Raw genomic sequence first — 67,813 nt, 5'->3', positions numbered from 1 at the left:
TTTGGGGTGTTTTTTTTACGTATGTAAACTTATACTCTAATGTTCTCTGAATCATTTTTCTTATTGGACATTACTTTTTAAGGATCTACCCATGGTATTTCCTTGAATAAATACATATATCACAATTTATTTTTCCATTTCCCTAAGCATGGACAAAATTTGGGTTGTTTCAATTGTTTACATAAAATACATCCTTGTATGGCTCTCCTTGTGCATATATGCAAGAATCTCAACCTCTCTCTCTCCCCCTCCTTTTTTTTTTTTTTTTTTTTGAGACGGGTTCACTTTTTCCCCCTAGGCTGGATTGCAGTGGCGCCATCTCAGCTCAGGGCAGCTTGACCTCTCAGGTTTAAGTCATCCTCCTGCCTCTCCCCCAAATAGCTGAGACTATGGGAACCCACCACCACACGCGGCTAATTTTTGTATTTTTTGTAGAGACAGGATTTCGCCATGTTGCCCAGGCTGGTCTCAAAACTCCTGAGTTCAAGCAGTCCGCCTGCCTCTGCCTCCCAAAATGTTGAGATTACAGGCGTGAGCCACCACACCCAGCCTCAAGAATGTCTTTAATAATGTATGTACTATTTTATCGGTTTACACCCTCGCTAGCATTGATGAGTTCTCTTTGCTCCACATTCTCTTCAACACAAGATATGGTCAGACTTTTATCATTTTTACCACTGTGAAAATTGCAATTTATATTTCCCTAACAAAGTGGTGCATTCTTCCATACTTATGAAACCTTATTTCCTCTTCTGTGAACTGTCCACTCTTACCTTTTATAAAGTTTGCTACGGAGTTTTCTTTCACAAATGATGTGTACGTCATTAGATAGCCTGCTCTATTCACTGACTGTATGAACTAAAAATAAACTCCTAAGTCCCCCACCACCAGAATAGGCCCCCTTGTGGCCAAGGGGATCCTAGAAAACCTTAAAACTGAGTTTTAGACCACGGTGGAACAGGTTAGACACACCTTGTTATACTCCCTCTCTTTTGTGGTTTAGACACAACTGGCCAGCATTAATGTTAAAACAGAGATGATAAGACTGACAGAACAGACTCTGGCAATAAGATGCCAAATTATAAACAAGACCTAAAGCCATTCCAGGCAAGGCTTTAGTCCCACACCCTTATACTTAAAGAATAAACTGTGTTCTAACTGCCACAAATTCTTCTCTAGCAGCTAAACAAATACAGGCCTCAAGAGAAACAATATTAAAACAATGTGCAGCTCCACCAGATGCTGACTTACTGATCCCCAGCCCCCGTTCCACCAGCGTAGCTACAGCTTTCACTGGACAACTTTTTGTTGATTTCAGTAACTTTCTCCAGATAAGAACACCACTGGCCATGGACTGGTTCTGGCTGGTTTACAGAGGTTGCATATTTACATGGCTTCATGTCCTGAAAGACCTTTCGATGTATAGGGCTCATTGTAATACATTTAAATGTTAAGTCTCGGCTGGGTGTGGTGGCTCACGCCTGTACTTTGGGAGGCCGGGGTGGGCAGATCACGAGGTCAGGAGCTTGAGACCAGCCTGGCCAACATGGGGAAACCCCATCTCTACTAAAAATACAAAAATTAGCCAGGCATGGTGGCGGGTTCCCGTAATCCCAGCTATTCAGGAGGCTGAGGCAGGAGTATCGCTTGAAACCGGGAGGTGGAGGTTACAGTGAGCTGAGATCGCACCATTGCAGTCCAGCCTGGGTGACAGAGCAAGACTCTGTCTCAACAACAACAACAACAAAAGAGTTAAGTCTCCATCCCAAAGTGAATATGGGTCATATGTTACATGAGTTTTTTGTTCAATACACATGTGTCAGGACCACTTTCATGAATATCCATAGCTCTTCCTGTAACCTGTTGAAAATGTATGTTTAGCCAGCCTGTTCAGCCTGAAGCTCCTACACTCCAAGCCCTTCTCCTTCAAAGTGCCTGTTTCTGGAGGCACACTTCCCAGCCTGCAGGATGGCAACCTTGCAGGCCATAAAGTCTCCCCTTCTTTTCTAAATTTATTCATTGTGGGGTTTTTTAATGTATACATTTTTTAAAGAGAGAGAGAGAGAGAGTCTCGCTTTGTTGCCCAGGTTGGTCTCAAACTCCTAGGCTCAAGCTATCCTTCTGCCTCAGCCTCCCAAAGCATTGGGATTACAGGCATGAGCCACCGCACCCAGTCCATTGTTGGGTTTCTTTTTAAGTTGACACTTGGTATATATGTTGTAAATACCTTCTCCCAGGTTGACACTTGTCCTCTTTGTTTATGGGGCTTTTGTTCTCTAGATTTTAATTTCAATGTAGTCAAATTTATCAATCTGTTGTTATGATAGCTGACATTTATAGCTTTTTAAAGAAATCCTTCCCTCTCCTGAGGTCATTAAGACTTTTGTTTTTATTTTCATAGTTTTATAGTTTTGTTTTTCACATCCTTTTTTTTTTCTATTCGGCTATTATTGGGGTATAGCAACACTGTGGATTTTTGTACAGCAATCTTGTACCAAAAACCTTGTTGAATTCTGTTATTCTAATATTTTGTCTGTGCCAGGCACAGTGGTACACACCTGTAATCCCAGCTTCTGGAGAAGCTGAGGCAGGAGGATTGCTTGAACCCAGGCGTTCAAGGCTAGCCTGGGCAATATAGCAAGATTCTGTCTTTTTAAAAAAAAAAAAAATTATATTATGATAGATGGAAACTAGTATGTGATAAAATGACTTTTTAAAAATTGTCTAAAGTTACTGAGGATTTTTTATTTAGAAGAACATTATGCAAACACCAACCTTTTAAATTGTTTTATTTAATGTTTTAATTTGTAAAATAAACTTTTAGTATGAAAATTTTCAAACATGAGATGATGTAATGAATCCCTGTGTTCCTATCACCCAGCTCAGCTTCAACAATTTGCCATTCTTGTTTTATCTATCCTACCTCTCCTCTCCACAACTTTCTTCATTTTGTTTTGTATTTTTCCCAGAATGGTTTTTTTTTTCCCCCTTAGACGGAGTCTCGCTCTGTCGCCCAGGCTGGAGTGCAATGTGTAAGCTCGGCTCCCTGCAACCTGTGCCTCCCAGGTTCAAGTGATTCTTCTGCCTCAGCCTCCCAAATAGCTGGAATTACAGGTGCCTGCCACCATGCCCGGCTAATTTTTGTATTTTTAATAGAGATGGGGTTTCACCATGCTGGCCAGGCTGGTCTTGAACTCCTGACCTAAGGCAATCCGCCTGCCTCGGCCTCCCAAAGTGCTGGGATTACAGGCGTGAGCCACCTTGCCCAGCCTTCCTGGAATATTTTAAAGCAAATCCAGATATCATATTATTTTACCCATAAATACTTCAACGTATATCTCTAAGAGACAAGGCCTCTTTTTTTTTTTTTTTTTTTTTTTTTTGAGACGGAGTTTTGCTCTGTCGCCAGGCTGGAGTGCAGTGGCATGATCACTGCAACCTCTGCCTCCCTCCCGGGTTCAAGCAATTCTTCTGCCTCAGTTTCCCGAGTAGCTGGGACTACAGGCGTGTGCCACCACACCCAGCTAATTTTTGTATTTTTTTAGTAGAGATGGGGTTTCACCATGTTGGCCAGGATGGTCTTGATCTCTTGACCTCATGATCCATCCACTTCAGCCTCCCAAAATGCTGGGATTATAGGCATGAGCCACCGCACCCAGCTTGCCTTTTCTTATTTTTCAAAAACATGCTGATAATACCATTATCATACCCAACAAAATTAGTAATTCCTTAATATCATCTGATACTTGTTCCATGTTCAGTTTTCTGTCTCAAAAATGCCCTTCCTTCCAGTTAGTTTGTTAAAATCAGGATCCAAACAAGATCGTCACATTGCATTTAGTTCATATGACAATTCCCTCTCCATTTCTTCCCCCCGTGCCATTTGTTGAAGAATCTAAGTCATTGGTCCTATAGAATTTCCCACTTTGTGATTCTGCTGATTACATCTTCATGGTGATGCTTAATTTGTTCCAGAAACTGCCAGTGACATCTAGAGGCTTGATTAGTTTTTGTTTTTGTTTTTGTTTGTTTTTGCAAGAATACTTCATAGGTACTTCCTTGCATCATAGCAGGAGGCATATACACACTGTCCCACTTTTAGAGATGTCGAGATTTATTAGTGAGTTCAGATTTTTTTCCTAAGTCTTAAACTGTTTAGCCCCTTATTTTACTGCAATGGTTAGGACCTCTAATACAATACAGAAGGTAGGGGATAGACATCTTTTAACTTGTTTCTAAATTTTAATGTGAATGTTTGAAAAGTTTTACCACTAAATAAGATTTTTTCCCATAGATTTTTCGTAGATACTCTGATTAAGGAAGCTTCCTTCCACTCTAGTTACCAGGCTTTTCTTTTTAAATCATTAAGTGTTGGATGTTATAGAATTCTTTTTCTTGAATCTACTCATTTGTTTTCAAGTTAAACCCTTGGAGTAGAAATACAATTTGAAAGAGAACCTTATGTCTAGAGATAATACCACTCTTTGGTCTAGGTAAGAGGAGCCCCTACCCTGGACCCACACTTTAGAAGACTTTACTCTGACCTCTGACTCTGTCCCCACAGGATAAGAATCCATACTGCCAATGTGATGTGCCCAGCTAGAACAGATGCCCCCTTCTAGAAGTGCATCTAACACCCAAATAGCTCCAAGCCTGCTTCTAGGGCTTGCTCAGGCCTCTTACCTCTTAAGAGTGAAATGGGCCAATGGTATACACCAGGGCTGTAGCCAGATCTTATACATATAGGTGGGGGATCCACATATATAAATATGCACCAGGCTCTTCATGATGCAGAACAAATCAAGGGATGAGGAAATAAAGGAGGCACCCTGTGGGCGGGGGCCACCTCTCCCTGCATTGCCATGCTTTGTTATGGAATCTTATAAAATCAGAGAATTCTAAATTCAAACCTGGTCTGACAGGTCATTACGAAGGTATATTTGTCAAGATAATAGAATAAAACATTTTATTTGACAGCTTGATTTATAATTTTATTTTTTTAAGACAGAGTCTAGCTCTGTCGCCCAGGCTGGAGTGCAGTGGCGCGATCTCGGCTCACTGCAAACTCTGCCTCCCAGGTTCAAGCGATTCTCCTGCCTCCCCACCTCCCAAGTAGCTGGGATTACAGGCGCCCACCACCATGCCTGGCTAATTTTATATTTTTAGTAGAGACGGGGTTCCCCCATGTTAGCCAGGCTATTCTCAAACTCCTGACCTCAAGTGATCCACCCATCTTGGCCTCCCAAAGTGCTGGGATTACAAGCGTGAGCCACTGCACCCGGCCAATTTGTTAAGTTTTAAAAGTTAAAACAAACAGTATATAGGCCTCAATGTGTATTATTGTTGGAACCCTGCAAATAGTGGGGAGCATGACTAGCGAATTTACAACTTAATTAAAATTGCATTTGATCCATACCATTTGATTTTACAATCTGACCAACAGTGTATGATAGATAGGCATTGAGTCATATTAAACTGCAGCTATGTAACTACTTTTTACCTACAAAAGGGATAACTTCATATGCTGCAAACTGTTATGATTTTTTTAAATAGAGATGGGGATTTCACATATTGGCCAAGCTGGTCTTGAACTCCTGGCCTTAAATGATCCACCCGCCTTCGTCTTCCAAAGTGCTGGGACAGGCATGAGCCACCACACCCGGCCTCCTCAACCTGTTTTTTAAAACTTTCTAGAGAATAAAATATGAAGAAAAAAGTAAGATTTTATGAAAGCTAAAACAAATGGAGTAATTTTTTTCTCAAAAGAAAAAATTATGGCAGGAAGCGATGGCTCACGCCTGTAATCCCAGCGCTTTGGGAGGCCAAGGCAGGTGGATCACTTGAGGTCAGGAGTTTGAGACCAGCCTGGTCAACATATGGAAACCCCGTCTCTACTAAAAATACAAAATTAGCAAGGCGTAGTGGCACACGCCTGTAATCCCCAGCTACTTGGGAGGCTGAGGCAGGAGAATCGCTTGAACCCGGGCAGCAGAGGTTGCAGTGAACTGAGATCACGCCATTGCACTCCAGTCTGGCAACAACAAAACTCCATCTCAAAAAAAAAAACCAGAAAGAAAAATTACTACATGGAAACTGCCAAAGTCTTCTAGTCCAATGTTAAGATTTTTCTCAAGAATTTTCCATAACACTCCTATACATTTAAAAAACTGAGCTAGGCATTTTTTAAAAGGATCATTATTCACAACGTATTTTTGCATTTTAAAATTACTCCCACTACAGTGTTTATGGACAATATTTTTCTTTAATTCTTGTTTTTTTTTGGAGTAGCCTTCTGAGCAGCTGGGACTACAGGCATATGCCACCATGCCTGGCTGATTTTTGATTTTTAGTAGAGACAGGGTTTCACCATGTTGGCCAGGCTGGTCTTGAACTCCTGACCTTAAGTGATCTGCCTGCCTTGACCTCCCAAAGTGCTGGGATCATAGGCATAAGCCACTGCGCCTGGCCTTTATTTAGTTAATTCTGACTCTTGTAAATGTTCAAATATCTAATTAGGTCCAATTGTAATTATTAATAATGAGTAAGGCCAGGCGCGGTGGCTCAAGCCTGTAATCCCAGTACTTTGGGAGGCCGAGACGGGGGGGATCACGAGGTCAGGAGATCGAGACCATACTGGCTAACATGGTGAAACCCCGTCTCTACTAAAAAATACAAAAAACTAGCCGGGCGAGGTGGCGGGCACCTGTAGTCCCAGCCACTCGGGAGGCTGAGGCAGGAGAATGGTGTAAACCCGGGAGGCGGAGCTTGCAGTGAGCTGAGATTCGGCCACTGCACTCCAGCCTGGGCGACAGAGCAAGACTCCGACTCAAAAAAAAAAAAAAAAAAAAAAAGAGTAAAATAATTCTAGTTTCTATATACCAGGTTAAAAAACTAATCTGGAAGTATTACCTTTTCCAATACTCACATATTGGGCTACAAAATGACTTGATATATAGTAACTCTCATTTGTTTTCTTCATCATTAGAAACACATCTAACATTTATACATTTCTTTATGTAGATCACTTCAAAAGGCGTCTCAAACACTTTTTTAAAAATATAGATAATTGGGATTACTGAACAGCAATAGGAAAATTGCATTTTAATCAGCGTTTTACTAATGGCTTTTTTCCATTTCCAAGAAAAAAAATCCAGACATGTACGGGTTTACTAATGTCCCTTAAAAGAAAGAAAGTCGGCCGGGCGCCGTGGCTCAAGCCTGTAATCCCAGCACTTTGGGAGGCCGAGACGGGCGGATCACGAGGTCAGCAGATCGAGACCATCCTGGCTAACCCAGTGAAACCCCGTCTCTACTAAAAAATACAAAAAACTAGCCGGGCGAGGTGGCGGGCGCCTGTAGTCCCAGCTACTTGGGAGGCTGAGGCAGGAGAATGGCGTAAACCCGGGAGGCGGAGCTTGCAGTGAGCCGAGATCCGGCCACTGCACTCCAGCCTGGGCAAAAGAGCAGACTTCGTCTCAATAAAAGAAAAAAAAAAAAAAGAAAGTGAAATAATTCCAAAATATGTCCAAACAAATCTGCTTTATATGTCTAGAAAAGAATACCCATTTAAATATAATAGTTTCAAATTTTTGTACATAATTTTGTCTATACAGACCTTAAGATCACATAACATTCCAACAATCAGAACTTTTAAAAATATATGAAATGTAGACAGTATCTGGTTATAAAAGATTTTAATATCAAATAAAATGTACATGATCAAAAGGCTTTGATTGCCATGTAAAACAGTTTCCAGGTTACATCAAGTGACTTTATCTTCTCCCATTTCAAATGAAATGTTAACAGCATAAACAATTTGCAATGAATGGTAAGAAGCAAAGGCAGTACATATCATCTGCAAGTTTCTTCCAAAGCTATAAAATATCATGTTCATATTTTTCTTGTTTGTGATCTCAAAACAGGCAATATTTTCATTTCATCCACTCTGTTCTTATGTATTTGAAAAGCAGGTGTTATCCACCTACCACACGAGCACTGTTCACCATACCAGTTGAAGGAACCCAACTTGGCACTGCATTTTGGGCAAAGAAGCTGAAATAAAGCAAATGTGTTACTTTACTCATTCACTTTTATACAAAACAAATCATTATCTTTGGCAATCAATATAGGATATAAAAACAAGACACAGTCCCCACCTTGAGTTTATAATCTAATCAGTGAGATAAAATGCATTGGAAATTTACTGTAATAGATAGTAGACTACAATTATTGCATAGGAAGAATGTTGTATTCAGGGAGCTTGAAGGGAGAAAGGAAAGCTTATGATTTGATTAAGGAAGGTTTTGTGGATGTGGCATATGTATATATAGCTTTTAAATCAGGTTGTAATTTAGGATTTCAAATGAAAATAATCATGGCTAAAGTACAGAAAAGCATGTTAGGATTTTCATGCTGTATTACTAATTGTATGTATTGACAGCACATAAGTCAGTTTCTTAGCTATTTAAAGACAAACTGATATTCCAGGAAAATAGATAAATCAAAAAAAGCCTAATAAGACAACTGCATTTTCTTCTAATGTAATTAGTTATAGCATTATTTTTTATGTTTAGCTCTTTGATTTGTGCATGGTATAAGGTAAGAGTTTTTATTTTTAACATTGAGCTACAGAAAACTAGACATAAAACTCAGAAGTGGGCTGAGTGCGGTAGCTCACACTTGTAATTCCCAGCACTTTGGGAGGCGGAGGCGGGCAGATCACCTGAGGTCAGGAGTTTGAGACCAGCCTGGTCAACATGGTGAAACCCCGTCTCTACTAAAAATACAAAAATTAGCTGGGCATGGTGGCAGGTGCCTGTAATCACAGCTACTTGGGAGGCTGAGGCAGGAGAATCACTTGAACCTGGGAAGTAGAGGTTGCAGTGAGCCAAGATCACGCCACTGCACTCCAGCCTGGGCAACAGAGCGAGACTCTGTCTCATAAAAAAGAAATTCAGAAGCCATAAATAAAAAAACTAACACATTTTATTATGTAAATATCCTTCATTTTAATATGACAAAACATATAAAAAATCTGATAAGCAATAGACTGAAGAAAATAGTTGCAATATATTAGATGAACTATTAACATCTAGAATATATATAGTTCCTACAAATGAATAAGAGACAAAACCCATAGACAAATGGGCCTAGGAATATGAGAGCAGTTTATAGAAAAGGAAACTGTAAATGGCTGGTAAATACATAAAGATGGTGGTTGATGACTATTTTCATAAAATTCCAATTAAACATTTTAGGATTAACATTTTTTACCCCACAGATTGACAAAATGTTAACAGTTTTACAGTATCTATTATGTCAATGATATGGGGTAACAGGTACATGTATTCAGTTACTGAAAACCAAATTTGTATGGGCATTTTGAATATCGGCCTGGAATATCACTAATATTTAAAATACATTCTTCAAGCCAGGAATTCCACTTCTAGGTATATATTCTACAGAAAAAAAATCAAACATGTATACAAATAAGTATGCACAGGATTTAGAATCTCACATAAAAATATATTTAACTTGGTTGGAATATGTGTGTGTGTTTCCCAGGTTAAGTAAAATTAGAAAGCCAGAATCGCGGCCAGGCGCGGTGGCTCAAACCTGTAATACCAGCACTTTGGGAGGCCGAGATGGGCGGATCACGAGATCAGGAGATGGAGATCATCCTGGCTACAACGGTGAAACCCTGTCTCTACTAAAAAAAAATACAAAAAACTAGCCGGGCGAGGTGGCGGGCGCCTGTAGTCCCAGCTACTCGGGAGGCTGAGGCAGGAGAATGGCGTGAACCCGGGAGGCGGAGCTTGCAGTGAGCTGAGATCCGGCCACTGTACTCCAGCCTGGGCGATAGAGCAAGACTCCGTCTCAAAAAAAAAACAAAAAGAAAAAAAGAAAGCCAGAATCGCAAGCCACCAAAAAGAAAAACTGATAAATTAGATATCACCAAAATTAAAATCTCTAACTGCTACAAATAATACCATCAAGAATGGGAAGTGAGGCTTCGCGTGGTGGCTCACGCCTGCAATCCCAGCACTTTGGGAGGCTGAGGAGGGTGGATTACCTGAGGTCAGAAGTTCGAGACCAGCCTGACCAACATAGAAAAACCCCGTCTCCACTAAAAATACAAAATTAGCCAAGTGCAATCCCAGCTACTCAGGAGGCTGAAGCAGGAGAATCACTTGAACCCGGGAGGTGGAGGTTGCAGTGAGCAAGATTGTGCCATTGCACTCCAGCCTGGGCAACAAGAGCAAAACTCCGTCTCAAAAGAAAAACAAACAAAAAAAAGAATGAGAAGAGTAGGAATGTGAATTGTGATGTGATATGGTTTGGTTCTATGTCCCCATCCAAATCCCATCTCAAATCAAATTGTAATCCCCACATATGGAGGAAGGGAGGTGACTGGATCATGGAGGCAGATTCCCCCATACTGTTCTCGCCATAGTGAATGAGTACTCATAAATTTTGGTGGTTTTATAAGTGTTTGACAGTTTCAACCTCACACATGCTTCTCTCTCCTGCCACCTTGTGAAGAAGAGGTCTGCTTTCCCTTCCACCATGATGATAAGTTTTCTGAGGCCTCCCCAGCCATGCAGAACCATGAGTCAATTAAACCTCTTTCTTTTATAAACTACCCAGTCTCACGTACTATCTTTATAGCAGTGTGAAAATGAACTAACACATGACGGTTGCAAAAAACACCGTGAATACACTTTAAAAACCCCTGAATTGTACACCTTAAATAGGTAAATTGTATGTATGTGAATTATACTATAATAAGGCTGTTTTTTAAAAAGCAGCATCATCTGAAAATGTGAGTTTGATCATAGGGTACCACTTTCTAGGCAAGACACTACTCATAAACAGTTTCCTGGCCGGGCGGGTGCGGTGGCTCACGCCTGTAATCCCAGCACTTTGGGAGGCCGAGGCGGGCGGATCACGAGGTCAGGAGATCCAGACCATACTAGCTAACGTGGTGAAACCCCGTCTCTACTAAAAATACAAAAAAATTAGCCAGGCCCGGTGGCATGCGCCTGTAGTCCTCGCTACTCCGGAGGCTGAGGCAGGAGAACGGGCGTGAACCCAGGAGGCGGAACCTGCAGTGAGCCAAGATTGCGCCACTGCACTCCAGGCTGGGCAACAGCGCAAGACTCCAACTCAAAAAAAAAAAAAAAAACAAAACAGTTTCCTCATGCATAACGTATGAATATAACTGCTCTACTTATTTTATAAAGCTATGGCATTCTTCAAATGGTATAATATAGTGAAAGGGTTTCATAAAATAGCCACTATACAAACTTTTATACAAACCATACAAACTTTCAAAATCATTATTATAATTATTATTATAGAATACCTTCACATTAATATCAAGTAAACCTAAAGGAGAAATGTGGCTGTCATGGCACGCTCCCACCAAGTTAAACACTTTTTTATGTAAAATGTCACATGAACTGCATTCTTTGTTTTTCTTTTTTTCCCCACACACTGGTTATAGGAGCAAGAGGATGAGCTGCATTATTTAACTGGAAATGAAAAAGAATCTCATAGTAAAACATACTAAATTTCAATTTCCTAAAAGATCAGAAAAAAAAGAGAAACACATACAGGAAGCCAACAGAGAAGAAGAAAGACAGAACTTTTAACCTAATTTTAAAATCCCTGATTTACCCTACTCTTATTATAAAAGTTCAAATATTCTTAAATACATTTTTTTTAATTAAAAATTGTTTACTTTCTTTTATAGAGATGAGGTCTCACTATGTTGCCCAGGCTAGTCTTGAAACCCTGGGCTCAAGCGATCCTCCCGCCTTAGCCTCCCAAAGTGCTCAGATTACAGGCATGAGCTAATGAGGCATGAGTGCTCAGCCAACATATTCTAATTAGTTTAAAAATAAATGTTAGTCTTATATTTGAAAAAATATAAATAGCCTTAAAGGAAATTTATTAACTTAGACCAGGGCTCTCAACCAGAAGTAGTTCACTATTTTGGATCAGCTGGTTTTTGAAAAATATTTTATTTTTGATAGGCTTATCTACACTAGAAAGATATAATCTTCAGAAATAAAGGATTTAAATGGAGTAAAACACTAGTTAAAATAAGAGTTTAAAATGCAAGAAGGGTGGCTCAAGCCTGTAATCCCAGCACTTTGGGAGGCCAAGACGGGTGGATCACGAGGTCAGGAGATCGAGACCATCCTGGCTAACACGGTGAAACCCCGTCTCTACTAAAAAATACAAAAAACTAGCTGGGCGAGGCGGCGGGCACCTGTAGTCCCAGCTACTCGGGAGGCTGAGGCAGGAGAATGGCGTGAACCCAGGAGGCAGAGCTTGCAGCGAGCTGAGATCCAGCCACTGCACTCCAGCCTGGGCAAGAGAGCGAGACTCTGCCTCAAAAAAATAAAAAATAAAATAAAATGCAAGAAGGAATAAAATATAGATGATAAAATAAAATTGTAGAAAATAAAATGTGTTCTCACCTGTCCATCCATCACTCCCAACAAAGCAGATTCCATCCACTGTACAGGTTCAATGAAATAAGATGTACATTGAGCTTGTCTCCCTGTGGTAAGCATGAAAGATGGTGTCATTCTCTTGTGTGCAAAGGCTATAGGTCCACTTCCTTCATGGTGATCCAGAATACTAGAACTTCGAAATAATGATCGCCTGCAACCCCCAAACAAACAAAAACATTAATGCCTTCCAAAAGGATGAAAACATGGATTAAATGTGCAGTATTTCTTTTTTGTTTGTTTGTTTGTTTGAGACAGAGTCTCACTCTGTCGCCCATGCTGGAGTGCAGTGGTGTGATCACGGCTCACTGCAAGCTCCCCCTCCTGGGTTCACGCCATTCTCCTGCCTCAGCCTCCCCAGTAGCTGGGAGTACAGGTGCCGGCCACCATGCCCGGCCAATTTTTTTGTATTTTTAGAGATAGGGTTTCACCGTGTTAGCCAGGATGGTCTCGATCTCCTGACCTTGTGATCCGCCCGCCTCGGCCTCCCAAAGTGCTGGGATTACAGGCGTGAGCCACCGCGCCTGGCCGGGGTTTCACCACTTTGGCCAGGCTGGTCTCAAACTCCTGACCTCAGGTGATCTGCCTGCCTGGGCCTCCCAAAGTGCTGGTATTACAGACATGAGCCACCGCACCCAGCAATATGTGCGATATTGCGTAGAGGACAAAATAATGTAACACTGATTATGCTACTTAAATTTTCAATAACCCTTACAATCTGATTATTTCTCTTTTTAAGAATTTATATTCTTCCTGAAAACAGATCTGAACTAAAAATTTCTATATTCGTCAATTAAACAAAATCTTCCTACAGAAATTTAAGAAAATAAAACTTTAGCTACTTTTCAGTTACTGAGAAGATAAAATATCCAAAGGATACAAAATATTTTACCTGCACTTTCTACACTTGTAGAGAACCTCATCTTTCAATCCTTGTGAAACCGTGGTTGGGTCAACAGCAAAGAGTTCTTGAGGTAAATTCTGCAATTCTATATGATATAACTAAAATGTATTTATTTGTCAAAATCAACTGCATTTTCAGATAAATTCAGTTAATGTCAAATTGAGGCAAGAAGTGCTAACCTCAGAAATTAAAATAAAAAAAAAAAAAATCAAATTCCAGTGTTGAGAAATCAGGCTAAGGTAGGAGAGGACAGTGATTTAAGTAATTAGGTTCTGGGCACAGGCTGACCGAGTTCAAATCCCGACCCTGCCATTTATAAACCATGTGATTTTGAATAAGTTATTTCTGGCTAAATCAGTTTCAAAAAGAAACAATAGTTTCTCGGGGACTGCTGGAAGTGAGGTAATGCATGCAATGCCAAAAGTAAATGACATTTAGAAAGCCCATTACACACTAGTGATTATTACTTACCTGGATACTTCTCTGTAACCTTTTGTAAACGATATTGCTTATAAATTGCACTAGAGGTATCCACTTCATATCCCATTGCCTGGTATAATTTCAGTTGCCACTCAAACCCCTCATTCATCCTGTAATGATAAAGAAATACAAAGTTTCATTTTCTTAAAATAACATCACAAAAGCAGAATTATTACTATAAAAAAAAGAACCCACTTGGCCTCTGGTTTGAGAATCTGGAGCTTTTCATAGGCTTTTTCAAAGGGAAGTAGGTCAGTCTTCATGAGAAAAGCAGTTATTATGGCCACACTTCGACTGACTCCTGCGTGACTGAAAAAGAGACCTTTAAAATAAAACAGCAAATAGCAACAATTAAAAAAAACACACACAAAACCCAGCCCCCTATTAATAGTAAAGTTTAGGCCCACTTCATTTCTACTTCTCAGATAAGCCCATTGCCTCTGAAATATTATCAGGTACAAAAGAATTATTCCTTTTTCCTTTTGAATTCTGAACCATGTGACTGTATTACCTATTCAAAAATAATAACAGTAATTTTTAAAATTTTTATAATGGCTCAGAACAAATCCAAACTCCTGGCTAGACACAGTGGCTTACTTACCCCTGAAATCCCAGCACTTTGGGAGGCCAAGGTACGGGATTGCTTGAGCCCAGGAGTTGGAGACCAGCCTGGGCAATAAAGTGAGACCCCACCTCTACAAAAAATTAGCCGGATGTGGTGGCGCGTGCCTGTAGTCCCAGCTACTCTGGAGGCTGAGGCGGGAGGATCACTTGAGCCTGGGAGGTTGAGACTGCAGTGAGCCGTAATTACGCCTACTACACTGCAGCCTGGGTGACAGAGCAAGATTCTATCTCAAAATAAAAATAAATAAAACAAAACAAAAACAAATCCAATCTCCTTTCATCTTAGCATTCAGGGACCTCAAAATCTGGTCCCAGACTTCTTTCGATTCTATCACTATCTTCTGTCTTTTATGTGCTCAATGAATTTAAACTATTGTTATTATACTCCAATCCAACCAAGAACTGCTTAGGGATTCCCATTTTCTTTTCTTTTTTTTTTTTTTTTTTTTTTTTTGAGATGGAGTCTTGCTCTGTTGCCCACGCTGGAGTGCTGTGGCACAACCTCGGCTCCCTGCAACCTCTGCCTCCCAGGTTCAAAGTGATTCTCCTGCCTCAGCCTCCCGAGTAGCTGAGACTACAGGCGAGCGCCACCACGCCCGGCTAATTTTTGTATTTTTGGTAGAGACGTGGTTTCACCATATTGGCCAGGCTGGTCTGGAACTCCTGACCTCGTGATCCGCCTGCCTCCCAAAGTGCTGGGACTACAGGCGTGAGCCACCGCGCCCTGCCGGGATTCCCATTTTCTTTTTATCTTTGCTGCAACTATCTCCTCCCTAGGTAAAGCCCAGGGATCCTTTAGATCCAAACCAATTCTCCTCTTCATCAACCACCCCCTACCCATCCCAAACAAAAACATTGAACCCTAAATCTTTGTAAATCCTGTTTACAAGACACCAAGCAACCTAATCTGCATTACAATCATCGGGATGGGTGTCTAGCTTCTCCAACAGAGCTGTAAACTCCTTGGGGCGTAGGTAATTTGTCATTTATCGGATGACACCTCCCCCGCCCTCTGTTGCTGCAGGAAGAACCAACTAAAGCATGAATGAATGAAAGCCTGCACACACCAGGGGCCCGCCTCCAGCCTCCTCCTCTCTTGGATACACGCCTCCTGCGGGAGGTAGCTGGAGGAGGTTCACGCGGCATGACCGCGCTCTCGTCCTCCCGAGGGCCTCGGAAGGAAAGGGGTGCTTGGCGGGGCACGTCGCCCACTGACCCGGCCACTCACCAGTGCACCAACACCGCACGGCCCTCAGCGCGGGCCTGACCGATGAAGGCCACGCACCGGTCCAGATGGCTGAGCAGATCGGTCTCGGGTTTGTCCAGCGCTGGCACGAAGAGGCGCCACAGACCCTCGACCCCAGGCCCCGCCTTGAAGCTGGGCTCCTCCGAGTCCACCGTTAGCACGGCCGTGATGCCCGCTTCCCTCAAGTGGTCTGGCTCCGCGACGGCCGCGACCCCACCGAGATACAGTCCTGGCTGCACTTCCAGCATCTGCCCGGCGCAGGTGGCTCTGCTGGCACTGGGGTTGCAGGGCTCGCAGCCATGACTCGGGCCCGGAGCCTCCAACATGGCCGCGCCCAGACACCAGGCGGCTCCTGCCCTACCATCGAGTAGGCTCCGGCTAGAACATCCTTCCCCTGGGACTCGCCAGCCTCAGCGGCTCAGCTGCTCCCTTGGAGGACCACGTTGGCCGCAGGAAAATGGACTTATCGCTAAGGGGCGGAGCTTCGGCCCCATTCAGCGCCGCCTTTCGTCCCCTGTTCCCTCTGACCCCCACCCCAAAGTTGATGGTAAAGGATAAGCTTCCCCAAATACAGGGTTTCTCTGGCTTTTAATATTGAAATTTTCAGGAGAGAGACATCAGGAGCAGCTGAACTCAAATGTGAAATAAAGGTCGCGCCGGCTGAATCAGAAGCGTCATTTTATGCATTTGAAGTACAATTATTTTCAGTATTATAAAGCCATCTGTACTTTGCATCTTATGATTATTTTTCCTTTTTCTGCCCAATTTCATTATTGGTGTGTGAATCCTTGTTGATGTTTACTGTCTATTTATTTTGAAGATGTTAATCCTATATTTTTGTAAGTCAATGTCCTCCAGCCAGGACTATCCGAAACCAACTTTAATTAAGCAAGTTGGTTTTATTACTCAGTCATGAGCTATGGAGAGTTTCAGGGCATCTCAGCACGAGGATGTTAGGAAGATCCTATACAGATTTTGGGCTTTTATTTGGGGATTTTTGGAAAGGGTTTAAGGAAGCCGGCTTTGCTCCAGATTGAATGCTGCAGGAAGATACTCAGTACTATGAGTATCTTTTATTTATCTCTTGTATAGGGAGGACTATTGGGGGAAATTCAGCCCCCAATATTTCACGTAGGTTCTTTTCTATTTTCCCTAAGTGTCAGCTGGTCTGAGAAATAAAGGGAAAGAGTATAAAAGAGAGAAATTTTAAAGCTCGGTGTCTAGGGGAGACATCACATGTCAGCAGGTTCCATCATGCCCCCTGAGCCACAAAACCAGCAAGTTTTTATTAGCAATTTTCAAAAGAGAGGGAGTGCACAAATCGAGTGTGGGTCACAGAGATCACATGCTTCAAGGGCAACAAAAGATCACAAGGCAGGAGGTCAGGGCGAGATCACAAAGTCAGAGTGAAACTAGAATCACTAATGAACTTCCATGTCCAGCTGTGCACACATTGTCATGGATAAACAAGGTTCAAGAGCAGAGAACTGGTCTGACTAGAATTTGCCAGGCTGGAATTTCCTAATCCTAGCAAGCCTGGGGGCACTGCAGAAGACTAGGGCGTGTTTCATCCCTATCTACATCTGCATAAGACAGACACCCCCAGAGCAGCCATTTTAGAGGCCTCCTCTGGGAATGCATTCTTTTCCCAGGGCTGTTAATTATTAATATTCCTTACTAGGGAAATAATTCAGTGATATTTATCTTGCCCGTTTTCAGTAATGAGAGAAATATGGCTCTGTCCTGCCTGCCCACTGGCAGCCAGACTTTAAGATTATCTCCCTTGTTCTCTGAAAATCGCTGTTATCCTGTTCTTAAGGTGCCGGATTTCATATTGTTCAAATACACATGCTCTACAAACAATTTGTGCAGTTAACGCAATTATCACAGGGTCCTGAGGTGACAGTCATCCTCAGCTTACAAAGATGACGGGATTAAGAGATTAAAATAGAGACAGGCATAGGAAATCACAAGAGTACTGATTGGGGAAGGGATAAATGTCCATGAAATCTTCACAATTTATGTTCAGAGATTGCAGTAAAGACAGGTGTAAGAAATTATAAAAGTATTAATTTGGGGAACTAATAAATGTCCATGAAATCTTCACAATTTATGTTCTTCTGCCATGGCTTCAACTGGTCCATCCATTCAGGGTCCCTGACTTCCCACAACAGAGGACAGGCGAGAGAGATACTAAAGTTGTAATTGGTCAAGACGTAGAAGTTATAATGCTGGTATAAAGATAGATACATTGATCTGTCTCTGTTCTAGAACAGAACAAACCCTTGCATGTGGAGTCCTAATTAGGGAAAAGGAGTCAGGCTGGCTGGACGAAGGGAAGCAAAAGGAGAAAGCAGATAAGCCACAAGTCTGCCTTTCTTCATGGTCCAGGACACACAGCCCTGCTGTGCAAATAACTCAAAATCTGCCTGAGCCCAGCCATCACCAGACCCCTAGCTGATAGAAAAATGGAAGTTAGTTCACTGCAACCTTGACATTATTAGTACTGCACAAAGCCCTCTTCTGCACACAACATAAGCACCATTCTACAAAATCCCCAGCAAGCCTTTGTTTCCTAGCAGTCAACTTCTCTCTTGCTGACCTGCCTGTTGTACCCTTGCAATGTATTTTCATACTTTCTCTAATAAACCTGTCTTTCTTTACCTACAACTGTGTTGGTAAATTCTTCCTACCACCTGTGTCACCAGCCCAGAAAGTTGTTGATCACCTGCCACATTGCATATATGTTAGAATAATCTTCAAAAAGAGTGTCAAGACCACACAATGGAAAAAGGACAATCTCCTCAACAGTGTTAGCAAAAACTAGATATCCACATGCAAAAGAATGAAGGTGGACCCTTACCTTGGACCACATACAAAAAATAACTCCAAATAGATTAAGGACCTAAAAATATAACATTCTTAGTAGAAAACATATGGGGAAAGCTTCATGGCCTTGGATTTGAAAAAAAATTTAAAACAGGTAAGGGTCAATGGTCTCATTGTCTAACGTGTTATCCGAACTTGTTGTCTCATGACTGAGAAAATTAAGGAGCGTAGGCACAAAGAGTGAGGTTGAAGCAAAAGTTTAATAAGCAAAAGAAGAAAGCTCTCCACAGCAGAGAGGGGAGCCCAAGTGGGGTGCCATTTTTACAGTTGAATTCAAAACATGTTATAAGAAACTCCTCTCATCTCTATAGCTGTTTGAGTAACTTCTCTTATGAATAAAGCTGTCTGTGCAACTTCCCTTATCTTCTACAGATGTGGGTATGTCTCTAGGCAAGCACAAAGCATGGCTTCTCTTGTTTGCATCACTGTGGGTTTGTTTTAGGTAAGGCCACGTCCTCCTTGTGCAAGTTCCCATAGAGTCCACTATGTATATGCCTGAAAAGGGGAGGAAAGTTTTTCCTGGGAGCTGGCCAATTACACGAAGAATGAAAGGCATCCATGCTGGACCCTGCCTGCTTATCTATGCAGGTACAGCCTGAGTTTTGCCTAAGCTGCTGTATTTTGCTTGTAGCTGTGATTTTTCAGGCAGGCTGCTTCTCCAAGGGCTGGCCTTAGCTGTCTACCTAACTGATTGTTCCTTTCCTTCTCCCTCAATTTCTTGGATAAAATACCAAAATCACAGGCAACAAAAGTGAAAATAGACAAATGGGACTATATCAAACTTTAAAATGTCAGCATATCAAGAGAAACAGTCAATAGAGTGAAAAGGCAGTGTATGGAATGGGAAAAAATAATTGCAAAGCATATATCTGACAGGTTAATATGCAGAACACATAAAAAAAAACATATAAAAAATATGCAGAACTACAACTTGACGACAGAAAAACAAGTAACCCAATTTTCAAAAAACTGGGCAAACGAGCTGAATAGACATTCTTCCAAAGAAGATATACAAGAGGCAAAAAGCATAGGAAAAAGATGCTCAAGTTGCTAATCATTAGAGAAATGCAAATCAAAACTATAATGATATATCATCTTATACCCATTAGGATGGCTGGTATTTTTTTTTCAAGCACAGAAAATAAGTGTTGGCAAGGATGTGGAAAAATTGGAACCATTGTGCATTACTGAAGGGAATGTAAAATGGTGCAACCACTAGGGAAAACATTATGGAGTTTCCTCAAAAGATTAAAAATAGAATGACCACATGATCCAGCTTCTAGGTTACATAGCCAAAAGAATTGAAAGTGTGATCTCAAAGATATTTGCAAACCCATATTTATGGCAACATTATTCATAATAGCAAAAAGGTAAAAGTAACCCAAGTGTCCATCATGGATTAATGGATAAAGAAAATGTGGTAGGGGCCGGCCACAGTGGCTCATGCCTGTAATCCCAGCACTTTGGGAGGCCAAGGCAGGTGGATCATCTGAGGCCAGGAATTCAAGACCAGCTTGGCCAACATGGCGAAACCCTATCTCTACTAAAAATATAAAAATCAGCTGGGCGTGGTGGTGGGCACCTGTAATCCTAGGTACTCGGGAGGCTGAGGCAGGAGACTCGCTTGAACCAGGGAGGTGGAGGTTGCAGTGAGCGAAGATCGTGCCACTGCACTCCAGCCCAGGGGATAGAGCAAGACTCTGTCTCCAAAAAAGGAAAGAAAAGAAAAGAAAAGAAAGAAAGAAAGAAAGAAAGAAAGAAAGAAAGAAAGAAAGAAAGAAAGAAAGAAAGAAAGAAAGAAAATGGTATATACACATGATGAACTATTATTCAGCCATAAAAAAGAGGGAAATTCTGTCACATGCTACAACATAGATTATCTTTGAGGTCAGGTGCAGTGGCTCAAGCCTGTAATCCCAGCACTTTGTGGGGCTGAGGCTGGCAGATGACCTGAGGTCAGGAGTTTGAGACCAGCCTTGCCAACATGGCAAAAACCTGTCTCTACAAAAAGAAAAAAGAAAAAAAAAAAAAAAAGGCCAGACACGGTGGCTCACACCTGTAATCCCAGCACTTTGGGAGGCCGAGGCAGGTGGATCACCTGAGGTCCGGAGTTCAAGACCAACCTGGCCAACATGGTGAAACCCCATGTCTACTAAAAATACAAAAATTAGCCAGGCATGGTGGCGGGTGCCTGTAATCACAGCTACTTGGGAGGGTGAAGCAGGAGAATTGCTTGAACCAGCTTGAACTCATGCCACTGCACTCTAGCCTGGGCAACAGACTGAGACTCTGTCTCAAAAAAACAAAAACAAAAACAAAAAAATTAGCTGGGCATGGTGGTGCATGCCTATAATCCAGCTACTCAGGAGGCTGAGGCAGGAGAATCCCTTGAACCTGGGAGGTGGAGGTTGCGGTGAGCCAAGATCGCATCACTGCACTCCAGCCTCGGTGACAGAGCGAGATTCCATCTCAACAACAGTAAAAACTTTGAGGACATTATGCTAAGTAAAATAAGGCACAAGTGTAGATGCTGAGGATATAAAAATGTGTGACAGTCTTTGCCCTCAAGGAACTTGGTGAAATGCTGGAGTGAAAGTAAGTAAATAGCCTAATTAGTGTTATAGTAGAGGCAAGGACAGTGTACTAAGGGAGCACATGGAGGCATCCAATCCTAATGGAAGGGGGGTAATCAGGAATGGCCTCCCAGAAGAGGTGATGCTTGATCTGCATCTTGAAGGATGAGTGGGAATTTGTCAGGGAAAAAGGAGGGAGATGAGGAAAGAAGTTATAGGTAGAAGGACCAACATCTTCAAAGGCACAAAGGCCAGAAAGTCCCATCGAAGTGTAAATGTGTAAAAGGGAGAAAGAAGGATGATGCAGATGGTGTTCACAGTTGCTTTCAAGACACTGGAAAGATAGGCATGACCAGGTCATAAGGGCAACATACGCCTTGCTAAGAAGTTTTAAATTTTTCCTAAAGATCATGCAACTGTTAACGAAGTTTAAGCAGCAGAATAATACCACTTGATTTGAATTTTAGAAAACAACCCTGACTACAGTGTGTGGAATAGGCTGGGAGGACAATTCTAGAGGCAGAGTCCAGTTAAGAGATTAAGGCAATAATTGAGTCAAGGAATGAAGGGTACTGGTAGAGGAAACACAGAGGAATGGAATGTGTTTAAGAGCGATTAAAAAGGCAGAAGGGAGGAGGCTTTGAGACCAAATGGATATGGGAGAGGAAAGAGGGAAGAATAAAAGATAACTTTATTTCTAGTTTGAGTGATTGAGTGGATGACGATTTCATTCACCAAGATGGGGAACAAAGGAAGAGGGACAGTTTGGAGAAAAGTAAATGTCATCATTGGCTGGCTGGAGACTGGGATATGACACTCAGAAAACAGATAAAGAAGAGATCCAATCATTATCATCATCATCATTTTTTTTTCTTTTTGAGATGGAGTCTCGTTCTGTTGCCCAGGCTGCAGTGCAGTGGTGCAATCTCAGCTCACTGCAATCTCCACCTCCCAGGTTCAAGCTATTTTCCTGCCTCAGCTATTCTCCTGCCTCAGATCAAGCTATTCTCAGCCTCCCAAGTAGCTGTGATTGCAGGTGTGCACCACCCCGCCTGGCTAATTTTTTTTTTTTTTTTTTTGGTAGAGACAGGTTTCACTATGTTGGCCAGATTGGTCGTGAACTCCTGACCTCGGGTGATCCACCTGCCGGCCTCCCAAAGTGCTGGGATACAAGTGTGAGCCACCATGTCCAGCCCCACTCATCATTTTATGAGTGAGCTAGGATTCATGAGATTGCCTAGGATGAGAGAACAAAATACAGAAAGAATTGAGCAATTGCTGAGGAAAAATGAGATTTAAGGGACACATAAGTAAAAGGAACCCACAACAGAAACTGAATCATAGTGGAAGAGACAATAAGAAAAGTTGGTATCTTGGAAGCCAAGGATGAGTCATACTAGATAGGCCAAACAAAGTGAGGACTAAAAGCTTTCATCGGGTTTAACAATCACAAGGTCTTAGTATCCATAGTGAGAAAAGTTTCGGTGAGATTGTTGGGAGTGGGGTTGGGGAAAGGGAACCTGACTGCAGGGGGCAAGGAGGAAGTGCAAAGCGGGAAAATGGAGGCGGCGGGTGTGGACTCATCTTTCAAGATGAAAGAAAGAAGAGACCGTACCCAAAGAGAAGTGTGAAAGAAGGAGGTGTTTCTTTTCTTTTTCTTTTTTCTATAGTAAAAGTTGTAGACATATCAGAAGAGGGAAAACAGTTAAAGATACAGGAAAAAAGGAGTCCTTGAATTAATTAGGGGGTAGAATGGGATCCAAAGCCAGGTGGACCGATTATTCTTTCCCATGGTAACCAGAGGAAAGAAGAAAATAATGGGCGGGGATGGAGGGAGGCTCAGGAGTTTGGCGGCAAGAAGTTAAAGGCATTCTCTTCTGACAGTTTCTGTTTTCTGGGTGAAATAAAAATCTAGTTTATATGCTGTGAGGATAGAGCTGTGAGAAGAAGAGCCAGTTTGAGGAAAAATTGCCTGAGGAGAGTGGCGAATATATGAATATTCTCTGTGGAGAACATATATGGAAACAGACCTGTGGGAACGGGCTGCTGAAGGCCTACTCAGTGTTCAGATCATAAATATAAAAGACGTATATGTAGTAAGGGGTTAACTGTGCAGGCTCTGATTGCTCAAGCCCTGCAAGTTCAAAGAATGGTCTGTCTTCAGGAGGACTGGCCCTTGACCAACTCCTCATGCCACACTATATCAGTTTGACTAGATGTGCTAATAGGGTGACTATGGTAAAGCATGTTTCGGTGTGCCTGAGGCCCTGGGCTATGCTGTATCAGTTTGACCTCTGGGAGGCTGGAAATTGAGTAGGTAAGGTCAGTCATGCAGATGACGCGTGCCCATGTAACTGACCCCCAATAAAAAACCAAGGCTTAGGTGAGCTTCCTTCTCAGCAATACTTCACACATGTTGCCATACATCATTGCTGGGAAAATTAAGCACATCTCTGTACGAATTCTTCTGTGAGGCCACACCTGGTTTCTCTTGAACTTCACCCCTGGGCCTTTTCCCTTTGCTGGATTTTAATCTGTAAAAAATAATAATAAACCATATTAAACCATAACTTCACCCTAATAAACCGTAACTTCATATATCAGCTCTTCGTATATCAGTTCTGTGAATCCTCCTAGTAAATCAGTGAGCCTGAGGGAGCCTGAGGATGATCTTGGTGACTGCTGATACAGCATCCATTTTCTGTAACACTGAATAACTGGAGACATGTAAATGACTACAAGTAATGGATTGGTTAAATGGGTTGTTTTATTGATTCAGTGAAATACTAGGCAACTACTAAGAAATATAACAAACAGGGCTGTGCTAGCTATATCAGAAAGTTTTTTAAAATAATATTTTATTTTTTATTTTGTGGGTACACAGTAGGTGTATATATTTATGGGGTACATGAGATGTTTTGATACAGGCATGCAATGTGTTACAATCACATTACAGAAAATGGGGTATCCATCCCCTCAAGCATTTATCCTTTGTGCTACAATCCAATTACACCCTGTTAGTTATTTTTAAATGTACAATTATATTATTATTGACTATAGTCACCCTGTTGTGCTATCAAATACTATGCCTTATTCTATTCTATTTTTTTTTTTTTTTGGTAACAATTAATCATCCTCACCTCCTCCCTAACCGCCAACTACCCTTCCCAGCCTCTGGTAACCATCCTTCTACTGTCTCCATGAGTTCAATTGTTTTGATTTTTAGATCCCCATAAATAAGTGAGAACATGTGATGTTTGTCTTTCTCTACCTGGTTTATTTCACTAACATAATGATCCACAGTTCCATCCATGTTGTTGCTAGTGACTGAATCTAATTATGGCTGAGTAGTACTCTATTACGTATAAGTACTACATTTTCTTTATCCATTCATCTGTCAATGGACACATAGGTCACTTCCATATCTTGGCTACTGTGAACAGTGCTACAACAAACATGGAAGTGCAGATATCTCTTCAACATACTGATTTCCTTTCTTTTGGGTATACACCTAGCAGTGGGAGTGCTGGATCGTATGGTTATATCATAAAGTATTAAAAAGCTGATGTACAAGTAGAAATGTCTGAGCACATTTGCTTTAAAAAGACATATATATATGCACATATATGAAAAATGTTGAGAGATATATAGTATATCAAACCATTAACTGGTTATTTCTGGGAGCAGGCATTATGAGACAGACTTACATGAAATGCATTATATACTTCTTCTTACATAGTTTTTGTTTATCTATTTCAACTAGTATTATTAAAATTCTTCACCATGAACAATAATAGATATTTATATTCTGGAAAAGAGGTGAAACGTAAGGGTTCATTTACTGACATTTTATTATGGTATCCTTAGAAGTAAGACTTCCCTTCTCAATTCCCTAAAATTACTGCATAAGTTCCTTCAAGGATAGGAGCAGGAGACACATCTCGATTGTTACTGAATGCCCACAGAGGCTGGCTCAGTATATATCTAACTGGGTGAATAAATATGTCTCCATTTCTACCCGCTGAAGTGAATTTAACAGCTTCTGTATTTAGGATTTTAACCACAAGGGGGCATTATTTGCCTTTTTGTAAGATATGTTTTCTATGCACTTGTCTTGAAAAAAGGAAAAGTGAATATGGAAGTCCTGCAAAAGAATAATCAGGATGTTAGGCCCAAGGAAGGAATTGCTATCTTTAGAGAGGGAGCTGGGTTGCTTTCCTGTCAAGGAAAGGAGAAGAGGCTCTCTGTCTTAGGATTAGTAGCTGTACACACACACACACACACACACACACGCACACACACACAGCCACAATTTGTTTTTATCACCATTGAAACTGCAATCTTGATAAATACTGAGTAAGCAAAAATTTTTTATAATTGCTAAGAAATTGTCAAGTGTGTGATGGCTTGCTTTTTTGAGAAGGCACTCATTTTATGTAACAAGGCTGATGCATGCAGATACACATGACCCAGTCTTCTTACTCTAGTTGTTTCTCAAAACTCTTGGGCTTCTAGAGCATAGTCACAGGTATGATTTATAATTATCATCTTTAGAACATTTACTATAAGTGCAGATCTCTGCTGAGCAGTCACAGAGAAATTTCTCCTCTTTTGTCTCATCACCTCCTCGTCATGGTCCAAAGACAAGTTCGTCTCTCTATTAATATTTCCAGCATTGCCACCAGTGCCCTCTTGCATCCTGTCAGTTATCAGTAAATGTTTGTTAATTTTTACGATTATGTTCTTAATGCGACTTAAGATCTAGGACAGATGTGAAAATACACTTTGAGGCTCCCAAATAACAATGTCGAACAAAAATATAAATGGAAGAATAATAACATGATTCTACAGAAGGTAGGTACCTAGGACGTGATGAGTTCAAATTTAGCACTGTCTTTGAGGGACATAGTCTGAGGCCAGAGAAAACCTAGAAGGAATCCCAAACTGCATCTGGGCCTGCTACTTACTAATAGGTAATCATGTACTCTTAAAAAGTTATTTGATTTCCCTAAGTCTCAGCTCCTTAATATGTGAAATAGGAGTAAGTATAGCCACATTGCAGAGTCATAATAAGAATGAACTTAACATATCTCATTAGTGCGATAAAGAAATTCTAAGTTAAACCACTGCACTAGAGGCAGTTCAGAGGGGATGCAAAACAGGAGAGGCTGGAGCTATGGTGAAGAAGTGGCCTGGAGAAATGGCTGTGGGTGACTGGTAAGAAAAGCTGTTGGGCAGAGATAAATCACTGCGCAACCAGTCCAGAAATTCAGTGGTCATGAGAACTTAGAGAAAAGCAGATCTTAATGGCCGGGCACGGTGGCTCAAGCCTGTAATCCCAGCACTTTGGGAGGCCGAGGCAGCACTTTGGGAGGCGGATCACGAGGTCAGGAGATCGAGACCAGCCTGGCTAACACGGTGAAACCCCGTCTCTACCAAAAAAATACAAAAAACTAGCCGGGCAAGGCGGCGGGCGCCTGTAGTCCCAGCTACTCGGGAGGCTGAGGCAGGAGAATGGCATAGACCCCGGAAGCGGAGCTTGCAGTGAGCTGAGATCCGGCCACTGCACTCCAGCCTGGGCGACAGAGCAAGACTCCGTCTCAAAAAAAAAACAGAGAAAAGCAGATCTTAACAATCTACCCTGCCACAACCACATCACTAAGTCTGTATATTAATTTAGAGATCTGTCTTTGTAAAGATGTGTCCTCCTTCTGTATCTCCTATTATCAAGATTCTGAGGCAATAACTTCAGCTCTACAGAACCCTAGGATCAGCGATAACGGATTGGTAGTTGAAGCCCTCTCACTGCATAGGAATAACTTGGTCAACTGAGCAAATAACTCTTTCTACCCAACTTCTGACCCTCCCCACCCAACCCAACATTAGCACATCCCTCACATTGTTTGTCTGTCCTTCTGAGAAATGCTGGGGCAGGAACCGGTTTGTGATATTTGGGTCATGCTCTCAGTTCCTTTTTTGACTCAAGGAGAAATTGGTAAACAGAGAGTCAGATGTGTGGGGCAAGGGAGACCACAGATGTTCCCCATTCCACATCAGGGTTTGCTGAGTGACATTTTGCACAAACCCTCTCCCTCCATTCTTTCCCAGACAGACAAAATGCAGAGAATGGCCATGGGTCCCCTCACCCAGTGTCACAACCTTGGAGAGCTTTTGCTGCCTGCACTTAGGCCAGTGTGTTATAGTGGAAAGAGCTCTGGACTTGCATGCACAAACCCTATATTTAAATTTTGGTTCTGGCCGGGTGCGGTGGCTCAAGCCTGTAATCCCAGCACTTTGGGAGGCCGAGACGGGTGGATCACGAGGTCAGGAGATCGAGACCATCCTGGCTAACACGGTGAAACCCCGTCTCCACTAAAAAATACAAAAAACTAGCCGGGCGAAGTGGCGGGCGCCTGTAGTCCCAGCTACTCGGGAGGCTGAGGCGGGAGGATGGCGTGAACCTGGGAGGTGGAGCTTGCAGTGAGCTGAGATCCGGCCACGGCACTCCAGCCTGGGCGACCGAGCAAGACTCCGTCTCAAAAAAAAAAAAAAAAAAATTTTTGGTTCTGTCACGTAGTAGTTGAATAACTTTGGGCCAGCCAGTTAAGCTCTCTGAACTTCTGTGCCCCTATCCAAAAAGTTAAGGCCAATAATACCTTCTCTAATATTCCCTAAAGGATTTTTGCACGAGAAAAATCAGAAGTCCTATAAACTTTAGGTTAGTCCACAGATTATTTCCAAATCCTTTAAAATGTCATGCCAACAAACATATCTCCTTACCACCAAATATATCCCCTTCTTTCTCTCAGATGTCTCAAACCGTACGTTCAATTGACAGCACAAACAAAATACTTTGGAGGTTGGGACAAAGAAATAATTCATTTTAGCTGGAGGAAGCTGGGAAAAATTCTTAAAATAGGTGACTGTAAGCTGGGTCTTTCCCACGGGTGAAAGAAATGAGGAGTAAGGGCCTGAAAAGGGTGGTAGAAAGAGCAATGAGGCAAAGGTGGCAGAGACATGAAGACTAAGACACTTCAAGTTGTTTTATTCAATGATCCTGGCATGTCTAGGCAAAAAGGAGAATCAGTTTTGAGACTTTGCAAGCTGTCCTGGAACATTTTCCAGTCATCCTGGCCACATCTGCCCTTATGGTGGCCACAGAGTTGCGGTGCTGTCATGGGCAGGGGCTCCTGCAGTCTTGTGTCGTTGTTCCTCACAGGCTTCATGTTCACAACCCTATCACAGAGGATCTCAAATCCCCTTACTGGGGATACAGGGGTACTCCATGGGCAAGTCCCACCTGCTTCTATGCCTTTAGGCTATCAAATCTTAAGGATGCCTCCAATCAAAAATGATATTCTCAGAGCAGATGACTACAGGAAGGGCTTGTAAATGCTCCTAAAAAGAAGCAGCATCCACTAGGTGCTAGCATGAGCTTACCAAGAATGGTCTTGCCCTGATAGTCTGTTTGTTTGTTTGTTTTTCCTTTTTTTTTTTTTTTCTGACATGGTGAATAGACAGACAGGTTAGGGAAATGTTCATATACTGGGTACTTCCCTAGGCTTCTGGACAGACCTCCTTGTGGACAAGGGAGATAATTATGAGCTCAATATGAGAACAGTCGACTACCCAGCCTGGCCAACATGGTGAAACCCTATCTCTACTGAAAATACAAAAATTAGTCCGGCGTGGTGGCGAGTACATGTAATCCCAGCTACTTGGGAGGCTGAGGCAAGAAGATCGCTTGAACCCGGGAGGCAGAGGTTGCAGAGAGCCAAGATTGTGCCACTGCACTCCAGCCTGAGTGACAGATTAAGACTTCGTCTCAAAAAAAAGAAATTACAAAACAAACAGAGAAAGAGAGAGAGAGAGAAAACAGTCAACTAGGCTGGTAATTGGTTAAACAATTATACCAAAAGAGTACGACACGGATCGGTAGCAATCAAGAAATAGATTTCTAGTGAGATAGTGCTCCACCCAAATTTCTTTTATCTGCTTTATTCAACTTTTTAAAAAAGTAATTTTGATTAGAGCACAAAGATATGCTTACCTAATATGCATGTGTTACAAACTGGGAGGGACTGTACTGGGATCAAAAATTGTCTTATTACATTAACAAAGACATAATTTAAAAGAGATAAATATAAGGTTCTGCGTTTTGGTCTCCAAAATGAACTGCATAAACACAAGTTGGGGAGCAAGGAGGTGTGCTTTAGATGAAAACAATCTCTCTGGTAAGTTTATAGGCAATAAGCCCAATGAGGCTGGAGAATATCACCTGATTCCTGGAGAGGAAGCTATCTTGTTAGGCTACACTCAACTCCATCTAAAGGACTGGAGTTCTGTTTCTATTCCATCACTACCAAGTCATTTCAGCTCTCTGGGTCTCAATTTCCTTTCTCTAAAATTAACAAGTTAGACTAAATCCCTAAGTCTTTCCCGGCAATAAAATTCTAGGACTAACCCCTTTATTGTCTGTAGAGGTGGTGTCAACATCCACTCATCACCATCTCAAGTGTCTTTCTGAACTGCAGAGCCTGGAAAGGTAAAAGGGACTGTGACACCCTGCAGTGAGGTGCTGAGTGTAATTTAAGTCTGGCCACTCAGAAGCCCTTGTACAACACATGGAAGGTAAAAGTGAAGCGGAGGCTGTACTGCTGCAGCTGATGTTGCTTCTGGAAACCTGGTTGAGGAAGATTTTGGTTTTTCTTTACCAGCAATAGTACTTACCCAGTGTCCAGGATCTAGCTTTGTGCTGCTAGGGGCAGGGCCCTGAGCATCCATTCCTTGGACCATAGAAGACAGGTATGGTCTTGGCACCCTAGCATTAGCAGCATCTTTTCTATCGTGGCTGTTTCTCAATCATGGCAATGGCTGTGTGACCCGAGGCTGGCAAATTTCTGATCTTGGAAAAGGCAGCAACTCTCTTGTTGAACTGATACTGGGAAACTTTGCTGAAAACACAAACTACAGTCTGTTTCTTCATCTCTCCCAATCATTTCATAAGCTATTAAGTACTGTGTAATAAATTCCTTCATACTTAATCCAGCTAGAGTTAATTCTGTTCTCTGAAATTGAATCCTGATCAATACAACAATATACTTAAAAAGCTCTTTTTTGCAGCACTTTGGGAGGCCGAGATGGGTGGATCACCAGGTCAGGAGATCAAGACCATCTTGGCTAACCCAGTGAAACCCCGTCTCTACAAAAAAATACAAAAACCTAGCCGGGGATGAGGTGGCGGGCGCCTGTAGTCCCAGCTACTCCGGAGGCTGAGGCAGAAGAATGGCGTAAACCCGGGAGGCGGAGCTTGCAGTAAGCTGAGATCCGGCCACTGTGCTCCAGACTGGGCGACAGAGTGAGACTCCGTCTCAAAAAAAAAAAAAAAAAGATCTTTTTTGAAATAAAAGACCTAGAAGAGTGCACATCAAATTGTTAAATAGTGATTACATCTATAACCCACTAAGGGAGTGGGTGGGAGGATGGCAAGAAAAATAGACTTAACATTTTTTCTTAATACAGTATGCAGTTTTCAAATAGACTATATTCATACTAATGTTTGAAAAATTAAATAAAGTGGGTAACTTGTATGTTGAAAGCACAATTCATTACCTGATCAAAATGTAGCTCTTTTATCTTTCAAAATCAATTTAAAATTTATTCAGTGTGGGTAATCTTCCCTGGCTCACAGCACTCTGTTACTCAAAGTGTGGCCCAAGAACCTTCAACATTGGCATCAATTGGAAGCTTCTCAGAAATGCAGACTCTCAGGCCCCACCCCAGACCACTGAATCACAATCTGCATTTGCCGTGGATATTTGCAAACTTTAACGTACACGTTAATCACCCAGAGCCCTGGTGTTCTAGGTGTTAATCAGCCCTCCAGTCTTTATCCAAAGGTAAGTCTGTCTTCTTACTTATTCAGTTAAGGTATTGACTTGGGGAAGGGACTTGATTGATGTTTCTCTCTCTCTCTCTCTCTCTCTCTCTCTCTCCCCCCCCCCCACCTCTCTCTCTCCACATCCCCTCCTCCTCTCAGTAGCATCTGTTTCCTTTGCTTCTCACCTAGGCCAAAGTAGGACAGCAGAGGGAAGAAAGGGAGGATAGGTAAGAGAACAGAAAGTTATTTGGCTGAGCTGCCTCCTACTCTCTGAATTTGGCAGGTGGCTAAAGCTAACTTGTTCTGCCACGAGCATTTTTGTAGACTTTTTTGGATGTTTATTTCTGGGATTTGTTTCCTTATGGTATTGTGCTCAAGGCAGATGCATGTCTCCTCCAGGTGTTCTGTTGCACCTGTTTCCTCTGCCCCTAGGAATATAGATGCAACTCCAGCTTTTTGGTGCCTTTGTCTACCCCTCCTGGTAACCTTAGAGTGCAGGAACTAAGGCAACCCCATACCAGGTCTCTTTCTTCTTAATTTTATTGTTATTGTTTCTTTCTTTTTATAAAGACATAGTGTCTTTCTGTGTTGCCCAGGTTGGAATGCAGTGGGTATTCTCAGGTGTTATCTCATTTTAGCACAGAGTTTTGACCTGCTCCATTTCTCACCTGGGCCATTTACCTCTCCTTAGGCAATCTGGTGGTCCCCTGCTCACAGCAGATCACCACACTGATGCCGAACTTCGTATGAATACCCAAAGGGCATAGTGTACTAGAGCCCAGAACTCCTAGGCTCAAGCGATCCTCCTGCTGCAGCTCCCTGAGGAGATGGGACTACAGGCATGCACCACTGTGCCCAGCAAGCACCATGTTTTTAATAGGCCACAGAAATACATATAGGTGTGGCTTCTGGATCTTTTGTAGGGCTGGCTAATCCTCAGACAGGCTCTTCTATCCTACCACCATAGCTCACTTTAGCTTTCTCAAGCCTAAGTCAGTCCCAGTTCCCTGTATCTCCCTACTGCAGAGCACACATTTCAGACCTACCTGGGTGATTCCATGGGTATCTCTCTCATTAGGCTTGAAGGGGAAATATGGCAAATACATTGTTTCACAGATCCTCTCTCCTCTCCATATCCTGGCCCCTTTTTATCCCTTGACATGATTTCAGTGTCCGAAAGTCAAGGAACAGATCCTCGACCATTTCCTTTGTAAATTCTGCATGTGATGATCCAGCTTCAGAATTTCATGTCCACTGTATCTTGAAATATCGTTTTTGACATCCTGTCACAAGTACAATTGTTTAATTGTACAAAATAAAAATAAAACCCTGCTTTCCTGTCTTATTCTCCCTGGACACATCCATCTGAGGAACATGGTAAGTAAGTCATGGGTCCCAAATTTTAAAACTGGAGACATGGGATTTAAAAAAAAAAAAAAGCAGATGGGGGGGACATGGATGAAACTAGAAGCCATCGTTCTCAGCAAACTAACACAAGAACAGAAAACCAAACACCACATGTTCTCACTCATAAGTGAGAGTTGAACAATGAGATCACATGGACACAGGGAGGGGAACATCATACATCGGGGCCTGTCAGGGGGTAGGGGACAAGGTGAGGGAGAGCGTTAGGAGAAATACCTAATGTAGATGACAGGTTGATGGGTGCAGCAAACCACCATGGCACATGTATACCTATGTAACAAACCTGCACGTTCTGCACATGTATCCCAGAACTTAAAGTATAATAAAAATAAAATAAAATAAAAATAAGTTAACAGCAAAAAAAAAAAGAAAGAAAGAAATTTAAAGGCCAGGATGGAGAAGGAATTCCAAATTTGAAAAAGTTAAAAACTCTGAGGAAAAAAAAAATTTTTTAATGAAAGAGTATACCTTTAAGAAAACACAGGCTTGAGCTAAGCAGTGTCTTTAGTTATCTGAAGGTCTGTCAAGAGGACCAGAAATTAGATTTGTTCTGTGTAACGTGAGGGGTACAGTGTGAGTAGAAGTTACAACAAAATCATTTTGCTCATTATGGTAAGGAAGAACTTTCTAATTTCTAGAGCTGTCCAAAGATAGAGTGGGCTGTCCTTGGGAAGTAATGAAGGCCACATTCTCACAAAAACTCAAGTACAGCTGTGTGGCCACATGGCAGGAAAAGTTTAGAAGCTTTTTTTTTTTTTTTTGAGACGGAGTTTCATTCTTGTTGGCCAGGCTGGAATACAATGGGGAGATCTCGGCTCATTGCAACCTCTGCCTCCCAGGTTCAAGGAATTCTCCTGCCTCAGCCTCCCAAATAGCTGGGATTACAGGCACATGCCACCATGTCCCGCTAATTTTGTATTTTTTGGTAGAGAGTGGGTTTCACCATGTTGGTCAGGCTGGTCTCAAACTTCTGACTTCAGGTGATCGGCCCGCCTCAGCCTCCCAAAGTACTGGAATTACAGGCATGAGCCACCATGCCCACCCTGAAGCGTCTCAATAAATGGTGTTTTTTTGTTTTGTTTTGTTTTATTTTGTTTTGAGACGGAGCCTATATCTGTCGCCCAGGCTGGAGTGCAGTGGTGCGATCTCAACTCACTGCAACCTCCGCCTCCCGGGTTCACTCCATTCTCGTGCCGAGTAGCTGGGACTACAGGCGCCCGCCACAAAACCCGGCTAATTTTTTGTGTTTTTGGTAGAGAGGGGGTTTCACCGGGTTAGCCAGGATGGTCTCGATCTCCTGATCACGTGATCCGCTAGCCTCGGCCTCCCAAAGTGTTGGGATTACAGGCGTGAGCCACTGCTCCCGGCCAGTAAATGGTTTTTTGGTTGAACTAAACAGTTTTTACTTTCTCTTTCAGATTTTTGAGGACCTCCAATTCATCCTGAAAGATGTCCACCTTTAGTCTCTGGTCACATGTGACTATATGTAACTTTTTTTTCTAGACATTTTGAAGTTTGTTTGCCTAGAGCTCAGGATTTTTATTATTATTATTATTCTAAGACTTTTTAAAACAATATTTTAACATCTCTGAAATCATGATGTATCCAATAATTGCTATCTTGTTATGGTTTTCATTGCTTATATAAATATGAACATTAAAGTGCCAGCATCAAAACTTACAAAAAGGTGTAAGCAGTTTGGAGAAAATTTCTAGAGACAGTAGTGAAGCAACTGTTAGTTGTGGGGAAAATGGGGCCGGTGGTGAATCAGACTTGTGTAGCAGCATTCCTGAAGCAGAAGTCAAAAGCAAGTTAGTTCCAGATAATTATAAAAACAGCTTAAAAGTCTGGCAACAATGACTGTTACTTTTTTATGACTTCTTTTGAGAAATGCTGCACTTCCCGTGCTTTTCATAGAAAAGAAGATGTCACAGGAGTGAGGAAACATGGGCACTGATAAATCTGAGTTGGAAAGTGATTCAGAAAAGTCAGATTCTGAATGTAAAAACATTTGAGAGGTATCTTACCCAATTTATTTCACATATGTTTCCCTGTTTCTTCATTATTTATGCTTTCTACTTTTATGAAGTCAAAAAGACATCGTGTAGTTATTTGGCCATGCTTTCCCTTTTCTTAGTGTTTTCTTTAATGGTGTATCCTATAATTAATATCATTTTAGATTCAGTGAATTACAGTCATAATAACAATTTACTGCTTCTTATGTATTAGCTGTACTACTTACAAATCTCATTTAATCCTTCTAGCAATTCTATAGGCATGTACTATTATCATTCTGTTTTACAAAAGAGTAGACAGAATTTCAGAGACAATGTATCTTGCCCAAAGCTACACAGCTGTTAAGTAGTAAAAGCAACATTCGAACTCAAGTCTATTGACTCCTGAGTCAAGACTCTTAACTTTGTACAACTCTCTAGGTCCAAAGCTAATTAGCTTGGCTATTACAACTTAACATGATACACTAGGGTATATTTACTGTTAAGAGAGGAGAGAATGGTCATCTCCTACACTGCAATGAGACTGATGCCTTTGAACTGAAAAAGACAGTAGTGTGTTGTACCAATTATTTAGTCTCAACTCTATCAGGCATGTACATTTATATGAGGATTCTTATTATAAGTAGAATGTCAAACATCGAAACCAAATATCTTTACAGGTAGAGTGACTGGGGAACAAACTAAACCAATATGGGCTAACTATAGTACATGCTGAAAATCTCATGAAGGACTAGAATGATCTAGCTTGGAATAAGAGCTCTAATGGACAGAAAATGGTTATTTAATAAGGAAGTATAGTCAGAAGTGCAGTTCTTTGAGCTAACCACAGAACAGCTAGCCAGGAATTCAGGAGTTGGATGGATTAGTATTACAAATAAGTGCACTGACCCTTGGGGTACTGTACCACTGGACTGCTGTATGGCACAGGATAGTAAATCTATCACGATCTGACTAGGGACACTCAACACTGGATAAAGAGTTTTCGTGGGTTTAATTAAAAGTAAAAGTACAATGATGTGCTCTGTTGACCGAGGTAAGAGAAACAAGCTTTCACCTTCAAAATTAGTAGAAGCACAAATTGGTACATTCTCTTTGAGAAATAATTTGCAACTATCTATTAAAATTCTAAAAGGACACATATCCTTTGAAAAGTAAAACTTTTAGGCCCTCCCCGTAAATGGTTCTGTTTGTTCGTGGCGCAGGCAGAGTTTGTTGCAAGGCTTGATGTAAGACTTGTTACTAAATGATTAACTGCCTTTGTTCTGCTTCTGTAAAACTGCTTTCCCGCCCTCTGAATTGTAAAACAAGCCCTGCCTCAGCCGGAAATTCCAAACCAGTATGCTAAAGGTGGCGGGGCCCGATCGCTGCAACCCAGACCCAAGGTTGCATCAGCAAAGGAAAACTGCATTCCCCAGACCTCCCCGGGGCTAGTACCTATCCCACCCCTTTGCGTCGCCAAATAGGAAAAGACACCTGGCCTCGAGGTTACAAAAGAGGCCAATCAATAGCCTGTATGCAAATAAAGCCTAAACGCTATAAAAGAGATGTATCGCCACAAATCGGGGCTCTCTCTCTCTCCCTCATTCCTTCCAGGTGAGAGGGCCCTGGTGCACCAGTAAATGACTTTCTGCCGAAATTTGTGTGTTGGGTGGTTCCTCGCGCCGACTCTCAAACCCTAAGGAACGTGATTCTAACATCCTTCAATGCAGCAATTCTACTTCCAGGAGTTTATCCTACAGACATATTCAGATATGTGCATAAAGACACAGATGTAAAGATATTCATTGCAACATAATTTAAAACAGCACAAGTTTCAAAACAAATAGCCTATCAGTGGGGACTGGCAGGAAGCTGATTCCTGGACCCCCACATTGGGCTTAGTATCTCTCCTCCATGCTTCTTATTACCAACTGTTTTAAAACCTCTAATGATGAAAGGATCTGTTTGTCTGTCTCTCCCTGTGAGGTTACTATTATTTCCCTCACTTTTCAAGTGAGGAATCTTGGGCTCAGAAGGCCTGTGCAGCCCTCCTATAAAGGTCGAAGCAAAAATATATACAAAAATAAAGTCATGAAAGGTGGTGGTGTGTTGGGGAAAGAGCAGGTGGTTAGTGTGGCCATAATATATGATGAATGGGCTCAATATGCTGTGATAGGAAGTTTGGACTTTAACCTGGAGGATTTAATTCAATCTCTTAGGAAAAAAGCCATGAGTGTGAAACCTATAAACCAAAAAGCATCTGAGACAGGTCTCAATCAATTCATAGGTTTATTTTGCCAAGGTTAAGTACCATAGCCCATGATACAGCCTCAGGGGTTCCTCAGAACATGTGCCTAATGTGGTTGGGCTACAGCTTGATATTACACATTTTAGGGAGACAGAAGTTACAAACAAAGACATAAATCAATACATGTAAGGTATACATTGGCTTGGCCTGGAAAGGCAAAACATCTCAAAGTTGGGTTGAGGGGATGACTTCTAGCTAATTGGTGGATTAAAAGAATTCCTGACTGGCAATTGGTTGAAAGGGTTAAGCTATGCCTGAAGAATTGAAGTCAGCTTGAGTTAAGGGAAGGGAGTGGTTGTAACGGAAGCCAAGGTTATTCTCATGTAGATGAAACCTCCAGGCTTCAGAGAGAATAGATGGTGAATGTCTCTTATCTGACCTTAAAAGATGTCAGACTCTTAGTTACATCTCTTCTGGAATGGGAAAAGACCTGGCGAGGGAGGAGGATTCTCTACAGAACGTAAATTTCCCTCACAAGAGACAACGTTGTAGGGCCATTTCAAAATATGTCAAATAAATATAGTTTGGGGTAAAATACTTTGATTTTCAGAGTCAGGTTGGAGTTGGTATCTTATTGCTACAGAGTCAGTTCTGTCAGTCTTAGGATCTCTATTTTAATGTTATGCTGGTTAGTTTTGCTAAACTCCAAAAGCGAAAGGGAATAATAAGGCATGTCCAATATCCACTTCCCTTCATGGCCTAAACTAGTTTTTCAGGTTTCTTTGAAATCTTCTTGGCTGTGAGGGAGGTCCATTTGGTCTATGGGGGGCTTAGAATTTTAATTTTGGTTTACAAACCAAAAGAGATCCCCCTTCCATAATGTAAGGTCAAGTAAAAACTGGGACTCAGGGAGGAGAGAATGAAAGAGTAAGGCTGAAATCCAAAGGGAATTCGACAGGATTTTTTCTGCTCTCTGATAGAGGACATTTGGGTTCCTTGTCTGGCATCTGGTATGGACAGCAGCAGGATTAGGATTTGCAGCCTAAGTCTGAGACATAGAACTGATGAGAGAATCAGAGAGAAGCAGATTCCTCCCTAGGTTTCTCCAGCATTTTTCTGCCATCCCTGCTGTTTGGGAATGAGCTCTGAGAGTCCCCTTGGACAACCTGGGCTAGCTAGCCTTCCGGTTTCCCTAAATGCTTGCTGGAACCTCAAACAGAAGGGATGAAGATGAAGCTGTATTTCCTGAATGCAGGTCTTCCTGGGAGATCAATAACAGATATCTTAGAAAATCATCTTGATCCTGCCCTCCTCTTTAAAAGCTGGGGTGCACGAACAAGACAGTGGCCTCTACAGGTCATAAAAGTCAATTCCTCTCCCCCACACAGGAAAGTTGAGTCATGAATGATTTTCATTCTCACCAAAAAGTTCTTGTTCTTCCCCATCCCCCCACATCCTAGTTCTAAATGGAAGTAGATGGCAAAACAAGAACAAGGATGTTGATGTTGCCAAAAACGTATGAATGAAAGACTTACTGCCGCCTTAGCTCCCCTTTGAGTAACTATTCCTCCTTTTTGTACTCTTCAAAATTGATCAACTGATTTTTTAAATGACCTGAGATTCTTTGATTACTAAGCCTCTTGCCACTAATGTTAGTCACTTCCTGTCTAGATCAAGATGGCAGAAACCGGCCTGGCGCGGTGGCTCACGTCCGCAATCCCAGCACTTTAGAAGGCTGAGGATGCACTTTGGAACACTTCAGGGTGGATCACCTGAAGTCAGGAGTTCAAGACCAGCCTGGCCAACATGGTGAAACCCCCTTATCAGGAGAACCCGCTCCCGATGTTTAACATGGGTTCTTCTCTATTTCCTAAGTGTCTTGGCTGGATTGAGAAATAAAGGGAAAGAGCACAAGAGAGAGAAATTTAAAGCTGGGTGTCCGGGGGAGATATCACATGTCGGCAGGATCCCTGATGTTCCCCAAGCCGTAAAACCAGTAAGTTTTTATTAGCGATTTTTAAAAAGGGAGGGAGTGCTCGAATAGGGTGTGGGTCACAGAGATCACATACTTCACAAGGTAATAACATATCACAAAGCAAAGGGAGGCAGGGCGAGATCACAGGACCACCGGAGGAGGAGAAATTAAAATTGCTAATGAAGTTTCGGGCACACATTGTCATTGATAACATCTTATCAGGAAACAGGGTTTGACAGCAGGTAACCTGTCTAAGCACAATTTATTAGGTGGGAATTTTCCCATCCTAGTAAGCCTGGGAGCACTATAGAAGACCCGGGCTTATTTCATCCCTTCAGCTTCGACCATAAAATACGGGACGCCTTAAAAGGGGCCGTCTATAGGCCTACCTTCAGGGCTCATTCTCTTTCTCAGGGATGTTCCTTGCTGAGAAAAAGAATTCAGCGATATTTCTCCTATTTGCTTATGAAAGAGGAGGAATATAGCTCTGTTTCCATCTGGCTCACCGGTGGTCAGTTCAAAGTTACTTCTCTTGTTCCCTGAACATCGCTGTTACCCTGTTCTTTTTTAAAGATGCCCAGATTTCATATTCAAACACACATGCTCTACAAACAATTTGTGCAGTTGACACAATCACAGGGTCCTGAGGCGACATTCATCCTCCCCAGTTTACAAGGAAGATGACGGGATTAAGGGATTAAAGTAAAGACAGGCATAGGAAATCACAAGGATATTCACTGGGGAAGTGATAAGTGTCCATGAAATCTTCACAATTTATGTTCAGAGATTACAGTAAAGACAGGTGTAAGAAATTATAAAAGTATTAATTTGGGGAACTAATAAATGTCCATGAAATTTTCACAATTTGTGTTCTTCGCCGCGGCTTCAGCCAGTCCCTCCCGTTCGGGGTCCCTGACTTCCCGCAACACCCCCTCTCTACAAAAATAAAACAACTAGCCGGGCATGATGGCAGGTGCCTATAATCTGGGCTACTAGGGAGGCTGAGGCGGAAGAATCACTTGAACCTGGGAGGCAGAGGTTGCAGTGAGCAGAGACAGCTCCAGCCTGGGCGACACAGCGAGACGGGAGACTCCGTCTCAAAAAAATAAAAAAGGTAGAAATCTCAGGGAAACAAAATCAGAAGGGGAAAAGAGCCTGGTCACTGAAATAGAGTGCAGTTAACTAGGAAAAGTTGCCTTGGAAGACAGTTCTGAAAAGTGAGATGAGCCTACATCAGAAAGCTGGAAATCAGAGCCACTAAGGCCCTTGTAGACCGGGACCCCAGTACTGAATTATAGGGACCTGGACATACCTCCTCCGAGTTAAGAAAGATCCGCTGAGATAAGTTTGATTCTTCTTGTCTAATTTTAAGTTAGCATTTCCTCCAGTTAGACATACTGATGCCTTCATGTCAGGAATGCTTTCAGATAGCCATCCCAAGTATCCAACAGGCTAAACCACTTCTTCTTTTTTTTTTTTTTTTTTTTTTTTTTGAGACTTAGTCTGGCTCTGTCGCCCAGGCTGGAGTGCAGTGGCCGGATCTCAGCTCACTGCAAGCTCCACCTCCCGGGTTTACGCCATTCTCCTGCCTCAGCCTCCCGAGTAGGTGGGACCACAGGCGCCCGCCACCTCGCCCGGCTAGTTTTTTGTATTTTTTAGTAGAGATGGGGTTTCACCGTGTTAGCCAGGATGGTCTCGATCTCCTGACCTCGTGATCCACCCGTCTTGGCCTCCCAAAGTGCTGGGATTACAGGCTTGAGCCACCGCGCCCGGCCGCTAAACCACTTCTTAACAAGACTTTCGTGTTCTGATTTCTTCCTACTTCCCCATATTCATCTCTGCCACCTCCTCCCTAAAATACACCTACACGCATACACATAAACATACATAATTCTCCAACCACTCCCAATTATTTGCAGCTCTACAAACATGCTACATTCTTTCATTTCTCTGTGTATATGCATCCTCAGCCTACTTGCCATACCCTCAATCTTTCTCACATCTCCATGTGGTAATTCTTGCTCTTCCTTAAAAATTCAACTTTCTTCCCTGAATTCCTATCATGTTTCATAGAGCACTTATCACATTGCATCGTAATTTATGTGTGCACCTGCCTGCCTTTCTATATAATTTTAGTGGCTTTGTAATAGTAATATGGTGAAGAACAATATTTAGAAGAATAGGATGAAAGCTGTTGATATTATTCTGGTTAATCACTCAGAAAGAAATGGAAAATGGGATTGTGACTGAACATCTATAAGCAGAAGTAAAGGATGAGAGAGTACAGTTGTTACAGCTCTAAGCCTTAACAGTGAAACTTAAGAATGGTATGGACCTGATGAGAACGAGGCCTCCTGAGGACAAGTCACACTAGCCCTGCAGAGGATTGATGGCTCCAGTAGGCAGATGGGAAAACCCATCAAAATGGGACTTTCCAGGAACATAACCATGAAATTGCAATTGAAATGGCTTCTCACTTTTCTTCTTTTAACTAAGTGACAGTAAAGTCATCATGCAGGATGGCATACTGATCTGTGCATGTGCATATCTTGGTGTATTCATGTTGGAAAGGCTCTTACGAAAAAAGTTGCCAAGAATGAGAACTCGATTTTGAGGATTTGTCTTAAGGTTTCTTCAAAAAGATTTCTCAATGCAAACGGTACACTTATGTAATATATGGCTAAGGTTAGCATAATCTGCCTGTTGCTACCACAGCCCATCAGTCTGTCTAGCTGCATTGGGGCAGGGGGTGCACCCGGGTGATTCTAACAGAATTCTGCCTGTTTTTTGTTTTTTTGAGACAGAGTTTTGCTCTTATTACCCAGGCTGGAGTGCAATATGGCACGATCTCGGCTCACTGCAGCCTCTGCCTCCCGGGTTCAAGCAATTCTCCTGCCTCAGCCTCCCGAGCAGCTGGGATTACAGGCGCCTGCCACCACGCCTGACTAATTTTTATATTTTCAGTAGAGACAGGGTTTCGCCATGTTGGCCAGGCTGGTCTCGAACTTCTGACCTCAGGTGATCCGCCTGCCTCAGCCTCCCAAAGACTCTGATCCTTTTAACCAGCGAATGGGAGGCCCACACAAACAACTTTTGCTCTCCGAAACTAAATAGAACCCAGGAGTTATTTGAAGATGTAAACTCATCAGTAATAGGACTGAACGTCTTTTTAATATCAACAGAGTAAATTCATTATGAATAATTACACTTCGACCCTAAAATATTATCAAGTCCTCAGTTACCTCAATGTACTTAAATACCAAAAAAACTGCCTGTGCTGAAATATGTACTGGCTAGGCTTATCTGAAGGGCTATGGGTCACTAAATTCACTTCCAAAGTTAAACCACAATGTAGTAAATAGCAGGTTTCTACTTCTTGCTGAATTCCGTGAGAATTCAAAGAGAATGCTTGTGGTTACAAACTGCTGTGTGAGGTTGAAATCGTCAGCCACTACACTTCGTGGGCGCTCCTTTAAAAACCACAGCAAAACACAAGGATGCAAACAGATGGCTTTGAAAGAACTTCGCCTGAGGGGAAGCAGACGACCAGGGAGGAATGAGCTTGCAGAGGGGACGGTAGCCGCCCCCTCAGCTCTCCACAGGAGTGGTCTCTGGGGTTCCCAGGCTCACAGCAAAGTGAGAGGTGGGGGTCTCGGGCGTGCCCCTGAGCTCCGGGAGGGCCTGTGGCTCCTTTAACTCCAGGACCACCCGGCTCAGAATGCCTTTGAGCAGCTGCATTTCTCGGAGCAGAAGGTCCACGTCGGGTTTCAGGGCTCCAGCCGATTGTTCCAAGGGCGTCGGCTGAGCGCAGGCGGGTGGCCCAGCAGTCGGGGCGCCACTTGCCGGGAACTGCAGCCCGGTGGAGGTGGTGCTCGGGACGGAGGTGACCGACGGGACCGATCTGGACACCGGGGGCCTTCGGAAGAAAAGCGGCTTGTTTCCAGGAGCCAAGGCTGCGGCCCGTGGGGCGGTAGTGGAGGCCGGGTCCAGGGGAGAACCTGTGAATGCATCACTCCCAGTCACGCGCGGCTTTCATGGTTCTCGGCGCGGGGCTGGGGAAGAGGTGTGGGGCGTGGGCGGGGATGGGGAAGGCCGGAAGAAGGGTGAGGAGGAGGGTGGCGAGTGGGAGATGGGAAAGACTGGGGGAGGGAGGGCGGGACGGGGACCGGGAGGCGGGGGTGGGGGGGCGAGACAGGGACGGGGAGACGGGGGAGATTCGTGGGTGCAGAGAGGTGGAAGCAGGGCTGCTCGCCAGGGTGGGCGTCCGGGAGGGTGTGCAGGCACTCACCCGGCCCCGGGAGCTGCAGCCACGGACTGCGTTTCCGGACACTGCGGGTGGCGGTAGCCGCCTCGCACCAGTACGATTCCAGCTCCTCGACCTCCGGCTCCGGGACTGTGTACTCCGCGCCCCAGTCGAAGCGGCGCACCGCACGGCTGTACTTGTAAAACGCGAACTGCAGCGGAGTGTCGCGCTTCTGCGGGTGCAGGTGCGTGTCGCAGCGCAGCACCACCCCGCCCAGCGCCGCGCCGCGGCCCTCCGGCGGACCCATCACCCTCAGCACCGGCGCCCGGAACAGTTCTGCGAAGAGGGCGGGGAGCAACGACGCCGGTTCGTCCACCGCTCCACGACCCAGCTCCTTCCTGCTTCCCGCGAGGGCTCCTTGCAGACCCATAGACCAAGAGGGTGAGGGGAGGAGGCCGTGTGTCCACGTGGAGGGGGAAGGGGAGCCTTCTGAAACGTGGGGCAGGGGGACCGAGTCCACGAGGGACGGGGAAAGCTTGAAAGGAGGAGGGACCGGGCCCCACGCTTCATGTCACATCCCGACTGACACTCAGCTCGGGTTCTGCAGCCTAGGAGAGGAGACGCTGCGCCTGCCTTGCAGGACGCTAGGGAGTCGCTCCTTCGTCCCAGTCCCACGGTGCCCCCTGACCCTGCCAGAGCTGCCCTCTATATGGGAGCCAGAGTGAGAAGCCAGGGTGTGCGTCGGGGAAAGGGACCAGCCTCCAAGCAGACTGCAGATCAAGCGCTCCTTCGCGGCGAAGAAGAGGAGACAGCGTCCGTAGTCTAAGAGAAACCCGCCAAGTGGCAGCTATTTGAACTTCCCGCCCGGTCTTTTCCCGCCGAGCTCCTGTCCCAAAATTTCTCAGTGCTCATTTGCCTCCCTCCCGGGGCCCCTGGTCTCTCCCACCTTGCACTGTCACAGCCACCTTAGCGGAGAACATGGGCGCGCTCTCCACCGGGATGCGCATGGTGCCCGAGCACTGGTAGCGCCCGCTATCGCTGGCGCGCGCCTGCAACACAGTGTAGTTGGCGCTGGAGTGGAAGTAGCGCACGGCCTGGCCGTCGTGGTAGTAGTGAAGCTTGTAGACCACCTTGTCGTACCAGCCGCGGCAGCGCAGGACCAGCGGCTCGCCCTCGAACACTGGAGTATAGGGCACTTGCAGAATCAGCCAGTCTGCGACAGACACCACAGACACGCTTGACTCCACAGAAAGTCCAGCCCTGGAGATCTCCCACTCTCACAGCCTCTCTGCTTTCTCCCCATAACTCCTCTCCCTCCCTTCCCCGCCATCTCCCACCGCTTTCTTTCTTTTTTTTTTTTTTTCTTTTTTGAGACACGGTCTTGCTCTGTCGCCCAGATTGGAGTGCAGTGGCACAAACTCGGCTCACTGCAACCTCCACCTCTCGGGTTCAAGCGATTCTCCTGCCTCAGCCTCCCGAGTAGCTAGGAATTACAGGTGCGCGCCACCACGCCCAGCTAATTTTTGCATTTTTTAGTAGAGACAGGTTTTCGCCATGTTGGCCAGGCTGGTCTGGAACTCTGAGCTCAGGTGTTCCGCCCACCTTGGCCTCCCAAAGTGCTGGGATTACAGGCGTGAGCCACCGCGCCTGGCCTCCCACTGCTTTCCTGAGCAGACAGGCCTTCCCTGGTGGTTGGCACCCAGTAGCCTCATAGTGCAAGATATATTTGTAGGTGACTGGGAAGGAAGGGGGAGGGCTGGTCTTTCTCTTAGCCAGGGAGGCAAAGATGCCAGAGACTTGGCTCCAGCCTCAAAGAGTTTTGACCATAAGAATCAACTATAACCCCTTTAGGATGGTGTCAGGGTCTTCCTGACTGGATCCTGCTTACCTCTCCCTCACCATGGCAGTATTCACTCCTGCCCCATTTCCTCTCTACTTTCTTCACCTTCCACTCCTAACAGGCTAAGCTCCAGTCATACTGAACTGTTGAGACAATTGGCCCTGTTTAGAGAATTGAGCCCAAGGCCTTTGTACCTGCTATTTCTTCAGCCAAGAAGACTCTTTTCACCTGTTTAAGTTGAGGCCTGCTTCTCCTAAGTCTAGGCTTAGACCTTATCTCCTCCAGAAAACATCCTTGACACCCCAGGACAGCCTTAGGTATCTCCTACAGCACCCCATAATTACCCTGTACATAGTAGGACAGTTACATAGCCCTAGCACAGAGCAGATGCCATTTTAGATGTTGTACATTGAGAAAGAATCCTGCAAGTAATAAGCATAATCCACATGCACTGTCTGTAAACAGTAATTACTCCTATAGTACTCAGTATAATTATTGCTATCACCAACAATTTCCAAACAAGAGGCCACAGAGTATGAATATGAAGTGTGTGTAAGTGCTAATCTGAACATTGAGTGATGTGCTTTAAATTCGGAACACAAATTGTGGCTAGGAATGCAACGGCATGATCTCTGCTCACTGCAACCTCCGCCTCCCGGGTTCAGACAGTTCTCATGCCTCAGCCTCCCGAGTAGCTGGGACTACAGGCAGGCACCCACTATCATGCCCAGCTAACATTTTTTTTTTTTATTTTTAGTAGAGACACAATTTCACCATGTTGGCCAGGCTGGTCTTGAATTCCTGACCTCAGGTGATCTGCCCGCCTTGGCCTCCCAAAGTGCTGGGATTACAGGATTGAACCACCATGCCCAGCAATCCTGTACCTTAATGAACAAACTATTGTTATTTTTCTTATCCTGTTTTAAAACTCTTCAAGCATCTCGAGAATGAGTTTCTCAGCTGACTCCTGTATACACATATATACGTATGCAATAAAACTTTGAGTAAGTGCTCAGTTCAATTGCTGCTTTTTTTCTTTAGCAAATCATAATTCACTTTTAATCCTCAGAGCAGGCAAAGAGGTACATACTATTATTGTCCCTTCTTTACAGATGTAGACACTGAGGCACAGAGAAGCATCACACTGTTCAACTGAGAGTAGATCCTCCATCTGTGCTCGGCCTGCCAGGGAAACTCACCTTTCCTGTTTGGTGAGCTTCCTTTACTACTCAGTGCTCCCCTACCCCCTAAAGTTCTCTGTCCAGCACTCCAGGTCCTAGGAACCTTTTGCTCTTCTGAGCTGGTCTCAGAAACAAACAGAAATGTTCACACTGTGGCAGGAGGGTAAGGGGACCTTTGGGGCTAGGCATGCCTTGCTGTATTTCTCGCATAGTGCCATGCAGGTCCCTACCTGCTCCAGAGACTTAAGATAGGCCCCAGTGTGGCCCTTGTTTCCTGCACCTTGGGATTGACCTAGTGTTCCCTCCCACCAGAGGGCTAGTATTGCCAGAGGAGACAAGTGCTCCCCCTCCCCTCATGCTCAGACTACTCACCATTGGATACAGAGAGGTGAATGGGGTCACTGACGGGTGCTCCCCGTGTCTGGCATCGATACACCCCTGGTGTCTGCACCTCAATGCTCTTCTTGTGAGAGGGCAGAAGTAGGTGGCCCAAATACCAGAGAGTGCTGATGGGCCGGAGCTCCAGGAGCAGTGGGTGGTATCCATCACACTTCAAAGTTACCCGCTCCCCCTTGAAGATGGTGGTCCAAGGTGGGTGTAGAGATAATATGGGCTTCTCCAGAGTAGCTGGGGTGAGAGGTGGGATAAGAGGGGGCAGCATGCAAAGAGAATCAAGGTGAGGTGCCCAAAGAAACGACCTGAGTTTGGGAAATCTTAGGAAACCCCAGCTCCCAGGCCCTGGCTCATGTACTAACCCATCCCTGCAGGACAGGAGATCACATTCATTGGGTTACAGACTATCAGTCCATCAGCCATTTCTAAATGCCTTCAAGCAAATTTAGTCCCAGTGGTTGAGGAGAGTAGGAAAAGACACTATCCCAGAGCAGCCAAGAAGTGAGGAGTCTACTGGAGCAGGTAACTTAGGGAGTTGGAGTGGAAGTTGTAGAAAATTGGGATGAGAAATGTATAAGACTCACCAGCTTGCCCACTGCTTGAAACTGCAAAACAAGAAAGAAGGAAGAGAAAGGGGAAGGAAAATGTTGGTGATGAGAGGAAAGAGACTCTTGATGACAAGAAAGGCTGAATGATCCCAAAACCTGTTTTTCTTCTTTTGCCCCTGGTTTCCAAAGCTCTGAGAAAGCCCCTTCTTCTTTACCCCTCCAGAAATAATGAACCACCTGGAAACTGAGGATTGGATACCTACCCTCCTCTCCCCATACCTTGCTCCACCCTATTCTCCACCACCCAAAGCTCGTCTGCTGCCTCACTGCGGACTCACCGAGGAGCAGAAGGGCTGTCAGTGCCCACATGATGGATCTGACTGCAGCAGCTGCAGAAGGATGGAGATGTGCTGGCATGGGATGGGGAACAGAGAGAAAGAAAGTGGCCAGCGGATGCCACTGAGTACTAGGAGATATTGCTGCTTCTCCCACCCACTGCTGGTTCCTGAAGATGGCAGACTGGAACGAGTAGAAGACAGGCTGAATATCAGGTATCCCAAGTGCCAGGCACTGTCTCATCTACCGCCTCTATAGCCACCTCACAGCTCAGGCCAGCCGTGACTACTGTAAGGAAGGCCTGCAGAACTTGTGCCCTCCACAGCACAAGAGAGCCCCATAGAATCCCAGGCTCCAGCAGATGACCCTTCCATCTTCCATCTTCAAGCTCCCATTGACATCCCACTCCCATCCCATCCCTTCTCCACCTTCCAGCCAGCCCTGCAAGGCTCAGCTGAGGAAGACACAGCCTCATGTCCTTAAGGTCCTTTTTCCTGCTCACTCCTGATAACAGACATTGGCGTGAGACCTAGAGAGGTCAATGTTGGGTTGCCTGCCCCCAGAGCTCACGTCCTCCCACAATGAGTAGACAAAAAGGCATGACTCACCAACCACCCTTCCCATCCCTATCATCTAGTTCCCCAGTCAAGGATAGAAATGCAATGTGTTTCTTCTTCCTCCCTTTCTGAAATCTTGAGTTCTCATAAATTCTTAAATTCTTAATAAGTTAGAAAACTTCTTTCCTACCCACCCCAATGAGCTCATCCTGAAGCACTTCCACTCACTTATTCCTTTCTTCCTTCCTCCCACCCTTCCCTGCAACCCCTCCCCAACCATGCCCCAGTTCCAGGAATCCTGACCTGCAGCAGAGAAGTCACTGCATCAGCCCCTCAGAAGCCTCTCAGGTCTGACCTCAGGGCTCTACTTCTTATGCTTTCTGAGCCATGTGACCATACCTGAGCAATGAGGAACCTGAATTTTCATGTAAATACTTAATGAATTTTCCAACCTGATAGTATGTCTTCTTGGACTCTATCCTGTCCTTACTTGTGGTTGTTTAAAACCGGGACACCTTGATCCCTTGGAAATCAGATGGAAAGGAGATCAATTATCAGATACTGTCAACTCCCAGTGAGATAGTATCTTCCCCTCTTGTGGATGCCTGAAGTTCCACTTTGAGAATCCCCTCATATTTTGCCTAATGGAGCCCCTTTTAAAAATGCAAATGCCTCTTAGGAAAATGTGACTGGTCATTTAAATTATGCTGGTCACTTCAGATCATGTTTTGAGTGCAGGTTTTGATAAAAGAGATAAAGTCATGTAGATCTCAAACAAAGTAGGGACACATTTGATAATGTGCCCAAGAGTTGGGGAGGCAGAGAAGAACTAATTACTGGGAAGAGGGATGATCACCTGCCTGCTTTAGGAGTGCCTGAGCTGGCCAGCACTCCTGTGCTTCCCTTCTAACCTGCTAATTCTTCATCTCAGGGCCAGTGTGTGGCTTTCCACATGATCCACAGCCTGCCACAGAGGTCTGACTTCTGCACCATGCCACCACCTGTATGGTAAGAATGCAATGCAGTTGTCAGCTGTCCTCTTAGGCAACAGAAGCTGGCTCTATTTTGGCTTCTCATCCCCCAGAGCACAGATGTCAGCCCCTTTACTGGATTCAGAAGAAACCTGAGTACACCAAAACTTTGTGAACTGTACAGTCTTCCCCAGAAATCTCTGGAACCATCCATAGTGTTCATATTATACAGTGCTCAGAATTTGACTTGAAAAATTTCCCACCAAATATTTCTTTATTCTAGGCTGTCCTCTAAGTTTTTCCCAAAGTGAGTCTTCTTACTCCATCTAGGACTTTTCCCCAGAATTTCTAATTCTTCACTCCTTTACAATGCAGAAAAATTTAGAAATTATCATTTGTAACTTGAGCAATTATTTGAGGCCTATCACAACACAACATCTGGACAATATATGTTACCATTTGATAAGCATTCTGGTGATGAAACGTTCTCAGTGATAATTATGGTAATGAACTAATGCTGCTGTTGCTGATGACAGCTCACTTTAGTGTCTCGGCATGTGGCAGGCACTATGCTAAGTGCTTCATAGATATTACTTCACTTAATTCTTGTAAGGCCCTTTGAGGAAGAATTATTAATATCCCCATTTTGCATATGTCCTCATCACCTCAGTTTCCTACTGAGATGATGAAACTGGAATTTGAGTAGAAGTCTGTCTCCAAAATCTGTTCTCTTGTCTCTCTGATTGTCAGGGATTCAAGATGCTGCTCATGGCCGGCCGCCGTTATTGGTCTTTGCAAGTTCCCCCTCTTATTGTCTTACCTTGTTGACTTTCATCCTCGTTACTGTTCTCATCCCCTCCACATAAGCTCCCACTGTACAATGTTTACTGTATGTTCCCATATACATGCAATTTTTATCTTTGAGAAACATTTAGTGTTGTTAATTTACATAAGTGGCATTGTGTTCTAGATATTATATTCACTTTTACTTTTAAAAATTAATCCTAGATGTTTCAAATTTGTTCAGATTGCTCTACATGCATCGTGTTTATTGCTTTTGACTGCCCTAATATTCTTTTTTTTTTTTTTTTTTTTTTTGAGACGGAGTTTTGCTCTTATCACCCAGTCTGGCATGCAATGGCATGATATCAGCTGACTGCAACCTCCACCTCCTGGATTCAAGCGATTCTCCTGCCTCAGCCTCCTGAGTAGCTGGGATTACAGGCGTGCATCACTACGCCGGCTAATTTTGTGTTTAGTAGAGATGGGGTTTCACCGTGTTGGCCAGGCTGGTCTCAGACTCCTGACCTCAGATGACCCACCCACCTTGGCCTCCCAAAGTGCTGGGATTATAGGCATGAGCCACCGCCCCCGGCCATGATAGCCCTAATATTCTTTGCTTCTGCTACACTGCACTTGTCCATTCCCCTAACATCCTAATTGCTGCCCACCCTCAGCTACCACAGACAATTCCACAGTGGACTTCTTGGTACATATTGTGAGGGCTGGATGAATTAACATATGTAAAGGGCTTAGGACAGGGCTTGGCACATAGGAGGTTTCATGTAAGTTAGTGCTGGTAAGGACATGATGCTTCCCTACAGAGCCCTGAAGTGCCTCTATGGGATACACACCTGAGAGCGAGACTGCAGATTATGCTCATGAGTTACATGCACACTCATTCTAAAACCCAAATCTAATTCATCAGCAAGTCCTGATGACTCTACCTGCTACATTGATCTTTTCATACAGTAATTTATTCACTGAGTCACTAGAGAGATACTTTTAAAATGTTAACCATATTGTGCTACTTTCCCTCAAAATTCCGCAAAGGTACCCTCAGAATAAGTTCCAAACACCTTCCGATGGTCTACAGGGCCCTACAAATCGGGCCTTTCTCTGACCGTTGGCCTCATTTCCTATGACTGTCCCCCTCACTCACTCTGATCTAGCCACATTGTGTTTAGAACAGTTGCTGGAACATTCCGTGCTTAGTCTTGCTCCAGGGCCTCACTTGCTGTTCTTTCTGCCTGAAAGATCCTTGTTCTCCTCCCAGATCTTTATAAGTTTCACTTCCTCACTTCACTCAAATATTACCTCCTCAGAGAGATGGTCGCTAACCATGCTGTCTAAAACAGTATCTCCTCACTGTCATTGGCTGGCTCCATATTTTGCTTTATTTCTCATCGTTGTACTTGTCACTACCCGGAATTGTGTTTATTTGTCTGTGGTAGGTTTCCCCCCATTGGAATGTAAGCTCCACTGAGGCAGGAATTTTTTTCTCATTCGCTGACGTATCACCTACAACAGTGACAGCACATAGCACATGCTGTGTGAGTATTTGTGACCTAAACAAAGGAAGAGATTGAATACTGTGAGATTACTCTCAAAAGTGGCTGCAGAAGCTTATACACCCACCGGCAATCCATAGGGCTCCTGTTCCCTCTTGTCATCAATATTCAGTATTTCTTATCTTTGTAATTTTACCAAACAAGTTTTTCTTTTCCTAAATAAGAACATTTTTAAATTATTTTTATTTTATTTATTTTCTGTAACCCAGGACAGGGCTGATAATAATATATATATATATTTTTTTTTTTTTTTTTTGAGACGGAGTCTCTGCCTTTTCCAGACTGGGAGTGCAGTGGTCAATCTCAGCTCACTGCAAGCCCGGCCCCTGCTTACGCTTATTCTCCCAGTCTCACTTCCTGAAAGTAGCTGGACTTACAGGCCAGCCACCTCACCGCTAGTTTTTTTTGTATTTTTAGTAGAGACGGGTTTCACCAAAAGAAGCCAGGATGGTCTCGATCTCCTCTGACTGATCCCGCCTGCCTCGCCTCCCGCAGCAAGGTGGATTACAGGCTTGAGCCACTGCCACCGCCAATTATATTTTTTAAAATTACCATTCTTTTTTTTTTTTTTTTTTTTGAGACGGAGTTTCGTTCACTCTTCTTGCATGCAGACTGGAGTGCCATGGTGCGATCTTGGCTAACTGCAACCTCTGCCTCCCGGATTCAAGCAATTCTCCCGCCTCAGCCTCCCAAGCAGCTGGGATTACAGGCATGTGCCACCAGGCCTGGCTAATTTTGTATTTTTAGTAGAAATGGTGTTTCTCCATGTTGGTCAGGCTAGTCTCAAACTCCTGACCTCAGGTGATCCACCCACCTCAGCCTCCCAAAGTGTTGGGTTTACAGGCGTGAGCCACCACGCTCGGCCTAAAATTATATCCTTTAATGTAAACTTTTCAGCAAAAGAAAGGCATTTCAATACCAAAGGAGTACAAAGGACAATTTCAGAATAGAGAGCAGAGTACTTCTTTACATTGAACGTCTTTAGCTTTATGAGAAATTCACATATAGTTAATGAAAACTAACAGTGCCTATCTGAAGGAACTCTGGCAGGAAGGCTGTGCTGTAACTCGTATTTCTCCACATCTCCTCTTGTCCAGTGGGAAGGAAGAAGGTTGATACCAAGAGAGAGGAAAAGTTTTAAGAAGACAGGACTAGGATAAGGCCTATCTAAACACACCCTCCTTAAACTTCCTCCTATGATTCTAGCAGGTCATTTTATCCCTTCCCTAGTCTCTTCTAAGTTGTAACTGAACCAAGTTTTTCTACCTTGGGCTACTGGGCTGGGCATAGAGACCTTTGTGTTTGAGAGGAGCAATGCTACTCCATATCTGATCACCCAGACCTGTTAACACCTCTCAGATCATTACTCTGTATTCCTCCTGTCCCTAGCTAAGGCCCTTGTCTGTGAAGTCTGGATGAGAACAACAGCCTTCAAATCTACCTCCCTCAACCCCTCTTCTAGTCGCCCCATTCACCTTGTACCAGAATGATCATACTAAACATCACTTTTCATGAGTTCCTTCTTTACTCGAAATTTACCTACAGAATTCGATCAATTTTCTTATGGACATTTAAAGAGCCTCTATAGCACATTTAAGAGCCTCTATAGTCTGTTTACTTCTCCATTATTATTTCCTTCCACTAAACTCTGTTTCAGTCAAAGGATTTACCTTCTTTTTCCCTGACATCTGCATGCCAATTTTCCCCTTTATGCGCTTGCTTACATCATCCCACTCTGAACATCCTTCCCTGTCTTCTCCTGTTCTCTAGGTCTGTCATGTTTTTCAAGGCCCCACCCATGTATTATCTTCTTCATGAAATGTGCCTGAACACTCCAGTCCCCAGTGAGTGATCTATTCCCTGAGTTCCTGTCTTGTTCATCATCATCTCCACTTCCAAATGCATAGCTGGTAGTACAATATCCTATTGATAGAGTTTGGTGTTTAATATGCTTTGAAACAAATTAACATGGTAATTTACTCATTTTCCTGTTGGTGGATATCTGCACTGACTTCTTTTCAACAAAAGAAAGGTATTTCAATGCCAAATTTTGCTTTTACAAGTTTTGTTACTATAAACATTATCATACCTGTTGTCTGGTGTGCATATGCTAAATTTTCTCTTGGGCACATCCACCTAGGCATGGAATTCTGGGTTATAGAGTATGCATATACACTATTCAGCTTACAAGATAATGGATGTGTGTAACACAATAAGAAATATATACTTTTCTCTGCCACTTTGGGTAGCTCTTTGGCACAGAGCTACCAAAATCCTGGGGATTTCCTGAGTGATAGGGATGAGAGGAGTATCTCTTGTTATGTATAATTAGCCCCTTCAATCATACCTGACTTTATGCTAATAAGGTGACTCTTAACTCTGCAATTATAGGGTTGGAACTTTCAGGGGTCTGTGCTAACTCTGAGTAGTTAGAGTAAGAATTGGTAAATTACACAACATCTAATTTGTTTCTGCTGAGAATTAGAGAATTGCTTGGTGTGGAAAACTCACCTTGACCTCCTGGAGGAGAGAGGGGCTGGTGTTTGAGTTAATCATCAATTGCCAGTGATTTAATCAATCATGCCTGTGTAATGAAGCCCTCATTAAAAACCCTAAATGGTGGAATCCTAAGGGCTTCCAGGTCAGTGAACACATGGAGAAGCTGGAGGGTGGCACACCCAGAAAGCATGCAAACGCTGCACCTCTTCCCACTTACCTTGCCCTACGTATATTGTCATTGGCTGTCAAGTAGACTGTTTTCCCAAGTTTTGTGAGCCATTCTAGCAAATTATTGAACCCAAGGAGTTTTGAGAACCTCTGACTTATAGCTGGTCGGTGTCAAGTACCAGAGGCCTGGGATTTGCAATTGGCTTTTGAAGTGAGAGCAGTCATGTGGGACTGACCCCTTAACCTATGGGGTCTGTGCTAATTCTGGGTAGTTAGAGCCAGAACTGATAAACTGTGGAACATCTAGTTGGTTTCCACTGAGAAGCAGAGAAAAACTTGGAATGGAAACCCACATATTTGATGTCAGAGGTATTGTGAGTGGAGAACAGTTTTCCTTTCATGTGCTGGCTATCTAATGTTTATTTCAGAGACAATGTTGAGCATAGATGCATTGGGACCTCTGTCAATTACAGAATCTTAAATGGCACAAGCCATAAACCAGATCCATTGTAACAATTCCTCTTCCCTACTCCCTCTCCAGCCTTCCCAGGCTAGACAGAAAGAGATAGGTAAATGCTTGCTCTCCCCCTCTCTCTCTCTCATTCGTTTAGCTCTGTTCTTGCCTTCCTCATCCCTGTTGATAGGAGATCCTCTTACTGAAGTTTCTAAGTCCTTGACCAAGGCTGGGTCCCCTGGAGAGAGTCTAGAGATTTAGCTGATGCCAGATATAACATTCATCCTTTAAGGTCCAGCTTCATTCCCATCCTCTTCAAGATGTTTTCCCTTATTTTGCTGGCCCAACTCAATTCAACTAAACAAAATATACTGAGAATTTACATATGCCTCATTAAACTAGACCTCAATGACACAACATGGAACAAAGAGCTCAGGAGTATTTTCAAAGAGCTCACCCTCTGGTGAACAAAAATGAGTAATAAAAAATTAAAATGCAGTGTGATGATAGAGGTGCACAGATACACATGGATGAGGTGTACAGAGATGATATTTATCTCAGCCAACTGCATCCACTTTTTCCTTCCCAGATCTCTGATAGCTTCTACTATCTGTAAATGAATTCCCCATTTAGCAGGAGCTTGCAGGATGCATTCATGCATATGGGAGCATTAGCTGAAATTAACTCCATGTAGAGTGGTTATAATACAGCATCTTTGGAGACACATCCACCGTGGTACATTGGCAATTGAGCTTCCATTTTTTCAAGTCCATCAAAGTCATGACATAGTTCTGGTCACTCTTGCAGCTCCCATTCATACAGTTGTAAATCAGTCCTCTCAGGCTGTAGTGATGTTTACGGACTTCTACCAATTCCCAGATGCCTGCTGATCTTTTTTTTCCCTCAAAGGTGCTAAGAACTACCATAAAACTATCATTTTACCATCAGCGTGATTCTATGTCTTTGTTTCTTTGTGGCATGTCTAGGGGCCAGTCAATGGCGCATGTCTTTTTATAAATCATTTTGGGTCAAAACTGCACATAATAAATGGCACAAAGAAAGGCCACAGTGGAGAAAATCACACCGTATAATTTAGAATAACATGGTAGAACAGCCATTGGTTGAGATCATTATAAAATGGTGCACTAACTGATTGAGTTAAGGTTACTATAGAGTCTGCCAGGCCAGCTGTCACTGGCTGAGAATGTACAATAGAAGTCCAAGCATAGAAAAAAGTATTAATACGAGACTAAAACAGTGTCATTATGTGTTATGAAAGAAAAAGATTTCAGAGACAGATGAATTAAATAAAAACAACTATCTGCAACTCTGGCAATATTATATTCGGTCACTTATTTCTGAGCCCAGTAGGATCCTGTGGGAAATTTTTATATACCCTGCTTTAATTGTGTTATAGGATGGGCTACTATTCTCTTCTATCCCACAGTGTAAGCCCTCTGTAGAGAGAGACACTGTTTTATGAGTATTTTTAACATATCATAAACTCAGCCATGTAGCAGAGGCCAACTGCCTAGTCTATTTGGGTTGCTATAACAAAATACACAAACTGAATAGCTTACAAACAACAGAAATTTATTTTTCATGGTTCTGGAGGCTGGAAGTTCAAGATCAAGGCAACAACAGAGTCGGTGTTCGGTGGGAGCTGTTTTTTGGTTCTTATATACGTCATCTTCTTGCCATATCCTCATATGGTAGAAGGGTGAGTTAGCTTTCTGGGGCCTTTTTAAATAAGGGCACTAATCCTAATCATGAGGGCCCTGCCCTCCTGATCTAATCACTTCCCAAAGGCCCACTTCTTAGTGCCATCACCTTGGGGATTAGGATTTCAACATATGGCTTTTGAGGGGACACAAACTAGAACTAAAGAACAGACCATCACACCAACTAAGAATAGCTGAATGAGGCTGGAAAGAGATAGTAATTAGAAAGGGCAAAGTTCCATTCCAGAGCCCAACACTTAGGATTTCATTAGGCTGGGGTTTCTCAAACTCAATACAACTGACGTTTTGGGCCAGATTATTTTTTGCTGTGGGGTACTGCCCTATGCATTATAGGATGTTTAGCAGCATCCCTGGCTTCTATTTACTAGATGCCAGTAGTACACACATCCCACCACCCCTCAACCCCCCAAGTATAATGACCAAAATGTCTCCAAACATTGCTCAATGTCGTCTGGGGAGCAAAATTGCCCCCAATTGAGACTGCTGTATTAAATCCACCTGCATTAGTTCTCTTTAAATCACAAAATTCTGGTCTACATAACAGATAGAAATTCCTGATCTAAAGAGCAGAATTCTGTTGTGTTAAGAGAGAATACGCAATTATAACTAAACTCCAATTCTCACTTTGTACAAATTTATTTACACTCACCTATCTACATTATTCTAACAAAACACTGGGACAACCTGTAAAAGTACTTATGCATATGTGCAGGACAGGAAGAGAAAACATAGAAAGAATCAGATTTATTGGGGTGGTTAAGCGAGATGATGGACGAATTGTTTACTCCTATTCAGCAGTAGCCTTTGTGGTCCCAGGCTTCCGGTGGCCAGATAATTCCCTCAACTCCATAAGCAGGTGACCGAGGAGAACTCTCACATCCTGCATGTGTTTGAGAAGAAGGCCCATCTGGTGATACAGATGGGGATCTGGCATCCCCAGAGGAGAAGAAAAGCCTGGATCCTCAGAAGATGGGGTTGGCGGTGGAGGCAACGGCCCAGGAGCCTCCTCAGGAGCAGTTCCTGGAGCAGCTGATTTCTGAGGAGCTGGATTCAAGGTGAGAGGTGCAGAGCCGGAGGGACCTGGATTACGGGGCAGGAGGCACATACAAGAGTGAAGTCTGACTCTGGCCCTTCCCTCCCATCCCTGGCCATATGTCCACCTCTGTTTGAAATTCTTCAGCAGTGAGGCTTTACCACTGGACAGCTATAACCATTAGCCAGTTCTTTCTCTATCAAGGCTGAATCTAATTCCCTGAACCATGAATGTGGTAACTGGTTCTAGGTCAGCCTCTTTATTATATATGACGTTAGTCTAATTCCTTGTGCTAATGCCAGCCTTCAGCTTTTTGAGGACACCCCTGCTGGCCTCTGAGTCACCTCCTATTCAGGATAGCATCTCCAGCCCCTTCCATTATCTTTCATATGGCATGACTTCAAGCCCCCTTGTCACCCTGGACACCTCCTCTGGGAGTGTTTCAGGTCAAGGGCAGCCTCTTAACAGTGGCTCCCAGAATTGAACATAGACTTCAGACTATCCCATCTTCATTCCAGATATTAAATTCCTATAAATGCCCAGAGAGCGTGGGGGGGATGCTAAGGCTTGCGTGGCAGCAGGTGTGGAGCTGGCTCAGCTCTTGGACTGGTGAGGTGTACGCCACAGTCTGAGGGAGAAGTTCTCTATTTGTGCTGTCTCTCATCATCAGGGATTCTGGCCCATTGTTCCTGTCTTTTCTGGGTCCCTTCTTAACCTGCTCACACCGAATCCCAGCTCACAGGCCAATTCATCCTATCTCCCCTTTTCACTCACATGCATGCCAAACAGACACCCTGCACTCTGATACGAACTCACCCTGCACTCTGATCTCTAGCTGGGGGCTCTGTTTCCAAACTTGGTTGTCTTCAGTGGCTGCCTCACACCAGTATGAGCCGGAGTGATCTTCTGAAGCTGTGGGGATCTGGAATTCTGAGGAGAGCCCCCTGCTTTGCACTGTCCTTCCATCCTTGTAGAAGGAGAAGAGGAGGCGGGCGGCTGACCTCTGCAGGGGCAACTTTGTCTGACAGCTCAGGGTCATGGGGCCTCCTGCTTGGGGTTCAGCTGAGGGTATAGCTCTGAGAATTGGCGCTGGAAACAGTTCTGGGAAAAAGGCAAGAAAGAAGAACTCAGCCATCTTATATACAGGTAGACACATGCAGGCGAAGAGCCTCGGGGAGTCACACTTCCTTTCCCATTTCCAGCAGGAATGGGCTGTCTTAGATTCCATTTGAATCTGTCAAATTCTTCCTGCAAGTAGACAGGACTAGGAAAGATCCACAGATGGGCAAATCTGATAGTAGTCCAGACACCCAATCAGTGAGCGCTGGGAAGCATAGATCTGGGTGGTAGGAACCATGCTGGACTCTGAGTAGGGCTGGATGACTTGAAAAGGCAATGTTGAGGTCTCGTCCCTTTTGAAGCCCAACTTGGGCATTTGCCAGCAACCTGCTCCATAATCTTTTGATGATCTTGCCACCTCTAGGCTAAAGAAAGACAATTTGGGTTCTCTATCTCTCCTTACCCTCCCCTGCCATGAAGATGCTGCTTCTAGCTCTCACCTTGGACTGTGATATCCACAACAGATGCTGTTTCTGGGCTCCCAGGACCAGGGCTCTGGAAGATGCCACTGCAGTGGTAGTGCCCGCTGTCTGCCTCTTGTACCACGGCGATGGAGAATTCCCTGTTAGGCCCGGGGGGACCCAGAGCTGAGCCATCTCGGTAGAAGGTCACCTGAGTCAGTGGCCAGTCTTGCCAGGCCTGGCAGCGCAGAACTAGTGGGTCCCCTTCAAATACTGGCTTGGCTGGGCCTTGGAGGATCAGCCAATCTATGGTCCAGAGAAAGAGCTGAGTGTCACCCAGGGCCTCCCTTGGGAGCTACCCCCAGGGATGCCTACTCCCGTAAACTTTCTCTGAGGGTCCAGGTAAACTCTCACCCCTGGTTGGGAGTATGGGACAACTTCCCTAGGGCCTAGGACTTAGAGCACCCTGGTTGCTGTGGGCTGAAGACTGGGAAGGAAGTACCTCATCCCATGGCCAGTTTCCTAGGGACACGTTCCTGGGTGGGCTCTGGGGCTGAAAGAAGGGGTTTAGGGCACTGTTCAGGTCTTCCCAGGACCTCACCGTAGGACACAATCAAGTGGAAGGGTTCACTGAAAGTGTAGCCCTTGACCTGGAAGCCAGCTTCCCTTGCATCAGTCAAATCATCCTCCACGTGGCAGCTGCTCTCCTCGGTGCAGACAGGTCCCTCACACTGCAGCGTCTCAAAACTGGCAGCTGAAGAGGGCATGGCCCAGGGAGAACCAGAAAATGATGCTGCAACTTGGAGAAAGAGGACAGGGTTCCTCCATCTCCCAGGAGAATCATCCTTCTTAGAATGAGACTAGTAAGACATCAAAACCTTTTTTTCAGAAAGACCCCTGTGAGTGTCTCAGGGGGATAGTTTTGACCTTGATTCACGGGCGCCCGGGTGCTCTCAGCAAATGCACTGTGGTTTGGAGAAGAGGGAGGGGAGAGAATGAAAGAATGGTGAAACTCACCGGCATGACATCCAGCTGCTGGTACGGGAAACCAGGAGCAAAGACAATATTAACTCGAAGCAGGTGAGGCATAGGACAGGAATGAAAGGGAGACATCAGATTCTAATGTTCATTGGGTACCAGACCCTGCTAGCACTTGTGTGCAATATCTTACTTCATCTTCACAAACTTTCCAGGTATGTGACTTTATCCTCATTTAATACTCTTAAAGAAACACACTTAGAAAACCAAATTAGGCCTGGCGTAGTGGCTCATGCTTGTAATCCCAACACTTTGGGAGGCCGAGGCGGGCGGATTACGAGGTCAAGAGATCGAGACCCTCCTGGCTAACACCGTGAAACCCCGTCTCTACCGAAAATACAAACAAAAATTAGCCAGGCCTGGTGGTGGGCGCCTGTAGTCCCAGCTACTCGGGAGGCTGAGGCAGGAGAATGGTGTGAACCTGGGAGGTGGAGCTTGCAGTGAGCCGAGATCGTGCCACTGCACTCCAGCCTGGGCAACAGAGCGAGACTCTGTCTCAAAAAAAAAAAAAAAAAAAAAAGAAAGCAAGAAAGAAAAGAAAGCCAAATTAATATACCCAAAGCTTAAAAAGAGACTAAGCAATGGAGCAGGAAAGGCAGGTGTGTCTGAATCCAAAATCAGTGTTCTTTTTACTTCACTGTGCAGATATGGTATTATGGTATACTTCAGTCCTCAGACCTTCCTCGGGGACTTTCTTTCATATTCTGATTTTTCCCAAACTTCACTTGGCTCCTCAGCCTTGAATATGTTATCTATCAAAGAGCTTTCAGTACCCAGCGGTGTCTCTCCTCCTTTCTTCCTCCCCCTTTCAGGTCTTCACTTTTCAGCCATCTCTACTTTAATGTCCTCTGCCACTTGAATTTTCCCAGGTAGTGGCATAGAGCTGTCTCTGTCTTTTCCCCATCCTTCCAGTCCATACCAGTAACTGTGGAACAACTCTTTTCTCCAGATTGAAATTTAGAGTCGTCCATTTCTCACCACATCTTCTCAACCTATCTCTTAGCTTCATGGTAGACCCAGGCAAGGGAAGTGACATGTCTCCCTTCTCTGGGACTGCTCCTTATCTCCCTAACTATTCTCCCCTTTCTCCAGCCTCATGACCATTCACATGTGCATACTTCTTCACTCCATCTGACTGTCATTTCGTGCCCCACTTGCCTTTATTCTCTTGCACTCCCAATAGCCCAGCGTTCTTTGATTACCAAGGCCCCTCTCTACTTCCTAATTCTCATCACAGCAGTACCAGGTGTTTTCTTTCCATCCTCTCTCAGCTCCCTTCACTGTAATGCTACCTCTTTTCAGTTCCTCCACTGTCACCCAACTGTGCTCTGCCTCCTCTCCATTTTTTCTTTTTAAAAATAAAATCTTGTCCAGGCACGGTGGCTCATGCTTATAATCACAGCACTTTGGGAGGCTGAGGTGGGAGGATCCCTTGAGCCCAGGAGTTTGAGACCAGCCTAGGGAGCATAGAGAGATCCTGGCTTAACAAATAATTTTTTAAAAATTGGCCAGGCATGGTGACACTTGCCTGTGGTCCCAGCTACTTGGGAGGCTGAGATAGGACAACTGCTTGAGCCCAAGAGGTCAAGGTTGCAGTGAGCAGTGATTGCACCACTGCACTCCAGCCAGGGTGGCAGAGTGAGACCCTGCCTCAAAAAACAAAATAAAATAAAATCTTGTTGGGTTACTGGGAACTCACTCAATAAACCTTAGGTAGTAGGTACTATTATTTTCATTTTACAAATGATAAAACTGAACCAGAGATATAAAAAGTGATTTTCTAAAGTGACATAGAGCTGGTACATAGAAGAGGGGCTTGAAACCAGAGTATCTGATTCCAAGTCTGCAATTCTTATCACAAGACAAAAACAAAAAAAAACATTGTCCCTAACCACAAGTAGCTCTCAATTTAGTGGAAGACACAGGTAGATGAAAATATTATTTCAGCATAAGTAGGAAAATATAGTAAGAAAATGTATCGCAAGCAGCCATTGGAGCAGAAAGAAGCATTCAAGAAAAGCTGCCTGGAAAAGATACCACTTAAGCTGAGTCTTTAGGGGTACCTACACATTTGCAAGGAGGAGGAGAATAGGGGGCCATCGAAAGAGCTCATTTCAGGTGGAGATGGTGGTATAAGCAAAGCCTTAGAGACAGGCAAGAGTCTGGTGTGTGAGTATGTAACTATGAACTGATTGAGATTTATTAGAGCATAAGTTACAAGGCTGAGAGGGTAAAAGCAGAGGCTGCTTGGCCTTTTGTGCCATGATAAGGAATTTGGGCTGGTAAACTTGAGTTTTAGAAATTACTCTGTCTGCAGGGTACAGAATTCATTTCAAGAACACAAGGTTTGGACAAGGAGATTAGTTAGGAATTTACTGGACTAGCCCAAGTCATAGAGGATGAGGGCTTGTCCTAAGACATTAGTGATGATCCATGGAAGGGACTGCTTCTATGAGCAATTTAGAAGGTAAAACTTGCCAAACCTAATGATTGATCAGATTTAGAGAATGAAGAAGAAGGAAGAGTCTGGATTGTTTCTCAGGTTTATGGCCTTGTAAGGGTAGATGCTGGTGTCATTAGCTGAGATCAGAAACAGTGGAAAATGGCCGGGCGGGGGGGCAAAAGGACAGATAAGTTCAGCTCTGGTCACGTGGTGCAGAGACACCTGTGAGATATGTAGGTAGATATGTCTGGTATGAAGCGTGATATTTGAATGTGAAGCTCAAAAGCATGGTTAGGTTGGGGATATGATTTGGGACTCTTAAATACAGAGTTATAGTGGCAAAAATTATATAGTCAAATAAGCTTATGAAGGAGATTGTCTAAAGAAAGAGGAGTACAGAGGCAAGGCTATGACTATAGAGAACACTACTGTTTAAGGGGAAGAGAAGAGAAGCTATTAAGGGATCAAGAGAAGTCCATGTAGTATGAACAGAAAATGGTGCCATGGAAGCCAGGGTAGTAGAGAATGCAAAAAGGAGTAAGTGATAAACAGTGCAGCAGAGAAGTCCAGCAGGATATGAACTGAAAAGCATGCCATAACCCAGTCAATATGGAGGTCATTGTGCCCTAGACAAAACCGATTCCAGTGGAAGCCAGGCTGCAAGCATTGAGGAGTGTGTGAGAAGTGAGGAAGTGGAGATAGCAAGTGTGGACTATTCTTTTAAGAAAATTTGTCTCATAAGTGAAAGAAAAGAGTTGAGATTAGAGCTAGAGAGGACATCATGGTCAGAGGGGACTTTCAGGATGGAAAAGGCTTGAAGATTTTTGTATTCAGAAAGTCATTCAATCCTGCACACCAAACTTTCTTATACCTACCCTTCTTATTCCACCTGAACACTGCTGCTCTGGAGGGCCAGAATTAGTCCATGTTTCTTTCCTTCAGGTCCTTTCCCCAAACGTAAGCAAAGCTCCATTCTCACACCAATATTCAAATATTTTACTTACCTAGTAGCATCTGGGATGTCCAGAGCACACCAAGGGAAAGGTAGAGGGCCCAGGCCATGAGAACACAGCCCAGCTTCATGGTGACTGTGTTTAGGTCTCCTGCAATCCCAACAATGATTTTCTTCAACGTGAAACCTCTTTGATTAGAAAAGAGGAAGTAAATCTAACTGTCTCATCTCCTTGCGTCTGGGGTCTATTTTCATTTTCAAGTTTGTAATTGGCTTTCATCATTCAGATTTGGAACACGCTTTCAGCATAATCTGCATTCTTAGGGCTGTGACAAAATGGTAGCACTCTCAGCTTTTCTCAACTGACCACACAGAGGTCAGGGGACTTTCAAAGCATGTCATTGTCTGATAGCCAGCTGGCCTTCATGTACACTCTGGGAAAGGTCAGTGCAACAACCACCCTTTTCACTGGTGATGCAACTGGGGACAGAAGGTGGGATGTTGTTTTAAGGCCAATAGAAAATCGCTGGGGAATCAACGATGAGAATTCAAATGTCCTGCCCATTCCAACACTTATATGTTTCTAGTGACCAGAAGGTAGCGAGACAGAGAAGGAAGATTAGTCATGGCACCAAGTTAGATATCAGATTAGTCTCTAGTAGGCTCTGACTATCCAAACCCCACACAAATATGCATGCAAATTTCTCTAGACTCGTGTCAGCTCTCTGCTTCTGGAGCATGACTAAGGCTGCTCAGTCTCAGTGGAAATATGAGTACAAGGCAGGGAGAGTCCACTGGGAAACAGTAGAGGAAAAAGAAAATCTATTCCCAGAGGATTCAGCAGTCAGCTCAGGGCTTAGGCTCATAGCCAAAGCTCAAGCCACTGATCCTGAGGAAATTAGAGACAGGAGGCATCCGATATCTTGAGAAACCTGAGGAGACTCAGGAATAGGGGCAATATAGAGGCTACAGCCTCTCCCTTCAGTTCCAGGTGGCCTTCTGGGAACCATTGTCCCTGTCTCTGAATGTTTTCTATTTGCTTGAGGCCTCCTCAATGGCAGGGCCCATGTGTCTTTTCACAGTGACCACATTCCTCCCCTTTCTCTCATCATAACACCCGCCAGACCTCCAGTAGGTTATTTGGAGATGAGATGAGCCATCAGAAATGGGGTAAGGTAGGCCAAGCACTGTGGCTCATGCCTCTGTAATCCCATCACTTTGGGAGGCCAGGGTGGGCAGATCACTGGACTGGAGGTCAGGAGTTAAAGACCAGCCTGGCCAGCATGGTGAAACCTCATCTCTACTGAAAAAAAAAAAAAAAAAAATTAGCTGGGCATGGTGGTGCTTGGCTGTAGTCCCAGTTACTTGGAAGGCTGAGGCATGAGAATCATTTGAACCCAGGAGGCGAAACTTGTAGTGAGCTGAGATCACACCACTGCACTCTAGTGTGGGTGACAGAGCGAGACTCCATCTCAAAAAGAAAAAAAAGAAGGAGAGAGAGAAATGGGGGAAGGTAGTTTGGTCCTCCTTGAAGGCAGAGAGAGGGACAGTATGACCCTTCAACTGTGCAAAAACCACAGGTCAGAGCAGGCACATCAACCACACGGGCATAAGAGAGTGGATCTTTCTGTGTCTAAAATAAGCATTTAGAATAAAATTTCCATTATCTGAGAGGCATATGCTTTTGTGCAGGTGGCCCCAGGGAGTCCGGGGGTGGTTGACTATGGGTGCTGGGGAAGGCAGTGAGGCAGTAAGCCTTGCAGCTGATGTGATGTGAAGCCTCAGAAGAGGAAGAAAACCCTAGCTAGCCCTAATAGTTTTTTTTTTATTTTTATTTTATGTATGTATTTATTTATATATATGTTTTTTTGAGACAGAGTCTTGCTCTGTCGCACAGGCTTGAGTGCAGTTGCGCAATCTTGGCTCACTGCAAGCTCCGCCTCCAGGGTTCAAGCCTGCTTCATCCTCCTGAGTAGCTGGGACTACAGGCACATGCCATCACGCCCGGCTAATTTTTTGTATTTTTTGTAGAGATGGGGTTTCACCGCGTTAAGCAGGATGGTCTTGATCTTCTGACCTCATGATCCACCTTCCTCGGCCTCCCAAAGTGCTGGATTACAGAAGTGAGCCACCAAGCCTGGCCATACAAATTAAATAAATAAAATGTCTTTAGATGCATTGCCACTCCTAAAACTACATAAAACATAGACCCTCAGGATTAGCCAGAGGCTAAGCGGCTTCTAAACAAATCACAATATCTTTCTCTTCTTATGTCACCCTTTCTCCTTAACTGCCCTTTCCATAGCATTTTACCCGAATAGAGACCCTCCCGTATAGCATCTGCAGCAATCCTTCCAGGACCCCACTCTCAATATGGAAGGCAAGGAGCCCTCTGAAAATTTGGGTTGAAGCTGTCAAGGTCTTTACACTGAAATTTCCATTAAGCTGCTGGGAAAATTTACTCCCTTGAAGCTTAATCAATGAACTATTTAGAATAGATGTGATTCACTGCGGGGGGTGAGGGGAAGCAACACTGGGTCTGCTGTGTGTTCATGGAGACTGAGATTCAGTTTATTGAGTAAGTTCCTCCATCAGGATCACCTCAGAATACTCAGGGGGTGATGGGACAAATCCCAGCTCTCATCCCATCCCAAGACCAATTAGGTGGTGGATGCCGTCCTTTGCCGTTCCTGGTTTGTCACTAGTGGACTAATGCTTATCTTCCCTTTATTTTTAATTGACTAGATAAAAACATTTATTAAAAATGTGAAGGTGAAAAAATAATACAGTGTATACTTTTGAACCCTTATATGGTTGAAGGAACAGAATAGTACTGCTATCCTTGAAGTAGTGCATGAATCCCTGTCTGATTATACTGTCTTCCCTCCCCACCATCATCAAACACAATCCTTACCTTGTATTTCTCACTCTCTTTATTTTATGTAGTAATCATTTTGTATTTTTGAACTTTTCTTTATTCTATTTTTTCTCCACTTCTATGAATAGTATTTATTTTGGAATTTTCATAAAAAAATAAACATTATTTTAAAAACAGTTTAGATTTACAAAAAATACAAAGACAGTACAGAAAATTCCCATGTACCCTGCACCCAGTTTACCCTACTATTAACATATTAATATGGTACATTGGTTATAACTAATGAAACCTATATTGTTATATTATCATTATATTTGTCTACTTTTATTGATTTTTTACAATTAAAATTATTATTATTTTTTCATTATATATTTATTTATTTTTTATTATACTTTAAGTTCTAGGGTACATGTGCACAACATGCAGGTTTGTTACATATGTATACATGTGCCATGTTGGTGTGCTGCACCCATTAACTCATCATTTACATTAGGTATATCTCCTAATGCTATCACTACCCCCTTCCCCACACCCCATGACAGGCCCCGGTGTGTGATGTTCCCCTTCCTGTGTCCAAGTGTTCTCATTGTTCAATTTCCACTGATGAGTGAGAATATGCGGTGTTTGGTTTTCTGTTCTTGTGACAGTTTGCTGAGAATGATGGTTTCCAGCTGCATCCATGTCCCTACAAAGGACATGAACTCATTCTTTTTTATGGCTGCATAGTATTCCATGGTGTATATGTGCCATATTTTCTTAATCCAGTCTGTCATTGATGGACATTTGGATTGGTTCCAAGTCTTTGCTATTGTGAATAGTGCTGCAGTAAACATACATGTGCGTGTGTCTTTATAGCAGCATGATTTATAATCCTTCGGGTATATACCCAGTAATGGGATGGCTGGGTCAAATGGTATTTCTAGTTCTAGATCCTTGAGGAATGGCCACACTGCCTTCTACAATGGTTGAACCAGTTTACAGTCCCACCAACAGTGTAAAAGTGTTCCTATTTCTCCACATACTCTCCAGCAGCTGTTGTTTCCTGGTCACCATTCTAACTGATGTGATATGGTATCTCATTGTGGTTTTTAATTTTTTTTATTTTTTTTGAGACGGAGTCTCGCTCTGTTGCCCAGGCGTGATCTCGGCTCACTGCAACCTCCGCCTCGCGGGCTCACGCCATTCTCCTGCCTCAGCTTCCCAAGCAGCTGGGACTACAGGTGCCCGCCACCACACCTGGCTAGTTTTTTTGTATTTTTAGTAGAGACGGGGTTTCGTGTGTTTGCCAGGATGGTCTCGATCTTCTGACCTCGTGATCCACCCGCCTTGGCCTCCCAAAGTGCTGGGATTACAGGCTTCAGCCACCTCGCCTGGCCTCGTTGTGGTTTTGATTTGCATTTCTCTGATGGCAAGTGATGATGAGCATTTTTTCATGTGTCTGTTGGCTGCATAAATGTCTTCTCTTGAGAAGTGTCTGTTCATATCCTTCACCCGCTTTTTGATGGGGTTGTTTGTTTTTTTCTCATAAATTTGTTTGAGTTCTTTGTAAGTTCCGGATATTAGCCCTTTGTCACATGAGTAGATTGCAAAAATTTTCTCCCATTCTGTAGGTTGCCTGTTCACTCTCATGGCAATTTCTTTTACTGTGCAGAAGCTCTTTAGTTTAATTAGATCCCATTTGTCAATTTTGGCTTTTGTTGCCATTGCTTTTGGTGTCTCAGACATGAAGTCCTTGCCCATGCCTATGTCCTGAATGGTATTGCCTAGGTTTTCTTCTAGGGTTTTTATGGTTTTAGGTCTAACATTTAAGTCTCTAATCCATCTTGAATTAATTTTTGTATAAGGTGTAAGGAAGGGATCCAGTTTCAGCTTCCTACTTATGGCTAGCCAGTTTTCCCAGCACCATT

General features: G+C 43.7%; 3 protein-coding genes across 10 annotated transcripts; all 3 read right to left on the bottom strand.

The window, feature by feature from the left end:
• Nucleotides 1-7,677: 7,677 nt before the first annotated feature.
• Nucleotides 7,678-16,869, bottom strand: DUSP12 (dual specificity phosphatase 12). Of its 2 annotated transcripts, XM_031654895.1 has the most exons (6): nt 15,758-16,869; nt 14,101-14,214; nt 13,897-14,015; nt 13,414-13,510; nt 12,489-12,675; nt 7,678-8,052 (listed from the first exon to the last, which is right to left on the bottom strand). In XM_031654895.1, the coding sequence occupies exons 1-6, from the start codon at nt 16,099-16,101 to the stop codon at nt 7,891-7,893; spliced, it is 1,023 nt and encodes a 340-aa protein (XP_031510755.1). In that variant the 5' UTR covers nt 16,102-16,869; the 3' UTR covers nt 7,678-7,890. The 2 variants fall into 2 exon arrangements, with proteins under 2 accessions (XP_031510755.1, XP_031510758.1); XM_031654898.1 differs by lacking the exon at nt 13,414-13,510 and having other exon boundaries at nt 12,489-12,571.
• A 24,997-nt stretch (nt 16,870-41,866) lies between these two features.
• Nucleotides 41,867-48,034, bottom strand: FCRLB (Fc receptor like B). Of its 2 annotated transcripts, none has more exons than XM_031654882.1 (6): nt 47,303-48,034; nt 47,001-47,021; nt 46,396-46,650; nt 43,949-44,215; nt 43,048-43,338; nt 41,867-42,757 (listed from the first exon to the last, which is right to left on the bottom strand). In XM_031654882.1, exons 1-6 carry the CDS (start codon nt 47,541-47,543, stop codon nt 42,348-42,350), a joined length of 1,485 nt encoding a protein of 494 aa, XP_031510742.1. In that variant the 5' UTR covers nt 47,544-48,034; the 3' UTR covers nt 41,867-42,347. The 2 variants fall into 2 exon arrangements, with proteins under 2 accessions (XP_031510742.1, XP_031510749.1); XM_031654889.1 differs by having other exon boundaries at nt 43,048-43,193.
• A 7,838-nt stretch (nt 48,035-55,872) lies between these two features.
• FCRLA (Fc receptor like A) lies at nt 55,873-63,445 on the bottom strand. 6 transcript variants are annotated; one of them, XM_003892979.3, is made up of 6 exons: nt 63,081-63,403; nt 59,613-59,630; nt 59,197-59,349; nt 58,635-58,901; nt 57,892-58,176; nt 55,873-57,122 (listed from the first exon to the last, which is right to left on the bottom strand). In XM_003892979.3, exons 1-6 carry the CDS (start codon nt 63,157-63,159, stop codon nt 56,830-56,832), a joined length of 1,095 nt encoding a protein of 364 aa, XP_003893028.1. In that variant the 5' UTR covers nt 63,160-63,403; the 3' UTR covers nt 55,873-56,829. The 6 variants fall into 6 exon arrangements, with proteins under 6 accessions (XP_003893028.1, XP_021781873.1, XP_021781875.1 ...); XM_021926181.1 differs by having other exon boundaries at nt 59,197-59,394; nt 63,081-63,227; XM_021926183.1 differs by having other exon boundaries at nt 59,197-59,394; nt 59,613-59,627; nt 63,081-63,227.
• Between the last annotated feature and the right edge of the window lie 4,368 nt (nt 63,446-67,813).

Source organism: Papio anubis, chromosome 1 (genome assembly GCF_008728515.1).
Source record: "Papio anubis isolate 15944 chromosome 1, Panubis1.0, whole genome shotgun sequence".
In the NCBI taxonomy this organism is placed as follows: domain Eukaryota; kingdom Metazoa; phylum Chordata; class Mammalia; order Primates; family Cercopithecidae; genus Papio; species Papio anubis.
Note: the sequence above shows the minus strand (reverse complement) of the source record. Positions and strands in the feature narration are given on the sequence as shown.

Bases quoted from the DNA above. Each gene is read 5' to 3' on its own strand.
- FCRLB (XM_031654882.1), bottom strand. From the start codon at position 47,543: ATGAGACAGTGCCTGGCACTTGGGATACCTGATATTCAGCCTGTCTTC. The intron at 47,022-47,302 runs GTGAGTCCGCAG...CTTGTTTTGCAG, and splicing joins GACAGCCCTTCTGCTCCTCG to TTTCAAGCAGTGGGCAAGCT. The intron at 42,758-43,047 runs GTGAGTGCCTGC...ATGCATTCACAG, and splicing joins GCTGCAGCTCCCGGGGCCGG to GTTCTCCCCTGGACCCGGCC.
- DUSP12 (XM_031654895.1), bottom strand. From the start codon at position 16,101: ATGTTGGAGGCTCCGGGCCCGAGTCATGGCTGCGAGCCCTGCAACCCC. The intron at 14,215-15,757 runs GTGAGTGGCCGG...TCTCTTTTTCAG, and splicing joins CGTGCGGTGTTGGTGCACTG to TCACGCAGGAGTCAGTCGAA. The intron at 12,676-13,413 runs GTAAAATATTTT...TGGGGGTTGCAG, and splicing joins TACAAGTGTAGAAAGTGCAG to GCGATCATTATTTCGAAGTT.
- FCRLA (XM_021926181.1), bottom strand. From the start codon at position 63,159: ATGAAGCTGGGCTGTGTTCTCATGGCCTGGGCCCTCTACCTTTCCCTT. The intron at 58,902-59,196 runs GTGAGGTCCTGG...TCTGGACCATAG, and splicing joins CCACTTGATTGTGTCCTACG to ATTGGCTGATCCTCCAAGGC. The intron at 58,177-58,634 runs GTGAGAGCTAGA...CCTTTTTCCCAG, and splicing joins TGTGGATATCACAGTCCAAG to AACTGTTTCCAGCGCCAATT.